This window comes from Trichoplax adhaerens, genomic scaffold (assembly GCF_000150275.1).
Source record: "Trichoplax adhaerens TRIADscaffold_41 genomic scaffold, whole genome shotgun sequence".
Classification (NCBI taxonomy): Eukaryota; Metazoa; Placozoa; class Uniplacotomia; order Trichoplacea; family Trichoplacidae; genus Trichoplax; species Trichoplax adhaerens.
The window spans coordinates 124,298-196,386 of NW_002060981.1; the positions used below are offsets into that span (position 1 = coordinate 124,298).

At 32.7% G+C, this 72,089-nt stretch overlaps 7 protein-coding genes across 7 annotated transcripts; 3 read left to right on the forward strand and 4 right to left on the reverse strand.

Moving 5' to 3' along the window:
* Nucleotides 1-14,755: 14,755 nt before the first annotated feature.
* TRIADDRAFT_33925 (uncharacterized protein) lies at nt 14,756-19,070 on the reverse strand (the record flags this gene model as incomplete). Its single annotated transcript, XM_002118263.1, has 12 exons — nt 14,756-14,900; nt 14,996-15,085; nt 15,252-15,406; nt 15,483-15,601; nt 15,682-15,791; nt 15,991-16,073; nt 16,815-16,937; nt 17,037-17,130; nt 17,221-17,295; nt 17,453-17,612; nt 18,246-18,364; nt 18,949-19,070. 12 exons carry the CDS (start codon nt 19,068-19,070, stop codon nt 14,756-14,758), a joined length of 1,395 nt encoding a protein of 464 aa, XP_002118299.1.
* A 1,818-nt stretch (nt 19,071-20,888) lies between these two features.
* TRIADDRAFT_38534 (uncharacterized protein) lies at nt 20,889-24,982 on the forward strand (the record flags this gene model as incomplete). The annotated part of the gene is made up of 13 exons (XM_002118248.1): nt 20,889-20,936; nt 21,337-21,561; nt 21,670-21,806; nt 21,902-22,052; nt 22,121-22,333; nt 22,432-22,561; nt 22,669-22,783; nt 22,941-23,046; nt 23,146-23,286; nt 23,419-23,510; nt 23,625-23,939; nt 24,127-24,319; nt 24,476-24,982. 13 exons carry the CDS (start codon nt 20,889-20,891, stop codon nt 24,551-24,553), a joined length of 1,944 nt encoding a protein of 647 aa, XP_002118284.1. The 3' UTR covers nt 24,554-24,982.
* Nucleotides 24,983-26,199: 1,217 nt separating this feature from the next.
* Nucleotides 26,200-30,313, reverse strand: TRIADDRAFT_33936 (uncharacterized protein; the record flags this gene model as incomplete). Its single annotated transcript, XM_002118264.1, has 11 exons — nt 26,200-26,314; nt 26,398-26,463; nt 26,584-26,696; nt 26,807-26,888; nt 26,975-27,034; nt 27,115-27,266; nt 27,357-27,512; nt 27,614-27,732; nt 27,878-27,922; nt 28,432-28,526; nt 30,114-30,313. The coding sequence occupies 11 exons, from the start codon at nt 30,311-30,313 to the stop codon at nt 26,200-26,202; spliced, it is 1,203 nt and encodes a 400-aa protein (XP_002118300.1).
* Nucleotides 30,314-32,791: 2,478 nt separating this feature from the next.
* TRIADDRAFT_33922 (ribosomal protein L11) lies at nt 32,792-33,627 on the forward strand (the record flags this gene model as incomplete). Its single annotated transcript, XM_002118249.1, has 3 exons — nt 32,792-32,915; nt 33,162-33,511; nt 33,592-33,627. The coding sequence occupies 3 exons, from the start codon at nt 32,792-32,794 to the stop codon at nt 33,625-33,627; spliced, it is 510 nt and encodes a 169-aa protein (XP_002118285.1).
* Nucleotides 33,628-38,093: 4,466 nt separating this feature from the next.
* On the forward strand, nt 38,094-38,519 carry TRIADDRAFT_17540 (uncharacterized protein; the record flags this gene model as incomplete). The annotated part of the gene is made up of 1 exon (XM_002118250.1): nt 38,094-38,519. A coding segment is annotated over one exon (426 nt), but the record flags the coding sequence as incomplete, so codon positions are not given.
* A 3,932-nt stretch (nt 38,520-42,451) lies between these two features.
* Nucleotides 42,452-44,927, reverse strand: TRIADDRAFT_64417 (expressed hypothetical protein; the record flags this gene model as incomplete). The annotated part of the gene is made up of 5 exons (XM_002118265.1): nt 42,452-42,644; nt 42,713-42,823; nt 42,930-43,173; nt 43,275-43,381; nt 44,923-44,927. 5 exons carry the CDS (start codon nt 44,925-44,927, stop codon nt 42,521-42,523), a joined length of 591 nt encoding a protein of 196 aa, XP_002118301.1. The 3' UTR covers nt 42,452-42,520.
* A 3,044-nt stretch (nt 44,928-47,971) lies between these two features.
* TRIADDRAFT_1135 (uncharacterized protein) lies at nt 47,972-59,628 on the reverse strand (the record flags this gene model as incomplete). The annotated part of the gene is made up of 2 exons (XM_002118266.1): nt 47,972-48,914; nt 59,537-59,628. Coding segments are annotated over 2 exons (1,035 nt in total), but the record flags the coding sequence as incomplete, so codon positions are not given.
* Between the last annotated feature and the right edge of the window lie 12,461 nt (nt 59,629-72,089).

Consider the following 72,089-nt stretch of genomic DNA (forward strand, 5'->3'; position numbering starts at 1 on the left):
AGCAATCGGTTGCTATAATACTAGGATGCTGATCACATATTTTGCACTCCCGGCATCTTATGAAATATGAAGTTCTCATCTAAGGTAATCTTAATCTTAATCCATGGGAAAAATTATCCAATCCGTAATTCCTACTGTATATTTTGAGTCCAATTTTGACCTTCATAGGTTTGTTAATTACCGCTTACTGTTATGTTTATTTTGTTGCTTTTGACAGTATTTTATTTTATGTTAGATACAAAATCGTAAAAATAAGTCACTTGTAATATTTTTTTCCTTTTCGGTCTTACATTCATAGTACCGGGTATAGGAAAAGGATATTAAACTTTCTAAATTGGATAAGCCGCACACATGCAATCAGCTAGAATTGTTCTGTTCTATTTGAATTATTGAAAGCTATTCATTAATTATAAAGACCTAGTATACCATTACTAAATGGTAGATCATCTTATTAAGTCAAGAATGATGCTATACCTCATTTTGTAATACTAGTGTTAAATAACTGTTTATTTTGTATCTTTAGTTTATAATATCCGCAGTATAGGAATTTCATGATAAAACTTTCGCTAATTAATTAGTGTTATATGAGAATCAGTAAATATCAATGAGAAGAGACACACAGAATTTACTTATTCAATTGTCCATTTATTTAATTCGAAATACAATTACACGTACGCACTTCAATGGTTACACCACTGACCACTGAGTCAGTCATCGAAATGGCAGGAGTTACAGTTGTCACATCAATTCTGCATAGAGTTCTATCATTAAAATTAATTAAAGTGTGTATGAAATACAATAAGAGCCTACAAGGCTGTACGTTATGGAGATTTCAGTCGCACAATACCAATATGAGTGCTGCTTGAATAATTAAGTAATTTTCAATACACCTATATTCCTCATAGTTTCGCTGAAAGTGGTTATCATAGTAGCGATACCTGCATTATTTATTCGCTATACACGTATATAAACATATATAATTATATAAGAAGTGTTTTTTCCTGTAATACTTTCAATTTATACAGTATATCACTACAAGTAGAATGCATTTGACCTGCATATAATTTAGGTCAAAATTGCTGCTAACATTGTGCAAGATAAAGGCTACAGATATAATTTTCCACGTATTATTCTACTTTTAGCTACTATATTTCCGGTATTGTCAGCATAACTTCTTTTTTACAAGTTGTGACTATTACTGTACGATATAAGTGAAAGTAATTTAAGATTATAGTATCAATTTGAGTATTTTTAGCATATTACGGGCATGAACAGTTATCTGGAACGAGTATGGATAATGTTACTTTTTTGTCCGTTGACGGCCAGGTACTCTCTGGTGCATTATATTCAAATTCTATTCGCTTTTTTTTATTCGAGCTTTCACACGCTTTAATTTCTTTTGGCGAACAGGCTTTGTAACTACACTTTGCATATAAATGTCCAAGTGGGCGGCCGTACCCGTAACTGGCTGATATCCATGGAGCCGGGAAGAATTTTCGTTCTTGCTCGACATGGCAAGGTGGATCGAATTCATTAATTTTTGGTGATCTTTTAACAAAGGCTGATCTATCGTTGGACTCTTTCGTGTTATTACCTTCATTCAAATCGGACGAATTAAATTTATTCTCCTTGGCTACTGCTTTTGAATAGTCAGCCGGCCACGCACTACCGTATGGTAGAACGACTAAAATAATCACAATAAATGCAATTGCCGACAATTTTGAAATGATCGAGTGTACCTAAGTTTTAAAGATAGAATAAATCCGTCAGTATAAAACTTATTGATTTAATTTATTTTTAAGCTAGCAATCAGTTCTACTCGACGTAGACCAATAACTAAAAATTGTAAATGTTCTAAGCACTTGAATATAACGTTAATAACTAACTTCTCATAAATGACTATTATACCGACAATTACAATTATCATTGTAATTGATTAAGATTTAGTACCGCCGTATCCACTAGAACAAGTTAAATAATTAAACTATTAGAAAAAATGATTAATTTATTAGTGAGTCTTACCATTTTACTGCTTGATGGAAATGATGAATTGATTAAAACCGGCTTGAGATATTGCAAATTTAATTTATCCAAATGGAGGACAACCTTATTAGTTTTGCTGTTTTGCTCAGGAGCTAGTGCTGGATAGCTTAAAATTAGAAAAAAAATTCTGGCTTATATAGCCTGCTGAATAACTATTTGATGCATACATGCAGCGACGGTTATCGTAATTAGGGAGAAATTTTGGTAGAGAATGTTGGGTTATTTATTGATCTAAAAAAAATAAACATTGCTAAAATAGAACTCATCGGTAGCAATGATTTCATTGAGGATAGCTTAAACTTGAATTTATTGACTGTCTAAGTATGACTCATTATTAATTTATCAAAGAATAAACCGTAATACAATACTGAGATATTGCAGTACTCAGTTAATCATTATTAAATACGTAGCTTAGATCCCATTGAGTACCAATACAGTATGTTTTAGGTAGAAATAGAGGATTTATCATATTTGTACTTCCCACTGATAGTAGCGTTGCCCCCCGTCTTCCTGAAAGACGCCATTGGTAGTGTATGTGATACGTCTACCTATATTGCTATACAGTTGTACTTGTATGATTAGGAGGGAAAATGCAAATTCCAACAGAACTTTACAGTACATGAATGTAGTTATTTACAGAATTTTCTTAAATCATTATATGCCCTAAATCAAAGATTGTATGGTATTTATTCCTGTTTTACTATTCTCTTGGAGTCAAAATTCTAAATCGCTCAAACACCATTGCTACTGATCTTGTTCATACTTGCCAAGATACGTCAATATCCTAAATATAACTAGATTTACCCATCTAATTATGCTTTACTACTACACAAAATTGATGACTATTGTACGTATAAGTTACACTTTTACAGTAATAATCCTGTGATAAATACACAAATACTCAACGAGTACTATCTTCATTTCATCGACACTTTGATAGTTCATGCGTATTATTATTATTATAGCAGGTCTATAAATACCTCAAAGTTCAAAAACCTGTAGTACCCGATTTAATCGGTGTAGTCATTTATAGTGACAGTCTGACGTAATGAGATTGGTATTGACTTATTGTTAATTGATCAGTTTATATAGAATCTTCAATGCCGTTTAAGCTCTTTTATTAATTTCTACGTATTCGCATTCAAATTATATCATTACATAAATTTCATCATGTTGTATCGAAAGTTTCAATTAGGCGGACGTCATTGTTTAGTAATTCTAAGAGAAAGGTGTTGCTTAATATTATAACACAGCAAAACCTTTTTGCATATATACTACAGTGATACGATAACTATTAATAATCTATCTATATATAGATATCGTGAATACACTTAACAACTACCTATCCAGCTGATTACGTACAGATGCAATTTTACTTCCTAAATTTTAAGAGCTAATCGTAAATGCAACCCTTTAAAACGTTAGAGTATTATAATATTTTGTGTCGTGGCATCCAAATCGGTTTAATTAATTACACCAAGACTTAGTAAAAATTTATCAATTGTGTTTGGATGGTAAATATATATATATATCTGTCTTAATTTGAGATTATATTTCAGTATTAGCATAGATTTTTGTTAAAGTATATATACAGTACAATTAATTTCAGGGATGCATTCTTAGTTTTCATTTACATTGACCTTTTAAAGTACATTCATTAGTAGCGTGGCTAAAATCACGCTCGTCGTAAGCAAGATACTCCGTGATGATCTAGTTGCCCCGTTAATCTCGGTAGACTCCAATGGAGCAGCGGTTGCTCTTACAATTTTTTTTGTGACACTTGATGATGCTGATGTAGTTTCTACATGTGGGGCTTTAGAAGTAGTGGCTTCGGCTGATGCTAATGATAATTGATATTTCAAATAAATTGTAAGGTTAAGAACTTAACATAAATTCTATTCGTAGTTAGAAATAAATAGATAATTACTACAGAACAGTCCATGCTGTACACGGCGTGAAATATCAGCTTTGAACAGATAGCATTGAATGCATTATGTAATAGTTGTTAACTTACTTGAACATGAATGCGTATTGCATTGATATTGGCGAATTGATGGGCCTTGACATCCAGCTCCATCACCTTGTGGTGCGGGATTAGTACACGTTCTTGTCGAAATAGTGACACCACCGCCACATGGAGCACTACAAGAAGTGTTCTGCCACTTGGTCCATTGACCATCCGCGCCACCTAATTGCACGATTGAATTAAAGATTTTGTTCGAAAATTGAGAATGAGGTATAATAAAGTGATACGAGCATACAAGTGCTATACAGTCAATGATAGAGCAAATAATAAAGCACATTTTATTTTTACTTTTAAATACTAATTCTAACCTTTATGGCAGAGGTAATTCATCTTGCTGTCACACGTTTCACTCACTAATTTCCAATGTGAAAGAAATAGTGAGACGCATTTTCCTGCTCCTTTTCCAATCGTTGCAACGGAGACCCACGACGGGCTACTCAATGTAAAATTTTGTCCATTTAACCATTTGTAGTCATTATAACTTCCAGCCCCATTGCCCTGTGCTGCCTGCATGCCGATCCAAGCTAAAGCTGACATTTTGTGATAAATTTTTCTGACCATGGCTGCTATATCTGGACTTACTATCTGTAGTAGGGTTCCGTTCGAGACTGCACAAGAGACTTTCGCATCGTTCCATTCAATGTGGCTGTTGTTAAACAGGCGAAAGCATTCAGTTCTTTGTCCATTCTGGTGTAAAGTCCAACCGCTTGGACACGTATATCCATAGCTGATGCCTATAATTATTTGTTTATAAATTGAATATTTGTCAGTTGTCATTAGAGGAAAATTGGAGACGAGACACAAAAATCAGTCCATTCTATCATCCGCTTTTGACATTATAGTAATTTGAATTACTTTCAAAAAGAAGTACTTGCTCGAGTACGTTGTATATCGCATGAAAATAGCTAAGATTCCTTTATACAGTAGTTAGTCAAAGTCAACATCACTAAGAGCTTTTCGATCAAGTTCAATAGACGGACCGATGTTTTTCATACTATTGGACTTGATCCGAGTTTTTTTTGGATACTATTTCAATTTTAATAGTAATTTCTGTCGTTGACTATACCAGATTTGGATTGACAGTAGTAGTTAGCACAGCATACACTAGCCGTAAAGTATTACTCTAGTTTACGGCAATGTCTTACTGCATCTGGTAGATGGCAGATTAATAGATGGAAAAAAGGCGCGGCTTTATCAAAGTTATCAAAGTTATTCCAATTCACAATAGTACAGTACTGTACTACTAGGATGGCTAATTCAGTGAAACACGTCAATACGAAATAGGGCAATCCGATCCTTATTTCAAGTGTCAATATTCACAACGACTACAGTAATGGTAGAAGCACTCTCTTCTTTTAATAGCAATCCAGTAAGACTCACCTATTTGATTGATGAAGAGTACGGAAAAAAATGCCTGAATAAAAAAGGAAATAATGCAAGAGAATAGGATTAGTTTTAAAATCACGTGCAAACTTCTTCATTTTAAACTTGCGTAAAAAAGTACAATATACTATTCAACTATATTGTCCACTTTTACGCTAAACCGGTAGAATGCTATAGTTAGTATGATAATACAATTAGAATGGATGCATTGTAGTACGATGATATTTTTAGGAACTAAGTCATTTATTATTGCAATTGATTGGAATAGCATCGATCTGTATCCCGCTGCCAAGATGAATTTGTGGTACAGGATGTTGTAAAGTAAATAGAAGGGTCTGCAGTTATTTATAGAATTGTTGTATAATGGATTTACTGGATGCTATTCAATGCTCAAATAAATATAGTTATCCAAAATTGCTCATCATTGTTACCATGGCCATTTTATTTCACTCCAGTTTGAAAAATATAATGAAAAGTGAACTAATTTATCACGGTTTTCTATCCAAAGGGCACTATGCCAACATGTACTGAAAGTGAGAAAAAGCAATCGCTACCATCTTTGAGTGAAGTGAAACTATTTTTATTGCCCACTTGGCTACCGCTCGATCCAAGTCATTTAATATTACCGTACAGTATCAAGATGATTGCATGACGTCAGATATCAGGAAGTTTTTAATGTTTAAATATGCGCCACATTTTACTACTCCAACTTCCGACTTGTAACATTCCAACAAATCTTTGTCACCGATAATACTATTGAAGTTAGCGAAGAAAAGATAATTTTAAAATTTTATTTCATTTTGGATAGGGTTGTTGGGTAGTGTTGATGAAAGTGGAATGTACTCTTGGTAGGCGCTATTTTGATGCAATGAATTTCTGTCAGTAACATTATGGATGATACAGCACCATGATTTGTTGCATCTTGATAAACTACCATCAATCTCTTTTACACCATCATCGCCTAAGAAATGTATTTTACAACAAGTAAAATAAAATTGACACAGTAGAAATAGGAGGTGGTCAACGGCTCCATCTATTGCGATTTTACCGCTTGAGTTGATGCTCACTTGTAGACAATCGTTTGATATTGAGTGATTCAACAATCATTCTACAGTATAGAAAGGAGTTCAATTCATTCAGTACTGCCTATCCAGCTGTGATTCGCCTGTGAAGTTTAATAGAATGAATCCATTTTCCAATGGCGTCTTCTCAAACGAGAACGCTCTTGAAAGAGGCGGCCAACCCTGTCCCCTTGGGGCATTTTTGGGTACGTACCGTACCGGTACGAGAGACAATTGGTCCAAGGGCAGCAATTCCCCATCATACTCAATACAGGTACGCCATCACTGCTTCCATCCAATACAAGATCCACTCACAAAGAGAAGAAATGTTACTGGGCGTTGGTATGTCCAATTTGCCCATGCGGTAAACAAACTTTGTATACAAACGCAAGCGGTAGTAGAATTCTTCTTGCATGTGTCAGTGTTTTGTTTACTTGGGAGCAACGGTTGCTGCACTCATTCACCTCAACCATCTCTATACTATAGTATAGAGTAGCGAGGAGGACGTCATCAGAGTACACTCACTACTCAGTGACTAGTCTTCCAAGTTCAATGGCGTCCATTTATTCATTTTCAACCATTGAATGATTCCTTCCATTTGGACTAATTTAACCCAATTTACCCTTTTAACTGTATAGAAAAATGGCTAAATAACTTGAAACAGCCTCCCATATCTTGCTACTTTATCATCTTCCATACTAGCCTAAAACTACCATGGCAGCATTGGATGCGATGTACTTTGTATGCCAATATTGCAAGGTAGAAAACAACAACTGTAAATAGAGCCAAGGGTACAAGTAGACAGTCCTGACGACACTTTTTAAGCCATCAGTAACAAACTCGCCAACGAATAGGACTTTCGGCTCCCTTTCTGTCCTTTGGTTCAAGTACTCATTTTCAAATTTATCAGCCATTATTACATTAAGTCCAAACTCGATCCAAGCAGTGATGAGAGGATGATCTTACTTGGCCATCTTCCATTGGCAATCAATCACTAACAGAAATTCAATAGGGACTTGCGGTTTACTCTTGGGATAGAAATGACTCGTATGGGTGTAAATTAATGAAATTGAAAAATGATTTCTTGGTATATCCAACAATTTGCCTCCTTTTCAATCCATTTAGTTTCACTCGATGACATATCCAGAATGCCAAACATTCAAAATAAAATTGAAAAATTCCCGCTACCTTCTTGGACATCGACTATAAATTTCAAAACATAAACATTGCAAAAATAAAAACATCGCTTACCAGTAGTAATCGTAGTGCCATGATGTGCCTCCTTGCTTCTTGCGTTTGTTTAGATTCTGATGTAAATGCCAACTGGCGCGGCTTAAAATAGCCGGCGAGCGTTGTCGCGGGAATACGCCTTCGATCTACGTAACAGAAAGAATCTTTATTTATGCGTGACTGCATTTTATCGATTGTTTTTATCAAACGAAAGGCGGATAATAATATCAATTGGTTAAGAATAGGACTTGGCTCTTGATTGACATACTATTATGCAGGCTTGCAAAATGCCCGTCTCTGTTCAAATTGCATACCACCGTGTCCATCAGCTTTCTCCTACATCAAAAGCAATAAATGCCTTCCATTCATTGCTTTCAATAGATCAAGATCCCCTTGATTCTTTTCATTCATCAGGGCAGACAATGTCAAATGACCACTACTCCCCCCCCCGCAAAAATGGCAGTATTGATAGTATAGTACAGTTTACCAGGAAGGCCATCACTCGTCACCATTTCAAGAGAGTAATTGTTGCTTTTCCATCAATCGCTTTCTATTCTGGGGAATATTGTTGAATATTAGCTAGACAGTCTTGATTACCGCCTTTCCCCTTCTATTCAAAGTTTTATGTACCGAAGCAGTAAATTGGGGGTACTACCGAAAATGGTGTACAACTATAGATGTCACGCATTTTCCTTTTCGGATTTTTTCCCTTGGAACTATAGAATACTGTATATATGTACATATCTATTTTACAACTAGAATTTGAAATGTCTTAACCAGATGGGCGTAGCTTCAATAGTAATCACACCAGGATAGTTTTGGATGTTGCATTAGCAACACCGCTGAGACAACGTTGCCTCTTTTTCGATCGATGCTATGCCATGGAGATGCATGACAACAAAATAAGCAAATAAGCTGTAGAAAGGAAGTCTAAAAAAGTAAATTGTGCTGAATTACGATCCAAACGTGAGGAGTTGAAAGAGATACGCGTATGTTTTCTTTTTATTTATTTATTTTCTATTCCTATTGATTTTCACCAACAATTTCGGATACTATTTAAAGCATGCCAACTTTCATATGTTTTACACCGCAGTCGAAGATCGCTAATACAGTACGGTAAATTAATTAGGATAATGAAATAATTTAGTATCACACAATCTCTTTGATGCTACAATACGTGGAGAAAGATTCATAGTCAGCAAAAGGATGTACTGTACTATTCTATGCTTGTCAGTGAACCGATTGAATGATTTGAATCAAAAAGAAAACGAAATGTTACAACTTACAAACGCACCTTGAAAGTAGAGTATTTATATTAGACATTGACTAGAAGACATGGACAATATCCTCGTGTCTTTCCTTCAAGTGTACTTTGCCCTTTAACTTAATAGAACGTGATGGAGAATAAAGATGAAAAAAAACATGATGCAATGCTATTGTTCAGTGCAATCTCATTCTCGTGATACCATTATTTCCGCTTCGGAATTTAGGCTATGCCAAAATATAAACAAAATTCAAAATAGCGATTCCAATTGCTCTACCATAGCAATTGGAATTATATTTAATATGAGTATCGTTGTAAATCGATAATATCCATATTGATAGTTAGTCAAAGCATTTCCTATGTGCATCTCAATTAATTAAGTCAAAGAAATGCACAACATTACAAAGTGTGAAGGTACCCGCTGCACTAAGTCTTCCATAGCACACTCCAACTACTTTCTGTTTTTGTTTATAATCAAAAATGGTAATTATTACCTACGGAGCTGGTCAAAATTAATATTATGAATAGTAAGTAAAGAGAGCGTATGAACGTTCGCTGGACTATATCATTTATACCATATTATTATTAAATGTAATAACATTAATATCTTAATCGAATACCGTACTACAACATTAAAATTTTAATATTTTCTCAACGAATTCACATTCAATGGTGCGTGCTTGATCTAAATTCGTCAATTTCGACAATTTAAAACGATTGGACTGTACTAGGAAAATTATAAAAATCAACATCTGTAGCAGCATTAATTAATTAATGCTCGACTGTGCCGAGATCCATTAATTATACACGCTAGATAGAAAATGAGTGCATTAAAATTATCAGCCAACAGCACACATTATAATTTGACTATACCACTATGAATAGCGGTTACCAACGATTGCTCAATCTATTCTTAGACGACCCGGCGATACCAAGCATCCTACAGCAGAGCAGTGTTGGAAAAAACACGGGTTATTCGTGATTTCTAGTTGTTGACTCGGGTTAGAACGCTATTTTACAGCCTGCTATTTGACTTAGGCTGTACTTTTGTACTAAATTCTTGGGTTATTTGAACGGGGGTTATAATCTACTGCCAGCCAACACTGCCTCGTTCGTACGATAGTATGCGGTAAGCATACTATTAATTATCCACGACACCTCGACTAATCACAGACTGAAAGTCTTAAATATTATTATTTAGCAGAGTCATTACGTATATCAGTAAGCAGACAGATACGTGTTTTGTTGCACAGTTGGCCGGAAAACTGTAGCTATAGAAGCTTTCATTTTCCATTTACAAATGTTATTTATGACTGGGTAATTAGTCCGTAATATTTACATTTAGTAATCACTCAGATACAGTCTTCCTACAAGTCGCGAGCAAGCTTGAAATTAAACATTAATATCAATACTAAATATAATAGTTGACTACCGTCGTTGTATTATGACTGTATGCAGATTAATAATGGCGTCTGGTATGATCATTAACTTTTGATATGTATAAACTTGGAGTAGACAGTATGTATAGGAAGACGATGAAGTTGCCGCCGGTACATCTGTGCGCTTATATTTATATTTGCAATTAAGAAAATTAATGATATGCTTATAATTATCAATATTTTTGCTCATGATTTCTACCAATCCACTCCGTAATGGAACTAAGTTTATTTTATCAATTCTAGAGTATATTAATGATCATCCGTTCATTTATTTAAGCTAGATTGTCAATAAATTTGTTCAATATCATAAAAATGAAGTTATGAAACATTTCGCAATTTTATGATTGAATGAAAGTTAAGCAAAGAGTACATTTTAAGATCCGATTTAATTTGTAATTAATTGATCCTGTAACAGCATCGCAGTCAATGAGACAGGAATTGAGAAAAACTGTTTGAATACTATTAACGCTATGTTGCAACACTGTAGAAGACGTAAAATCAATTCATTACTACGCTGTTATGATAAGAGTATGAAATTAGTCATTCAGTATAACACCGGTATTGATTACCCAAACTACAACTAAGATGCTCGTAGAAGCTACAGAGATCCGCTTTATCGGGTAGGAGCAATGGCGTAGTAAACAAGTATTTATTTACAATAATTAAGAGGTCGCACGTGCAGAAGCGATTTTGTTTACATGCATTCATGCCTGCTAGATTGACTAGGAAATGGCTTAAATTAAAGAGTACTCAATAGATCCCTTACATAAACTCTGCTTCAATTTGTACTAGTGCATTGATTGGTACAATATTCAAAATAGATGCTATGAAATACTGCCCAAGATAAGTATTAGAATATCGACGATTCGTAAAGTTATTTTCCTTCGAGATAATTGGAGAAAGAGAGATTCGGTCAAGACTGATCAACTACAGTGTAATACTATCCACCATTACTACATTTAGGTTGATCAGATAAAGTACGCACGGCATATTGTAATTATTGATAGTTTATGACCGAATCAGTGTCAGATAGCAACATACAACATTAAATTCTATTTATCCATAAGAGAATTAACAATTGTTCCATTAGGATTATCGATAAATTCAGCATTTTACGCAATTCCGTTCGGTCAAGCTGTTGTTACGTAATAGTGTTGTGCCACTGTACAGTCTCCTATTCATTCTGCTATTACAAAGGCGGATTTATTTTGGGATAGGTACGAAATTATCAACGGATATACGTATGTGTAGGTTGATTATATAATCATGATAAAAAATTATGCCTTTCTTAATCACAATACATAAAACCCGGTCTCGATATAGGCAATTTGGTCAATAACATATTTAAGGCATTGGTAAGCAGGTGTGCAAGTACAAAAGATAATTGACAGTTTATTCTTGGAAAGTTCTTTACTTTTAATCATCTATCGTCGATACGATACGGTACTACGCTTAGTTAATTGCGATTTATAGAATACCTATGGAGTTTATTTGGATTATATACTATATGGAACGGAGACTAGAATAAGGCGGATAATATAACAGTCTAAACCAATATTGAACATACAACATGGTAGGATATGAAGAAATGATCGCAATGAATAACGGTCTGGAAAAAGTATACAGTAATATCAAAGCGCTAATGCATTAAATGGATATCAAGCGTTAAATTCTATTGATGGCAGATATTAACATACAATCGATAATGAAAGAAGCGCTCTTTAAATAGAGGAAATTGTGCTCGTATATCAGTATGACGTACATTATAAAGCAGAGCATGTTTTCTTTGTATAGAGGTAATAATGATAGTATTTCCTTTCTACGGTATAATTTACAACCAATGGTTTATTATTTGACATTATTGAAAAACGTACTGGGTATATTTTGTTTCGTATGCATGCCAAATAAATCAACGCAGCGTAATAGAGCTGCTTAATTAGGGAAAGCGAAAAATGACAATATTATAGTGATTTGTTGATGAGATTCAATGGTGTATAGCGATATCTCCATAATTGCTCTTAAAATAAGCGTTGTTTGTAATTTTATACTCATTTAGTAGATCTCTAGATGTATTATAAAGTCTTAACTGTAGTTAATAAAACAGTACAAGGCCTAAATATTTGTTGATATTGTATTTTAACAACATTATGACAATAAGAATTTTGTAAGTAAATAGAAAGCAATACTTCGTGCTCGCACAAATTGTAAATTTTAACAATATGTTGCTAAAGGAAATCAGTTTCTTTGAAATACAAATAATTTTGTGTTGTTGTGTTCATGTTCATGCCTATTTAAGATTTTTATTATTAATTAATGTATTAAATTGTGTGCAATTGTTGTTCTTATAGTTGCCGTGTGAAAAAATTAAAAATGACCGCTAGCAAGCGTATACAGTAGGCTGTATAGCAAATTTTTGAAATTTTACAGATTGTAACACAGCTCACTCATTAATTAATATTTGATTCCTTATTTATAGAGCAAGAGTATTTGCTGTATGTTTATGTTTTTATTGTTATGATGTATTTATGTATTGAAAAATGTTTTAACATAAATCTCGTATTTACTTTTTTGTAAAGAATCCAAAGATGGATTGGTACATACGGTTATATTTATAATTGATGTTTCGAGTGAATATTGATTTACCCTGAATAAATTAGTATCTAAAGCAATGCATAATTTTTCTTTCCTTATTCTCCATTTGTAAACAGAGACTGAAAAATTTTAACCTTTACTTAAAGGAAGTAAAGCTTGGCTCATGTATCGTAATATCTACGTTACTTGATATGATAATTTTTGAATAGGCTAACTTTGAATAAGATAGAATTGGATTACCAAGAACTGGATTAGCTTTGACTGAAAGTAAATTTTTCTAAGTAAAACCATGAATGAATTAGCCATACTGTTTTCAGTTGATCATATATTAATACTTTATCGTTTATCCGTGTTTGCTATAGCCAGTCGAATAAAATAAAAACGTAAATATTTTATTCGACAAATGGTGCATTTTTAAATTATTTACAACTAGTTTCTTCATTACATCAAATCCAGTCAAATTCTTAACAACGTAAAGCCAATATGATTTTGTATCTAGTTTTAAGGCTATAAGAAATATTTTAAAATGTCAATGCTTTTGTGACATTTCGAAAGTAATGTAACGCTATTGTCTAGTGGATAGCCCATTAAGGAAATATTAAACTATCCTGAATTCTAATATTTAGTCTCGTTGATATAATTTAATGAATGTGACGATGTTTCTCATAAACTGAGGAGTTATCATTGATTAGATAAAATATATATATCTGTATAGATTTCACTATTGAATTGTAGTCTGCATTTCTGAAGAATCATTCATTCATGTGAAATAAACATATGTAATATGCTACTTGTGGTCTGCACAGTTGGAGTTTTACGTACAATGGCTATCCTTATTTGTCATGTTGAATATGCCATCAATTTCCTACTATGCAGTAACTTATAGAAGTACTCGAATGCTCTTTAATGCTAGAAGCAATCCATGCATAAGCTTTTGAGAAGACTAGTTTTAGTAGTCATTGTGCAATTAATTGTAACATGTATTGCATAATAGAGACAGTTGACAGAAGTATAGAATTACCTAGTAGCTCAATATAGAATAGTACTCTTATATGTACTTTGCGTAGAAGATGTACACTATCGCTACTATGGAGTTAATCTGGTGTGCATGAGGCCGTTCCATATTAGAAATGATTCGCACATGCGATTAATTGGCTTAAAATACGCTTCACAAATGACCAAATTACTTACGCCAGTAACATAAAACAATCTGGAAGGGAAAAATTTCTTCATATTGAATGCCTTACAGTCTTATCAAAAGTCGAATATAATATTTGTGATTAATGACGAAAATTATAGTCAGGCTAAATATGATTAGATAGCTCATGTCATAAGTTCTAATATATCATAGTCAAATTGATAACTTTCGTAGTAGAAGCAGCTATTTATCGGATTTAAAAACTAAAATAATAGATGTTGCTAATTGCATGATTGTGCTTATATTCAATGACTAGTGATATTTACTGTGCTGTATAATCAATGTATTGCGGAAAGAGCTCAACTAGCCACTAGTATCTTATACAATTTGCGCTTATATTACGATTAGAAATTTTTGAAACACATAAAAATTAAACTTTATCATACTAAGGAACTGGTTCAGATGGTTCGCAGACTATTGCACCGGCAGCTTTAAGAGAATAAAAATGTTTAAAATGCTTGAATAAAATGGATTGAATTTCAATGATTTTACATCATAATTTGCAAACGCAAGGAGATTTCAGAGTTTTAAATTGTTTAAAGCTTGCTTAAACGTCGCTATAAAAGTATCAACGTTCGCTTTAGTGAAGCAGAGGGGAGGCTTCAATTTTATGATATTTCGATCTGGACCATCTTTAGCAATTAGAACGTGCTTTTCTTTCATACTAATTGAAGGATTATTCGGGTAAATCGACATAATATTGCATACGATAAATCCATATAATACTATAGGAAATTATTCTAGTTATTACTAGCTTACAAGTCTACTACTGATGCCGCTTCTTCAACAGCTGGCTCCCTAGACTTACGATCTTTAACTAACTCTATTCCTAGGAATAGACCAAGTCCACTAAAACATTTTAGAAATGGTATATAAATAAATTAGCAATGTGCTAAGCGCATAATTCAGCTATCAATACGATTTCTTATGAAGTTGACTGTGAATTAGTTTGTAAAGCTTTAGTCAAAAATATTGCCGAACCCAAAGTTCACGATTGCCATAATGGCTTGCTTACCGCACATCTCCTATGATTTTGAACTCGTCCAACAATTCTTTTGCCCTCTGAAGTAAGTAGTATCCAACGGTTTCCGCATTTTTTTGAAGATTTTCGTTCTCAATAACATCTAAAACGGCATGACCAATAGCGCAGGAAACCGGATTTGCTGCAAACTAAGGCAAAATAAATGTAAAGATTGAAAAATAATGACGATAAAAAATGCCAGGGATTGCTTTTGCTAATACTAACTGTGTTGAAATATGTAAATTTTTCAAACTTTGCAGCAATTGCCGGAGTGGTAACTACGACCGACAATGGGTGACCATTTCCTATCGGTTTACCTAGTGTTACAATATCTGGAATAACCCCTAAAAAGAATTTAAGTACTCAATAGCTTATAACAATTTCGGGACATGAGTCTTTACCATTTAGGGGAAAGTTAATTAACGAAGCGATAGATTACCCTGATGTTCGAAGCTCCAAAAGTATTTACCCATACGTCCAAATCCAGTTTGAACTTCATCAGCGATGCAGATACCTCCAGCTTCCCGTACGTATCTAATATAATTACAATAATAGATCAAAGCAAGTGAACACATGTTGTACATGATGTTTGTAATATCAGTACAGTATGATATGATTTTAAGTAAGATTTTTACTATTACGTCATTACGTATGTTAAAAACTTAAAATGTCAATACTTTTTTTCCTTCTAAAATTCTTTAAGCATTGGAAAGCATTGACTTTTTTTACTCACTTATATACATTACGCAAATATCCCGGAGGTGGAATAAACTGGCCTGCACAGCTTGGCATTGTTTCTGCCAGAAATGCAGCTATCTAAATTTAATGGACGTGTAGAAAAATAAGTGAATGGATTTATTATCGAAACTGTTGCAGTGCAATAAGTACCATCTACCGTATTATCAGAAAATTGTCGGCAATGTACATTAAAATAGTTTATAAATAAATTGTAATAGCTGTGGCCTTGCATAATAATAACAAAACCTTATCGGCCACATTATCGAAATAGTTAATTTCAATAAATTAAGAATAACTTATCCTGTTGGTTTATATATCAATTAAATCGTATTTAAATTGCTATAATAATCGTTGTTGAGAGCTTTTGATTACAATTTTTACTCTTTACATCAACTTGTTATTATTGAGGTGTTACTTCAATTTGCTGAATCAATTATTAATACAATCTGATAACTGATAATTAATTAGCTTGATGTTTTAAGTATGAAAGAAAATTAACGCTTACAATAATTGTTGTTGACGATATGATGAAAAATGAAGTCGCAAGAATTAATCAGTTATCCTAAGACGACGGAATAGACTTAAATGTCGGTAATTTGTAATCAGGCTAATTAATTAATTATATATTGAAAACTTTATTAGTAATTACGGTAATCTTGAGAGAAAGACTTGTTGAATCATCTACATCAAGCTACAGTTACTTTAAATATTCTTCTATTTAGAAATAATATTGTGCAGTCTATTGCGATGCTATGGCAATTCATAGGGAAATCTGATCACTAAAAGAAAATAACTGTACCAAGAGAGTAATCATATCACCTTTTGTCCTTTTTTATGTGCCATCTGGATTTCTTCTTGGACAAGTTCAGCATAGCGTATACCTAATTCATTGCTGTTGGGATTACCACGATAGATTCCTCTATAGCATTCTGGCTTTTTGGCCTGAAGAGAAATTTAATTGATACACTTTAATATTGTAAATAAAACAAAGCAGTATCTGCCATTAGTTTTCAAAGTGATTAATTTCCAAGATTGAAGTACCACGTGAACATGCTCAGGTTTACCACCATAACCCGGCTTGTTAAACGAATAGGAGCTCAGTTCTACTGTAGAACTGCCGTTTCCATGGTATGCACTGTGATGAAGTATTCAGTAACCAGTATGCACCCTCAGCTAAAAACTAGTTTTAATGTGTATTGCAAATTTGTATCAAATCGATACTTACTCCTCTAATACTATAACGTCATTATGATTTGTATAACAACGTGCAAGTCTGACTGCTAAATCGTTAGCCTCAGTCCTAAAATAGGAATATTTATACAATATTCAGTAATCTATGAGAAATTGTAACAGGCAAGCAAATTTAGCTTATATGAATTGCTATATAACTTCAAAATAAATTTTCCTTAGCATAAAGATGAAGCGAAGATAAAATATTGCCGAAATAATATTATTACCCTGTGCATGTAAAGAAGCAGATAGATAAGTCTCCAGGCATTGTTTTAGCTAATCTTTCAGCGTATGTTACCAGGTTATCATGGAGAAATCTTGCGTTAGTGTTTAATTGAGACATTTGTTTATGACTCGCTTCGATAACATGAGGGTGGCAATGCCCAACTGTAGAATCAGACAATGGTGAAATTGGATTATACAGTCAAAAGATTCGCAATTGTCAAGTTGCATAAGCGTAACAGTATTACCGAATTATTTGCATTTCCCTTTACTAACGCACATTAAGGATGAGCTTTTGTTGCAGATATTACTTAGTTCTATGATAACTGACGATATTGTGTAACCTTTAATGCAATAATTGCCGAGTAGATTTTATCAAAGAGAATCATCATTTATGTTTAGAGTTTAGAATTTACTTTTAAAATGTAAGGTTTTAGAATAGTGTAAGGATCGACCTGTCAGGTCATGTAGCAACCGCAAAAAAACTTTCAAATTAACTATCACCTTATGCGAACTTAGAAAAATGTCTTGACTGTCTTTTACATCTGATAATATTAATTGTGATTAGCAAAAAATTTTCATTTTTAAATCTTAGGGTGTATCGCAACTTTCATTAGGCAACAGTAGCACTGCGATGATTTTAAGGTGAAATCATAATATTTATGACATGTCTGCTTTTACCTGGTATCATTAGCCAGCTAGATTACAGAATGAAGGAAATTCAATACTAATCGCAATGTAAATTTTGATCACTCCTTATCATTATCACAGTGCATATAAGTATGGTAAAAAAATTACCGTGAGAGACATTGTTGATACAATCTAAGTAACGGTTGTCATCTTTATCGTATAGGTATTGTGCACGACCACGAACAATCTTCAAAGGATCATCTTCATAAAAGTAATACATCGATTTTCTGTATACACAAGAATGTATTGCAATAAGATTTAATGGTAACAGTACAATTACAGCAAGTTGTAATTAAGAGTAATTTCGCGGAGGATAACATACTCGATATAAATTAGATTACTTGGAGGTTTGATACTGATAACTATTCTACGAATTGATTCGATGGAAAATACAGTCTATGTAAAGGATGCAATGATTGCTTTAATAATTTTTATCTCTATCCTACGTATCACTAATTCGGTACTGCATTAAGCTCGATTGAATGAAGGGAAGACCTAACAGTACTGCTGTTGAACTCAAGCATAAGAATGATTACAGTAATTTGGGATTTGGAATAACTTGATACTGTAGTAAGGCAACAATGGCGTTGTTTAATTTAAACATCAATAGTTAATTAATTGATATTACTGTATACAGTAGAACGATGAGTTGTACTGTCGTCAAGACCTTGGATAATAAAAAATGAATCAATCGAAATTTAAAGTCATTTCTTCACGTTGACGGTCATCTTAGTCAACTTGATGAGCTTTTCAGTAACTCAATGCATCGTATCACTCACTACTAGTAACAGTTTGAACGTTATCCTTTTACCCGACAAATTTTTTTCGCAAGGCTAGTGTTTCCTCTACGGAATATCTCCTTCCTAAGCTCGTTTCAGTTAGGTATTTTGCAGCATCTGCATATTTACCATTCGCTACCTCAGTTTCAGGCATGGCGGTTGTAATCTTCTTCTCGATGAGATGAACGGAATAGAGTGCTGGTAAAAGAGATCAAAATAGTATGATTACTGAGTACAGATAGGCGAAAAGATTCATTTACATTCCATGATGGGCGTACTAATACGGTCATTTGCATTTTGTACAGTACAGTAGTTCAGAACTTCAGAATTGCTCAGTCAACAGCTACCGTAATGAATGTTTATATAACAGGCAAATGGTTTGACCGATTAGCGTATCATGTACTGTACAGTACTGAACGTTTTGATTGCATTTGTACAGTAGGAATGTCATGATAGAGAATATTCCTGCTCGATCTAACAACAGCTTTGCTGATCGACTAAAAATACGCCGACAACACTCAATATCACATTACGGCTAGATGTAAGATCAATCAATTTTCTTCCTCATTCAATACCACAAAGTTGTATCCTATCGTGACCCGCAAATACCGCTTACATTTGGCAAATTTGAAATGGCAAGAAGTGATCATGCCCTACGCTAACTATGCGATTATCATCCTTGTATGTACGTTAAAATTACTTTGGGCATGCTATCAAGAAATTAGCATAGTTAACATACGTATCTTGGCAGTTATCGACGTAACCGGAGGCAAGTAGCAGAAAAAGTAAATTTCTAATTGGAATGGTTTAAAATTCAAATTCAAATACAACAAATTTTGGGGGATTGAAAATCCTGTACAGTACAGTATACTGTATCAAAACTTTGACTCACTTACAGTACAGTTGTGGTGAAGATACTGTACTGTACACTGTACATTGTACAAGGGTGTCTCATAAGTCTTTCCCGCTGTTGAAAATTATATGAAATTTTTATTGCATATAATTATTAGACAAATTTGGTATCATTTGATTGGAAAGAAGATGAAATGGTACGATACCACAATGTACTGTAGCCAATTTGTACAGTACTGTACAGTACTGTACACTGTACTTTACAGTACTGTACTGTACAGTATTACTATTTTACAGTATACAGTACACTGTACTGCACTTCATTAGATTAGGGGACTTGCCGTGCGATAAGAAGAAAGCTGACTACAGTATGATCCACACCACGTCCACATGGGAGCAGAATTAGTGGAATAGGTAATCATGATGACAAGGAATCTACGAGTGGCTGGCATACTGGTTCAGTACTGTACTGTACTGTATACAGACGGTGCGGTCTTAGGCAGAAAAATACAAACAATTGTTTTGGGTAGTGACGTCATAAGCAAGAGGCACGTAATCAATTCCCAAGCAAACTGGGCGATAAGCCAGAATTTTACGTCAGCGATATTTAGACGTCCGGGTTAAATTGACCTTAGCGTCTTTTCGGTAAGGGTATGGTCATGACAGCTATTACCATGAAATAGGATCAGCTTTATTCTATACGATTACAACAAAAATGGGTGGAAAATCATTGGAAAATATCTTGATATCACACTTAGAAATCTCAAATGACTTTCCACCCACCCTCAGTACTGTACAGTACTGTACACTGTACTGTAGTACCCTAAACCTAACCCTAACGTTACGGTACTGTACTGTACAGTGTACAGTACATACCACGGTAGGTCCGGCGTCTTGGACTGTGAGAAGTCTGCAAAACAGAATGTTTGGTATCTTAGCAACAGTACATAATTGTTTTGCTTCACTACTGCTTATATTGAAGTTAAATTGCCAACACAAAATCACATCAATTAATGAAAGTTAGTGCTGAAGCTAGACACCTACATCGTCAGCAATTTTTTTCCATATTGCTTTGCAAAATTTTCAACTATTAGAACTGATCGTTTCAACCAACATCAAAATGTCCGGATTACCTCTCTTACCTGGAAACAGTTTTCGTGATCCTACAGTAAGTTACAATATTAATGCTTTTAGTGCTTCGTACTTTGGAGTTATGTCGTACATCATTGATAAATCCAGTTTTAAAATTGTCTTGAAAGATTCTAATAATACATCTAAACGTTATGTCCTGATCTAAATTCACGCACATACAGTACAATATAAACATATTATCAGTACTCTAATAACAACTTCATCCTTACTTGGCAATCAGTGCGCCAGTTTAAAAAACATTCATATATTGCGGTCATAATTTAGACATCGAATTATACGGTTATATATCGTAATGTGTCCAATTAATGTAGAAGCTAAGATATTTATTATAGATACTAGACTATCCATTATTCTACATCATAGAGAATGACCTGTAATGTTTTATATCTAAACTGTTGTCTGATTTTATATTGCAGAAAACCAAGTATCATAAGCCTCAAACTTTAGGCTTCAGGAATGGATATACGGTTACTCCACCACCAAAAGCCGGCATTGGAGGTGAAAAATTAACAACAACTTTATATGATGAACTTCCCAATCTTTCTCAATTGGCTATAAACAAACCAGAGATGATATATGGGCAAGCTAATCAAGCCCCTGAGGAGGATTACATACCCGCACATGTTGCATTCGATAAAAAAGTGAGCCATTTTATAGTTCTAATATTCTGCCATAGCTTTATTACAATAGTACATCTGAAACTATTGAGTTACTCTGTAAAGTAACCTTTTACTGCCAATATTTTGTAGGTACTATGTTTTCAAGCATTTTACAAACAAGCTGTCCATGAATCAGCAGATGAATACTATCGAATACGATTTGTGAAAATTTATTACTATTTGGAAGATGATTCCATCGCAATTGTTGAACCACCGATGAGAAATAGGTACTTAACTTTATGAGATGATATTGTTAATTGAGTAGAATAGCCTACTCCCAAGATTGTTTTTCACTGACTGATAATACTACTGATGTAAATAGCGGAATGCCGCAAGGTAAACTATTAAAGCGACAACGTTTACCAAAAGATGATTTCGGTAGCACATGGCATTGGAAAGACATTAATCTTGGTGTTAATTTATCAACTTACGGAAAAGTCTTTCATATCTATGACTGTGATAAATTCACCCAGGTTTGCATTATCAGATAATTCGAAATGCAATTCTTCAACGCGCATAATTGATTATCGTGTCATCTTAGGATTATTTGGAAAGTGAAGGTATCGTCATGAACCCTCCAGAAATTCCAGCCCCTGATCCTTATATCGAAAAAAGAAATACTCAGCAAAGAACTTTTGCAACCAAGTCAGATGAAGACAAATTGAAAAAATTTCTAACGCTTGATAAGAAAGTATTAAGATTTTTCTGCATTTGGGATGATCGTGACAATATGTTTGGTGAATTGAGGCCATTCGTAAGTTTATTACTCTCACTAATATTTATTAATTAGTGACGTTGATATCTTATATGATCTAGTCACTCGATAAGGAACCATTCCATAAATTTTAATAGGTCCTTCATTATTATTTGGTTGACGACACGATTGAAATTCGTGAAGTTCGACAGCAAAATAGTGGACGCGATCCATTCCCTTCACTCATGTCAAGGCAAAAAATACCATTGAATCGGAATTCAATTCCTTGTAAGCAAATGGCTGTTACTCTTGATATTGTTTATGATTTCAATTTATCCATGCCATGTATCGTATGACTATTTATTTTAAGCTAACGTACTGTTTTGAATGATTAGCGTCATTTCCAACATCGGTGCTAGAGTTATCCAGTCAGGAATTGAAAGACTACATAGTTCCATCAGACCTCAGAATTGGTAGAACCTTGAATATTCTAGGTCGAAGATTCCTATTGTATCCTTTGTTATTTTTACTATCCAATTGAAAGTAATACTAAAAATTCAATGGATAAAATAGTTTAAGCCGCAAAACGCTTAGAACTGTTACATAATACAGGATTAATCACTTATGAAACTTGACGAGAAAGACTCCTTGACTGCTTACTTACTAGATATGATTGCGATCTTTTCACTCAAAATTATTATTATCAACATTATAATATAACTGATTTCACACCTATTGATGTGATGGAAAAGCGTCCACCTCCACCTAGAAAGGTACGATCACCAAGTAGTATAAGTAGTACAGATTTAAATATTAATTTTGCTATTAGCAATTTATGATCACTATAACTGATTTAAATAACTGCTTTATAGGAAATTCCACCATATAATGGTTTTGGCAGTCTTGAAGATTCAGAACAATCTTGTAAGACCTTGATACCACAGCCTCCAAAGAAAGATTTTATGAAAATGCTTGAATTCAACAATGTTATTCTTCGTTATGAAGCTAAATATGTAAGTTCTACTGTCACCTACCATTCTATGTATGCAAATTTTGTAAGCTGTCCGTTACGATAATGTTTACGGTCGCCGTTTCAGATTAGTCACTTTCGTTAATATTGAGGGAATATTAACTCCTTACTTCAGGTGAACCCGAGTCCAGAAGATGCTACTCGTCGATTTGTCTTTACATATCGGTTAGCGGATGACTTGATGCTTATCTATGAGCCACGCCAGAGGTAAGATTTAGAAATAACTTTTCAGCTTCAAATCGAAATACTATTGTTCAAGATACTTCCAATAAAATCTATAGCACTATCTCATGAATTAATAGATGCGTCCTCTTTTCTCAGAAATTCTGGAATAATAGGTGGAAAATTCTTAGAGAGAACTAGAGTGGTAAAACCTGGGTGTGATCCAAATAGACCAGAATATTATGGCCCTAAAGATTTTACTATTGGATCAGTTGTTGTTGTTTATGGTCACAAGTTTGTTATAACCGATGCTGATGATTATGTATTCCGCTACATCGAAGAAAATCCAGATCAATTTCCATCCGATATCATCGAATCGATGCGAAAATATAAAATCGGAAAAGATAAAATTCGAGATGAGAAAAAACAGATTGAATCAAAAAAGACAAAAAATATGGCGGCTCCTGTGAGAAAGTATGTATTTTATCATAGTAATACATTTCTATTAATTAATTTTATTTATCATGGACATCTACTAGTTCACATCGGGCTGATATGACTCTCAAATTATGAAACAGCTCATTCTATAAAAGACTTAATAAGTTAACACTATACCCGTAGTGATATAGATCATTTACTATCTTGAATTAATCTTGAACAGTGAACAAGAATTAGACGAATTGGTACGTACAATCCAAGCGCAACTGAAACGTGAAAATTACATGAACAGCCATTCATTACAGGAAGCCTTTTTGCAATGTGATAAAGATCGATCTGGAAGAATTGACCGGGATGAGCTTGCTACATTATGCGAGAAATTTAATTTACCATGTGATGCCCAGCTTCTGCGAACTGTAAGTAAATTTGATTTACTGTTAAACTTGAAAAAACCTGCCTGTAGCAACACTGCTCAGGAATTTGAGCTATTTTAATATTACTGTATATTGCACTTTAGATAGTATCAAGTCATCAATAATTGTTTTCTAACGTTAGTATTTTTATTTCTTCAGCTTATTAATAGATGCGATATGAATAACGATGGTTTGATCGACTATTGGGAATTCAGTCGATTCTTAAACTGGAATTAATCAGTAATTCTAACTTAAAACTTTATCTTGGTAATATTCCAGCATTTATTATGCAAGGATTTACGTTAATACGTACTGTAATATATGCAAGATCATGATTGAAACACTATTACTGTTTACGATGTGGTCTGGTATGATTGTTAAACTATCTTAATAAGTAATACGTATGACCGTAAAATTTTTGGCCTTTTTGATTGTAAATTTCAACATACGCGTATTTCATAGTTTAGTGTCACGAGTACATAAATGCGATATTGAGCTGGTGTGTTTCTGTTTTCACGCTGTGCAGTGTCAAGTCCTGATAATGTTATTATTAGCGATGATAATTCGATTCTTATTGGGTTCTGAATAGCATAACACATAGCATATGCCTGTTAGTTAATCATTAACATTAATATGTCATGGTCGTAATATAAAGTGCCAAAAATAAAGACAAGCTAGTTTCCCAAATTCAAGCCACTTACGCGTATCAGTTTGCTTCAATAAGTTAGTAATGCTATTTATACGTGATCTACAAAGTTCACTACTGTCAGTAATTGTGATTTATTACAATGAGATGATGGCCATTAACTTCTTTCAGAAGCAAGTACATACAATTTATTTTTCCACCTTAACATGCTAACAATTTCGTATATTATACAGTCAAAAATATGCAAGTTTATGGCTATAAATATGCACTAATAATCGTCAAATAAATTCTAGTATCGAGCTTGATTACGTATTAATACAGTACTAGCGCCGAAAATGTTTGTTATTACAAGGATTATATAGCAAAAGTGATATTTCGCTGGTTACGAACTCCCACAGAGAACAAAGATGGGCAAAGCCGTAAAATGATTATACTGGTAGTCAATGAAAGAATAGATAATAAGTACAATGTCCTATAGGAAATCATGATATCAGAATCCAACTGATGAAAATTTTAATACATTGATCAGTGCTATTAATCAAAAATTGATATTGAGGTTAAGGTAAACAGTCCTACTTAGTGCTGTTTCGTAATATAGTTAGCAATTATTGAATTGTAGGTAATTATTAGAGCATATAATCCGCAATAACATTTTGGCATCATAATGTCATTCTCGGTGGAAAATACTTTGATGCTAGGGCGCTGCGACCATGGGTAACAGCGCTAGTTTTTCTTTAGCGATAAAGCTAGACCGCCACAAGTTGCACACTGTACGTATGAGGTAATTACAATAAACTAATTATTAACACTGACATCAGTCCTCCGCCGTCTAGTATTCGATCGAAGACCGTACGATCCATTTTGGGCTTTTCTATGATTTGAAGTCCGATATTTTGGAGACGTGTCACTACTATCTTCGTCAACATTGTCACGATTTCGCAATGCTTTCCTTGCGAATTCATTAGCTGTACCACTTAGATCTTGAGCCCCAGATCGTCGACGAGTTCCAAGTTTTCTCTGAGCATCAATAAGTAAAAAGAGTTTGTTACTTTATCGAAATTATAACTGTGCAGATTGCAGTTTTATTTCATACTGGCGATCGGCAAACTTACCCCACGAATTTTTGCGATCATAACGAATATATAAGTTATCACCAGACAGTATACAGCCTGTAAATGATACAGTAAAGTTGCTTAGATAGGTCATAAATATGAAATTAGTCACACCGATTACGAATTCAGGTCAAAGCTACCTGAAAGATGACCCACAAGCCAATTTTAATTACGTCAGCTTTTGCAAATAATTCAGGTGCAAATTTCAGACAAATTAGGAATTCGATAAGTGTGATTGCTCTGTAGAGTAAATTTGATCTTATAAGGCATATTTTAAAATTTTTATTGTAGTTGTATTGGTATACTTACATATCTATACTTACAAAAAAATCCAGCATTGTGTACCCAAGCTCCTGGATCTAGCGTCCGTAGTATATACGTAATATTGCCTATAAGTGATTTCGATGTAAAGATAACATGGTAGTATAAGTAATTTACTACTGAACTGTACTTCAAAGAGCTAATGAAGAGTTGATTATGTAATTAATCAGGATTGAATATTATTTTACTTTATAGACGGGGAAACAATTGCACCAATTAGCAGCAAGCGATAAGTATTGAGCATATTATATATAGGAACCATAAGGATGTGCTTTAGTAGAAAGGTATTTAATTCTGATATCTGAAAATAAGATAATATTCCAAGGAAAATTAGCCGTACAAAAATCATGTTTGTTTATTTTAAGTCATGGACAGTTTTGTTCCCTAAAGGAAGCAAGTAATAAGCCGTACCTGCCACACAAAAAGTAACTGCCATACATACATTATTCGCATAACTGTGCTTGTTGGTTCAAACCATCTTACGGGTTGAAAACTGAAAAAACATAGCAAAGTAGAGTCAATTGGAAGGTCGTCATAAGATAGTAGATGGTATGAAATGATATTTACATTAGTCTTTACCTTTCAGGACCAAACTGCATAATTACCCTTCTAATTTTACCGCTAGTTGTATGAATATCCCTACAGAAATCACGAACATAGAAATTTCTAATCATTGACGCGAATATATAAACACAAGAATTCAAACCGAAATTACTAACTTGACACTTTCCCAGTGATACGATGCCATTTCAAGTTTGCGGCAAATGAATAAGCCCACAAATATGCCAAGTCCATTGCACAATAGTACGTCAAGTATAATCATGTCCCACCAGCATTCAGCAAAGTTAGGTAATAAATGTTTGAAGGCTAGCTAAAAGTAGCATCAAAGCCTTTAAGCTAAATAGCCTGCATATGTAGATGTGCAGTGTTACATCCAATATATTTTAAACTGCTATCATACCTCTGTTATTTCCCATAGAACGCTAATTGCCCAAAGTATACCAGCATGGCGTAAGAATAGTGCCTTAAAAACCCAACCAATAAAGTGAGCGAAAGCATAAATATCAAGGCACTCCCAAAGACGATAAAAAGAAAAGGCGCAGTTGGTTGCCCACGACTAGGAACGCGGCGGCGTAAATAGAAACGAAAAATAAACGTTTCATTAATTACATGGAGTATAAAGGAATGTAGGGTATACATTTTGTAAAAAATTTTTACCTTGTTTTCTGGTTTAACGTCTAATAATTCTGGATATAACCAGCCTAGCATGGCTCTTACGTCACTCAGTTTTTGAAAGAGAATGAATGTTAATCCTAAAAGGTATATTAAGCTAATTCCTAATTAGAAAATAAATCAGTAAGTTCCGGTTACAATATTGAAGCAGTATTATTAAATTTTGTTATATACCATTGAATTAAAATAATAGTAGTAACTTATTATTGGTAAGGAATTATACATTCATGATTTAGTAATAAAACTCACCAAATACCACCCTCCAAACTAATGGATGAGGTCGAATGTAAGGGCCTATTTTAGTAATAGCAAATAGTGAGATTTATTGACTAGAAGTTGTATCAAATTTCGTAATGCTGTACTTAGAAATTGCATATTCAATTACTTATAATATATTACAACAATATTAGCTAAAGGACGAGAATTACAGTTTTACGTTATCATATTCCAAATAGAGTACTAGTAGTACATCGATTACTGAATTTTAGTATTGTTTGATCGTCACGACGACATTAAAAAATGGAGCATCTGCATAGAAATTGGTTTACTGTAAGGTACGCAAAAGATAGAATAATACACGTATTAAGAGAACATGCAAGTTAGATAGTCCAGCACTTGAGGCAAATATAACACATAAGCACATGGCCAAAACTGATGATGCGTAGCGGACAAGGTTGGATGATGCCAATGTAAGAGAATTTAGAGTTAGAGCCAAGTGTATTGTTGAGCCGTTATTTATAGCCAAGTATTTTAAATAAGCTTATCATCCTGCAACTTGGTATTCTATCATTAATTATTCTTACCGTTAGGGAAACACATCAAACTCACGATAAGGAATAGAAAAGTGACGCAAAACAGTCCCGAAGCGATGTTGTCCTCACGATTAACATTTGGATTTCTATCGGATATGTTATAATTAGTATAACAAGAAAACTTTAGATCTAGTCTGTACTGATGTGGTATTCATTAGCATATTTCATATAGAAGAAACTATAGTGACGATTAGCTTCTAAGGCAGTGTAGTCGTAAAAAGAGAATACTACCACTACCATGTTACTCAGATTTTCCACTTTTGTTGTAATCTACAGTGGTAAGCTATCTTAATCTTAATGGAAAGTGCTGTAATTTATCGTGGGTATGCATCTGATCTTACTCGCCGATAGATAAGTTTATAAGAAATTTATGGCACCTGTGAGATGACGAATGTCCAATAAATCAACTATGTTTCAGATTCAACGGCTTCATTCCAGATACAGTATGTTGATTGTAAAATTGACAAGTTATAAAATCAGCCATTAAGCTAAATCATTCTATTTCATTTAATGAATGAAACAGTGTTTACAAATCGATTATCCAAGCCAAGGACTACTATCCCAGTTTGCACACTGTAAGCTATCAGAATCTTGGTTTTGACATTCTCAGGTACCATGGTCCAGCAAATGTGCAAACTGCAGACTACTGTAGCATTGTATTGTAATGTTAATAATATTTTTAGTCCTTCAAGTGCAGGACAATTAATTTACTATACGTGTACTGCACATATAATTTTTTATTGGATAGGAAAAATTGGACGATTCAAGTAAGTTAAGCCGTTGCGGCTAACCCAATAAGCTCGAAGAGGTAGTTATTGCTCATTTAGAGACGTACTGTACAATACATCGATGAATCAAAATGGATGGCGCAACCATAAGAGTGTATCAATGGGTAGCTGATTTATTGACATCGGTCACTGCTGTAAGCTGCTTTATAAGATATCCTGAGGTACAGTGGTCTGGAAAACTTGCAATTGATATCATCATGTTATCACTGAATGCGCTTTGCACTTATTCAAAATGGACCACATTTCTGTGCAAACATTGGATATCATGGCATGCGATGACTTCACGTACGCATCATAACGTTGGTAAAACTATTTTTATAAAGCAACATGGTGAGTTATCGTTCAATTGAAATGGACGAAGAGCTAATGTTGAATATGTCATTACTGTATTGCACTTGTGGATGCTGTAGGCATTTGTAACGTAGGAGTAATGTTATAGCAGAGCAAAGTACACTGCAGTATTGGTGGTATGTCTATTGGTCGTCGATGGGAGATGGGCATGGATGGTCATCAATTTGTAAGTAGCAAGGCAAGGCAAGTTGCATTTTAATGATAGTTTATGGTATTGGTACAACTAGAATGGAGGCTTAAGATTCAATTTGAGAGTATTATGTCCATTGGGTGAATAGCGATTAGTTTTATTAGACATGACGTTGGAATAGTGCAGTCTGGTACTGCACATGTCGACATTAGCGATGTCATGCATCCTGTACGTTGTTCTCAGATGATTCGAAGTTCGCTTATCCCGATATGAATGAACATGGTGTTGCTATAACTTTTAGGATAGTGTTGTTATTGATATTATGATTGGATAGCATTGGAGTAGAATAAATAAGTGAGATTGGGGAGAAATGGATATTATGAATATACAGTAGTCAGACTTACCTGTTAAATGCCATCATAACGACAATACCAACAGCAAAAATTAACAAGGAGATCGTTTTGGGCCTATAGAAAAAGTCCATTGTGATGTTGGATACAGTTTGCGAATGAACATTTAAGACTTCATCATCAGAGGCTGAAGTTTCTCCGGATAATGACGTTCGGTGAGTGCGAACCTTTAATCGCCGTACTGTATCTGCCATAATGTTTGGAAGAATGAGAATTTTAGCCTTGTGTGGTGGTTAATATGCCAATGCAATGAATGAAGAAGAATGGATGATAAGCAAGCTTTTAGAATTTCCCTCTCTCGTTGATGGATATCGTTGCAAGTAAGTGAAGCAATGGCAGGCTACAAGGTTTAGTACATCCCAAGTGAACAATGCTATTTTTCTTCTCTTTTTAGTCGTCACTGGCTAAAGTCGTGACTATTATGTCGCACAAGCAATCCAATGCTGCAACTAGATTTCAATCACGCAATGGGCAGCCAGCTAGAGCCTAGTGGCAGGTAATCATTTGCTGGTGCTAGGCTGTTATCAAATCAGAAGGCCAACCTAATACTGCAGTATGCTTTGAGTCTGCTCTACAATAGTCAGCACAGTACAGTACAGTACAAATAATGATATGGAGTGGTGCCATGTCAGCGATGTCCAATCATCATGCTGCAAAGGCATCATATGATAATCATGAAATGAATAACAGTTTACAGTAATACAGTGTACAGTGAGTATTCAGTACAGTACTGAGTGCTGGATGTGCACGTTGCAAAATACTGTACAGTAAAGGTCACGTTCTTACGGTGACCCAGAAGGGACACGTAATACTGTACGCGTTCCACAGAGTACTGTACAGTGTACAGTACTCTCTTGCGGTGTGCAGTACAGTAATGCAGTACACAGTTTGACCAACTGTACAGCACAGTACTGTACAGTGTACAGTACAGTACACACATACTGTACAGTATGTACAGATATTTGTACAGTACAGTATACTGTACAGTATGGTACATACTGTATTAGTGACACTATTTTTGCAAGCGACTAATTACAGTAGATATCTACTACTGCAGTACAGTACAGTATAGTTTATAGTGTACTGTATATAGCTCAACGAGCTTTACTTTTCCACTTTTACTGGTAACATAATAGAATAACTTACTAGCAAAAATGATGTCATCGGTAAAGTCTACAGTACCAAGTCGACATTACGACTGTTGCACATGGTACAATGTACTTGCGGTAGGACGGCATCGCACCTGCGTAGTTAATAGGTCGAACGAGCCAGCCTCATTCTTTTCTCTGCTATCAAAATGGCTGACGGAACTGCGAGTGTAAGTCAAACACTATCGGTACTAATCCTCCCCATTTTTTATACATTTGTTAACTATTTTTGTTCAGACATTTTAATGATATCAAAGTTAATCATTATCGCTAGTTATTTTTGAGTTTATTCATTAATACCAAGTGAAATGATCATTTTCCACACACGCTGCTATATTTCGCATTGGTCGACGGACATACTGTACTGTATATGCTAAGATAGCAGTCATCGTGCTGAGCCAGGTCAGGGATTTCTCTTCGAAATCCTTGCTTAGGTTTGCCATTGCAAAATTTTTACCGTAAGGAATTCAGAAATGGAGATTTTAGTTGTTCTAACCGTCTCATATACTACTTATCAGTGCCTGTAATAGACTGCAAAGTTTTCGAAATTAGCCGATGTGGTAAATGGTAGTTTAGATTGCCTTAAACCGAAGTCTCTGTCGCCGTGGTTCACGGTAAAGCGATTTTACTCGATCAGTCTGAACGGCATAATTATAATCTTTCTTTGTCAATCCGTCGAGGTGAATAGTTTGTATTGCAGTCATCTGCATGAAACAAAACTATCCTGGCCAAGCAATAAGAAGAGGACAGTACTACATTGTTTTATCCTATCTTATTCCTTGACTACTTCCATATTTATGGAATATGGATGATTCTGCTATGTTCAACGCAGTTGCTTTACTAGAGTATATTTAATCCATCGGCTTTGCTTAGTCAAATGCATTTCAGTGCTACAAATTATATACAGTATAATATGAATCGCCTGGTAGATCATATCGTATGTAATAAAAGTTTGGTTATATACCGTGTATGCTTTACGATACATATAGCGACATGGATGAGTATATTCCTTTGATGTTAGTATGCAGTGTTTAATATGTTGGGCAGTTGAGATAAATTTCACTAATTTATGTTGCATAGTCTCAATGAAAAACTACGTCACCTGTGAGTCTGATCAATGGCGATGAAACTGGAGTTATTGATGCACGATAGGAATTCACCATGTATAAAAGGTTACTTTAAAAGACAAATTACGTGGTGTTGTTTCACTACATTTTGTGTGTAATAGCATTCAGAGCATCTTCGGGGCTATCTCTACGCTAGAAGACATTAAAACGTCACCCTTGTTCTAGCTATTTTCACATTTATTGTGTGACCATGTTGCATTTTTAATACAAGCATTTATACTGTACTGTCGTCAATCCAAAAATGCAAGATATTGCAGTATACTGTATTATATAAAGCCTTTCCTTTGCTGACAGCATTACACTATGTCGTGATTTGACGCAATACTGTATAATGATCAATCATTGATAAAAATCTTATTTATACTACTTAAATTTACAGAAGAAGACGAATAATCCTATGCGACAACTTCGCATAGTTAAACTTTGCCTCAATATCTGTGTTGGTGAAAGTGGTGATCGTTTGACGAGGGCTGCGAAAGTTTTGGAACAACTGACTGGACAGACCCCGGTATTCTCGAAAGGTATGTTTCTATTTTCAATTGGAATTGTGGTACCAGTATACGCATTATACAAATATCGCTTTCATTAGTTACTTTAGAATGGCGAAGTAATCCACTGTAATTCTAATACAAATTAGGTGTAGTTTTATGTCATTCTATTGATTAATGACGATTGTTATTAAAGCACCATCTTGTTCATTGCTGTTGATCAATCAAGAAAAAGAAGTGATGAAAGTCTATTTCTTTCTAACGTTACTTTGTATTTAGCTCGATATACCGTCCGTTCTTTTGGTATCCGTCGTAATGAAAAGATTGCAGTTCATTGTACAGTTCGTGGTGCTAAAGCTGAAGAAATCCTTGAGCGTGGTTTAAAAGTACGCGAATATGAGCTACGAAGAGATTGCTTTTCTGCAACTGGCAATTTTGGGTTTGGTATCCAAGAACACATCGATCTTGGAATCAAGTATGATCCGAACATTGGAATCTACGGTATGGACTTTTTCGTAGTTTTGGGCCGTCCAGGGTTTAACATTAGCCAACGCAAACGAAGGGCTTCGCGTATTGGAACTTCTCATCTTGTGACTAAAGATGAAAGTATAAGATGGTTCCAACAGAAGGTACAATATCTTGTGATTACAGCCTTCTTTACGTTATCTTGTTAATGTCTAATATAACTTACTTTACATTTCTATTCTAGTATGATGGTGTTATTCTGCCTGGGAAGAAGCGTTAATAGCGGTGGAAAGATTGTCAGTTTTAGCTCATAGAATCTTTACTGTAATAAAAAGTTTAATAAAACGATGAGTCTTTAAAGGAGTTGTAATTGCTTTGATGTTGAGCATTAGTTAGTGTCGCTGCAGATATCATTGATGTGCGCGTACGTAGTTTATTGATAAATTTGACGTACTAACTTACTGTATTCATTGGAAATGTAGCCTGCTACAACTCTGTATCGAAAATTTTCCCTACTGCAAAGAGTGTCGACGGTGCTCCTTCCTAGATGCAGATTGATAGTGCGCAGACATGCTTTCAAAGTAATTCGATAACGACGCTTTGTCGATAAATTTAATTTTAATTCCCATTAATTAAATATATCGTCACGAGAAATGGAGAATAGTTACAGTATCTTTTGAAGGCTACGTTTATTTTAGAGGAGCTAACTGATTACGTCGCTATATACTTTACTGTGATCGAATAAATTTGCTTCGGCAACGAGGGAGAATTTGAGTAATAGATGTAATACAAGGCATTATCAACATCATTGAGCATTAATATGCCGTAAGAATAGGCATAGCGCTTGAAAGTAATGTTTACATGAACTGACGTAATGCAGTGTGGTAGAAATTATTTGCAAGGCTATCATCTCATGTTTTGAATTGCTTAGTACAGCATTGAAACAAGTGTGAAGCACTTTTTTCAACAGTGTTGGAGACAATCCCTATTCGCCAAGTTGAACTCTCTAATTCTTGATTCCCTAGCTCATAGCTGTGACTTACAATTATCTAATTCAGTCGATAATTTCATTCAGCTAAATTGTAGTGACAAAGTTGGCCCATATCAACAAGTTTCAACAATCGTGGCTGTTGCCAAGTGCCGATAAAGGGCTTAACTTTAATAACTATATAATTAATTAATGTTTCACATACAGTACCGTTCTGTACAGTGTACGCTACGCAAAAGTTGTCAGTCTAATAAACGTATAAGAATTTTCTCTTATATTTAGACGTCTTTGACTGTTGTAGTCTTCAGTATGAATCATATTACTTATATACTGTTTAATTAATGGATGTAAATCTGGTAATATGTCCTTTAGTCTCAATTAATAAAGTCATTACATAGAGTGTAGCAAGCGATACACTTTTATTGAGATATAAGAGAGAAGAGAAGAAAAGGAAGAATGATCTCGCGTTCGAAGTACTATAGTATCAAATATGCGTATACTAAGAAGTCCCAATTTCTGATTGGCCAGTTGATGATACAAGTCAATAGTACGCATATATTATAGGTATGTGGCAAATCCCATAGAGATATTTATTTTTTTTGTATTTTTATGCTAAATCAAGGAAACAAATTCTCGACCTCGGTTTGCATATTAATTGTACAATATCAAATTGAGCTTGCAGTCGATCATTTCTAACGAAGAGTCGTATATAGGAGTTTATCCGCTATAAGCTCTAAAAAAATAAATTTTATATAGATGATGGACTCCAATAAATACAAGTACACGGATAGCAATGATCATACTATCCAATTTAGTGCAATATTCAATTTACTGGCTTTACTAGTACTTTTTCTATCATAATAATTATAATAAGCTATAATTTACCTAAATTGAATAATGTATGGTTGAACTCAGTACGGATGTAAATAATTAAGGTATAACCTTCTATAACAATATTTGGGTATACTAGTAATACAGTAGTCTATGATGTGAAAATATGTACTGCATTTAATTAATAAATTAAATCGTCAGTTTTTTTTTATCGTTTCTATAGCCTCGATTAATTAGCTTCGATTGCTTTATTCCATACAGTGTGTGTGAAATAAACTATCATCCTTTCCGTAAAAGCATTGAGAATGGCAGTTTATTTTGTAGGCAGTCCGGTAATTAGCCGTGGCAGACTGACAGTAGTAGGATCTTGAACAATATACAGTATAATAACGACGATGTAAAGTATTTAGAATATGCAGTAGATTGCACAGTCCAGTAGTTTAGCGTGTAATAATATGTCTTTCTACTTATAGACTGAGACGAGAGAGAACTATTTCAGAGAGGAGAATTATATTACTCTAAATCCGTCAGGTACAAGGTAAAGAAAGAGAGATATAATGCTACACAGAGAAAAGATTCTGAACCCAATACCCTAACAGCACATACATACATCATATATATGATGTACTGTATGTATATATAATAGATTGTGTGCTAGTGCGGTTCTAGCTGTATTATGTTATTGTTACCGTTCTGTACGCGTTATCATCATGATTTATGTTAGTGAACCTGATTAGTAGATAAGTAGGCAATAACATTACATAGCGGATATTGAAAATGAGCAATAACATTAATCACTATATTACTAGTAATATTCGTGAAATAACTACGTTTATATGAAGTTGCGCTCGTAATATCCTTCTTAAAATGGATACAGCCAAATGAAATATCGGATCAGTGGACTTCGGCACTTGATACAGATGAAAACTTAATCTGAATTTTACTCTATCCACCCTAATTAAGTAAATTTATGCTATGCTGAGATTTGATATAGGCAATCCTAATTGCACACTATGAACGCGTATCAAGAAATCCGAAACCCGAAATCTGAATTGTACTCTGTAATTTGATAAATCTCATAACGATGCTGGAATTTGATCTAAGCAATCCCAGTAGCATATTATAAACGCATATCAAGAAATCACGACTAAATTATTGATATTATGTATTAATTAAGAAGTATAGGTGAGATATTAAAAAGTGTGCGAGTTTTAAAAATCAATCTGCAAGGCTGAAATCTCGAATCTTATTAATTTATTTCATTTAATTATTTAATTTTACAATACGCATACGTATATACAGTATGTAAAGTTTCAGTTTCCTACTCATACAGCGGCATTAGGTGCACTTATTTTAAATTAACAAAGGTTTTCTAAAACTATAGATCAGACTTGCTTGCATTTTCTTACAAGGTGACGACCGTGATTCCAATAAGAGATTCATGGCAGTGTTGCTTAAATTAATTTTTTCGTGTTGTTGTTATTTAGCCTGAATAATATTATTTTTGTGTGGTCCTTCTATAAATGTATGTCAATGGCAATATCTGTAGCATTGCATAATATTAGCACAGCTTGTGAATCTATTAAATACTAAGAAATTGTAATGATTGCATGAATAATCGTACATTAGCCATTATAGGGAAAGGAACCCTGTTGTGTCTCTAAGCCAGTGGTCTTCTTTTACGTACGGCTTAACATTGTACTATAATGGTAATTGAGTAGTTAAGTAGCGGATCTAAAATAAATACTGTACGTTAGTGCTGGTTATACGCTTCCTTTATAATATTTCAACATTAGATGAAGAGGCAGCACATAATTAAATCATCGTGTGATATTTTATTGTTTCGCGAACGTGATTAGTTCTTAGGATTCAAGCTGTGGTCCATTAGTGCACTAACCACACAGTACGATGACTAATAATTGTTTTACGCTATACATACGTTTGGTCTTTTGGGATTGCTCTATTCACTAGCTTTTCGCAAAAATAATTTAAGAAGGCGTATTAGCCTACCGTTCGAATTAGATATTTATCTTCTAGTCACGAAAACTTTACAGTGAAAGATGTTGTCTTTTGACAGCTAATGTTTAATAATGTCGCACAATCTTGTAAGCTAAACTAAACCAACTGCATTTATACATGTCTTTTTCAAAGTTGATGGCCAAAATTTTGTTTACTAGGATTGGCGATCATCAATGTTGAGAAAGTTTTATGGATGATAAATTAGCGGGGTGCAGTTTGACTTAATTTACAAACTCGGTACAGTCTCTGACGCTGGTTATAAGTAAATCAGCTCAGTTAATTTTTCAACACAACGCGCTGTAAGTTGATATTAAATTACAGTATGCAGCATAATAACTCATTCATGATATAATAGTAAGCGAAATAAATAACCGTATGAATTAACTTAACAGTGGTAAGTCTTATCCATTGGAGAAACTGATAATCTTATTACTTTCTACTAAAATATACGGATTAAGCATCAATTGTGTTTTTCGTCACTAACCAAACAATTATCTAATGGGAGCTATGGAAAACTCAAGGGAGAATAGCGACTACGTCCCAAAGGGATTAGCGGACGACTACAATTATGTTTATTCCAGAAGTAAAACAACGTTGTTTGGTCCCTGAAGGACTTATAGAACCTTGCAAAAGGCCATTAGCACATCATATTAGATAGGAAGTGTAAGTGTTCGAAATCAGGTCAATTTTTTGATTGAAGGTTCAATTTTTGGTAGGAATTAAAAAAGATGGTTAAGTTCAGCCTGTGTTTTCAACTACTTTTTATCTTTGGTATCTTTAGCGCAAGTAAGCTTGTACCTGCTTGATTTTATTCATGAGTGCAGATTGAACTCTACTTGAGTATTAACGTATTTATTTCAGAATAAATATGATATTTTTTTATCTATTTTAAAGGCCACTGCTTGTCCAAATTTGAACATCAATGTCTGGCAGCACACAACGCTTTAAGGCATAAACATGGCGCAGCACCGTTGGTATGGAACGATAATGCTAGAAATAAGGCCCAGGTTACCGCTGATGCAATACTCCAAGATGGACGATTTGAATATCCCGTTCGTGAAAGCCTTCAACAGAATATTTTAATGGCTAGCTCTAGTTATGCTAAGGGGATTACCGCACAAGCAGTAACGAAAGAGTGGTATAGTGAAATTCGCTTTTATAATTTTACAAAGGGTGGATATCAACATAAAGCTAGACATTTCACTCGTGTAATTTGGAATGGTTCCAAAGAACTTGGCTGCGCAAGAGCCTCATCTAGCAATACTGTAGTGATAGTAGCTGATTACTTTCCCAAAGGTAATGTTAAGGGCGAATTTAAAGCCAACGTTTTCCCAGTTAAAAATTCCTTCCGTTACATTGATGAAGCCGAAATGGCTCATGAGGAGGATGATATAGCCAAAACAGCGCCAGAACAAATTCCAGATAGCAGTTCTTGCAGAGGAGCAGTGGACAAAAATGGCATGTGTCGCGAAGGACTTCTAGAACGTGAGGATGATTTTACTTCTCCAACGAATATTGTCGTTTCTAAAGCCAATAACCAGGAACAAAAACATTCTAAAAAGGTTACTGACTCTAGAAAGGAGTCTAAAAAGGAGTCTAAAGAAAGTAAAACAGAATCAGACGCTTTGCCTTTGGATGCAGAAAGGATACTCGATGAAATCGAAAGCCGATTCGAAGCCGAAGAATTTCGTCCTGTGAAAGCGTAATAACTAGAAAACTAAGTGCATAAAGTTTCCCTCGGGCCTGAAAATGTGATCAGCTTACTAATGATTTTATTTTTGTAAGAAATTAATCGGCTTATATATAGTCTGTTGTAATATCGTTAGCAACGCCGTATTTCAAATAACGTAATGAAACTGTTTTACACTTACGTCTAATCATTTCATACTAAAAAAATTAACTTGAATATTGGTTCAATATATTCATTAAATTTTTGCAATGTAATTGAAATGTCGGTGTAACTACTAATTTCTTTATTAATTTAAATTAATGAAGTACCTTAATCACTGGGTTTGATACTTAAAACTAGTTTAGGACAGTTTTCTAGTAAGTAGTTAAATTAGATGTATTCGTTTTTATAGATTTTATCGCTAGATATCTCCGGATTTTGTCGCAATAAATTTGTTGCCATAAATGTTAAAAATCTTAAATACTTTTGAATCAAGGGTAAACACAATAACGAAAATGTGGCAGATCACTGAGATCAGTAACATTGCAGGCATTAGGAAGGCTAAACAGATGAAAGTTTGACGATTGCAGATAAACTTATTCATTTAGGTTATTTGGATTATACAATCTCTCCTGCAATGTAAAATATTATTGCTGTTCAGTCGTACCTGCTGATGTAAAAGGAGTTTACTATATTAAAATTAAAATTCATCATGGTTTTCTTGCGTTAAAGCTTAGACACCGAGAATGAATAATTTCGGGTTTAGAACGCTCTATAGTAACGGTTTCCTTTGCGTAATAATCCCACTATATGCTCTTACCAACACACGAAAAAGTTTCAAGAATTTAATTCTTTACTTTTCTTTATCACTGGTTATTTCTAAACCTGCCTCCGTCAATTGCGCCTTATCCTATAGTATATTTCTCAAATTCATTGCTTGCCTAAAGTTATTATGTGATTAGTGATATTCAACCAATCATTAACAAGTACAACGTCTCTTTAATATTTATGTAATCACAGCCAGGTCTAAACCACACTAATAAAACGTTCTAGTACTAATACTACTAAGTTGGATGGCAAAATTTCGAGCTATTTAAATCATTTACGAAGTGATTATGGTGATAAAATGTAATCGCAGTATCAGCCATTTCTCAGCAAGGAAAGATTTAGTACCCAGTGCAAAATTGTTAAACCTTTCGGCAACCTGGGTACTTTTTGCGTTATATCCATGAAATATTACTATATATATAGCAAGAGGACATAAAGAGCAGAAGACTTTTTCCGGGCTTCAGAAAACTAGTCTATTTTGTTACAAAAACGTAGATAGGTAAACCTATGATCATAATGCAGCATTCTTAAAGATTTTGATCGACAGAAAAATTTCCTTTCGCTATGACTGTATTTATTGTAAGTAAAGTGGTTATCTTTTGCATGCCTATATTTTTAATTGTAGATTCGGATGAAAGAACAAAAATACCTCTTGCTATACTTTTCAATTTTGTATAAGAGTACTTCGTATTTTGAAAACTCTTCATTCGGTCTTTCTTACTTGATTGATACCGTTTAAATTTAGCTCTTAGATATTCTGCCTTGTTTCGTACTACTGCCCTGCCGAATAGTTATAAACGACTATATACGTCACTGCCTAGCGAAATGCAGACTTTTCTCTGAAAATTGCGGTTAGCAGTTATTAGGAGGATAAAAGTACTGTAGTTGCAGATCTACTAGTTAGTAAATAATTTTAAGCTTCACTACTATTCTTCTCCTCTATGGTAGATTAATTAATTATTGCCAGTTCTGAAATGCTCAATCTTAGTTCGTAATAATCAATTTATCTGCAAATTCGCTCTACTTTGACCCTTCCATCGCTAGTACTACGGTTAAATTCCTCATTTTTGTATAATATAATTAATTATACGTAATCAGATGATTTCTTTCTCAGTAAAACAAAAGCCATGGGTTTAAAGTTCTGCTATTCGAGATATAATAACTGCTGCTTAAATTATGGATGTTTTGTATACTCGTTCGCGTACAGTATATGCAAAAGACATACATATACCGCACATCTACTCGTATTACATTTTACAAACAATGTTATATAAGGTTTTTATTGGAAGCAAAACATCATACTACCCTCATTGGCTATGACTATCTTGACGACACTGGCGTACGAATCTATAATTTGATATAATTTTAATATACGAGTACTGTACATTTCATTGATTATTTAGATCGATGGTTATATAAATTATTTTGTTTATCAAAACACTTCTACGATCCAAACGAAAGCAGACAGGGTATGAATCTCCTCAATCTACAGTAGATAGAGGCTATTAATAAACTTGCAAATGGCACCAAAATGTAAGCGCAAAGCTTGTAGCCTTTCCGAGCAATTTTTTTTCAGAAATAATCTGCGAATCAAATGTGTTATTGAACTAGTTGTTAGCAACTACGTCTAAGTAGCCAGCCGAAATTGGGCTTATATTACATCAAGTTATGTCATAGGAAGGGAAAACTTGCAGATGTAACTATTGAATTCTAAATATTCTTTTTTTCCATCCTCTAATCATCCCATCCTCACAGAAATTTTTATATTTTTACTGAAGACTATGCGTCATTTGAGCTGTCATAAATTTATTTCTAAAGCTTAGTATTAGACGAAGTACTGATAAAACTGAAAATTTGTTACAGATTATGGTCAAGGGTGCGAGCATAGCTTGTCTTACATTCACGAATAGTATTGGATTCGATAAACTATTCGCTCTTAATAAATACGCTGTAAGGAGGGGAGAAACGGCAAGAATTCATTATACGCTGGGGATTTGCTTCATTACAATTTACTGTACTTACGTCATATATGATCTCTGGGGGGGGGGGGGATTCGTCTTCATCTACAGTAACTTTAACATTTGCGATGCAGTTTAACGCTGATCGTACTGCAGCTGTTTCTTTTTAGATACTGGACGCTTTATTCATCAGTCATGAACGGTCCTATCCATGTCTTATTCATTATTAACGGGTGTTCTACTTCTCAATTAACCATCAACGTAACTTGCTGATGGATTAGTCGTTGTATTATCACAGTCACTACTATACGTATATCAACTGTACATTAACTATGATGTAATTGGTTCGACCTAAAGTGTATAATTATACATGTAATACAAATTTTGACAGTGTAATCAAAGTTCCTTTAGTATAAATAGTGAACACTGTGGAGTCGAAAGTGTTTTGTTATTAATTTTATCGAAAACTATTGATCACCGATTTGCGACAGGAATACACTATTTAATCGCAGTTCTTACAGTGCAACTCTTGCTGGTTTTATTTTACAGCTTGTCAAGTTTATGCTACATTATCTAGCATTTATAGTCTACAACAAGAAGCTGTAGGACTCAAATTCCCTAACAACGATTTGAACTATTTCCATGGTAGTTACCTGGCTGCACAATGAGAACTAAAAGTAAAAATTAGAATGCTCAACTACTTCAGCTTAATTACCTCAGTCTATGCATTCATACCACTGCTGTAGCTTTCACAAATGTGAGATATTCGTATTACACATTAAAAGTAACATAGTCAAGATTGATTTTACATCAACGAACTCACAATTTTATTTTTCTACGTATATAATTCTGTTTTTACAAAAAGTCGTACAGTTGTAGATCACTTTTCAGCTTCATCTTGCTTGGCGAATGCAGCAAGGCGCTCATTTCTCTTCTCAGTGATACGATCTTCACGTCTTTGGCGAGCTGCCTTTTTCTTAGCACGACGAGCCTCGGCTTGATCCCTACAGTAGCATATTCAATTAATAAATAGTTGTAGAATGTGGCATATATCAACTATTACAATACTTACGCAAACATCTTGGCACGAGCTTTCTCAGCTTTCTTCTTAAAGATATACTCCATAAGTACTCGCTTATTTTTGAATACGTTACCCTTGGCTTTAGCGTAATATTCATGATACCTTCCAACAGGATAAATGAAGGCGGTTATTTTGAATCTATACTCGATACTGTAGAGCACCGTCATGTCTAATAACGGAGGAAGCAGTAATTATGCTTATCACTCACATATGATTATCGATCTTCTTTGCTTCACGATATTTACGCAGTAATCTTCTCAACACACGCATCCTACGCATCCAAATAATTTTTTCTGGCATACGGGCATTTGCCGTACCTTTCCTCTTACCGTATCCTCGATGTCTACCTTTTCTGCGTGCTTCCATCGCAGTTCTTACTCTGGATCTAGAATGGATAATTTGAGGTTTTCTGATAATTAAACCATCCTTTACGAGCTTGCGGATATTTTGCCCTAGGAAAATGGATTATTTGGCTTCAGAATAGAAGGGGATTTATTCAAATCTACATGCAGTACTGTGTTACAAAGAATTATAATATATAGAAGAATATTACTTGAATTGGCATTAGAGATTTCGTTCGTTTCATTAGGATCTAACCAGATCTTTCTTTTTCCGCACTTTAGTACGCTAGCAGCTAAACGCTTCTGCAAACGTAGGGTACTGAAATAGCAAGCATTTATTCCGTTAGGATTACTGGCAGTCTGATAACGAAGTTCACTAAAAGACTAACAATGTATGACATCAAACTGTCGATTACTCGCCTTGCAAGGCAGAGTTTTAATTTTAAAGTACTATGGACGTCCTGAAGATACCGGTAACCCAATATTACTACTGCGATGCTAAATATTGCCTGCCGTACTGAGTGTATCGATAGTAGTAGATGTCAGAAAGTCAGCTCCATGACGTACTGTATAATGACTTCTAAGCCCTACATTTGTTAAAGCCAAAATTGCGGAGCAACTAACACAACGATAGTTGTGAAATTTTACAAATACTAAACAGGGCCGAAATACTTGAACTTTTTGAAATATGATCAGCTATAATTTACGATTCGCAGACGCAATCTGTGCTACGAGCATAACAATTTCCATCCACTACATTATCCTGTAGGTGTGATTGTAAATCATAGCAAGAGTTTTATAATCTGCCTCTGTGTAGACTAGGCGTATTATATTTATTAACTTACTAACGCAAATACGTTTGATGTTGCTACAATCACTCTATACTTCGCTATTAAATTTGTTACATCATGGATAGCAGTTGCTACGGTGAAAGAATATATCCAAAACTGCACTCTAAAACATGAAATAGGGTATTCTCCGAATAGACGGTTTTAGTTACTGTACTGTATGGGTGGAATATACTCTTAAGTCCTAACAATGACATCGCACTATGAGATGACTGTAGACTAGAAATGCCGGTTGACTCCATCAAATATACGCTGAAGGAAAAATTATGTTCTTAAAGTAAGAGAAGTACGCTACAGCAATATCCGACATCACACTAAAGCGCTACCAAACATCAGAGTCAACTACATCGATTCCTTTAACCTTGTATAAGTGCTCCATAAGACGAATCTGCCATTGTGCAGTATAAACTAAACTGAGTTGAGCACATCTATCGTCTTCTAATTAGCACTCGCCTTAGTAGTCGTTTTCAACTAAGTTCAGTCTACACTACTTTCCACTAGGAATTTAGGCCTTCCAATGAACGAGGCAAAGTACAACTGACAGATGACAGAGAGCTCAGTAAAGTAACCGATAAACTAATGAAATTAACTATCGGAGATAGCGTTCCAATTTCAGGAAAATGATTGTAACAAGCAACAATTCTATTAGGATCGAAAGATTGATGCAGCTAATTTACGCACATGTAAAATATAATCCAGTTTCTATAAAATATAATTCTGTACTACGATAAGCGTCGAGGATAGGACACGAGTTGTCATTATGCTAAATCAGCGAAAAATCGGTATCACGTCTACTACTGCCTACAGTAAATCGCAATATACAGTGATGCGTTTCGGTAGTCGATTTCAGAGTTAAAATGGTTGATCAATCGGTAAAATAAGTAATAAAACTAACAAATTTCGTTATAATCATTGATAACGCATCATTTCTTACAATTCTATGTAAGTCAATGTCAGCTATATCAACGATTTGTAGTCGTTTACGATTAAGAAAAGATTGCCATTTTCTTACCTCATGGCGGTGCTTGATTTTAGTATGATGGAAAGAAAGACAGTAATCACATGGATCGATTTTTATGTGCGCTGGCCCTATAGGGGGGTGATTGCAATTCGCCATCGAATTATCACATCTTCGACATAGTGAATGATACACAGGATTTGATGAATCATACTGTCGTATTTCATTGCCAGTACTGGACTGTACACTATATAGTCCATTTTTTTTACCTCTACAGTACCGTATTGTACAGTACAGTACTGTATGGTACAGTCTACAGTACAGTATACAGTACTGTACTGTAGTACTGTACTGTAGAGGTAAAAGTCTTACTGTGCAGTACAGTACAGTACTGTAATGTACTGTACTGTATACTGTACTGTACTGTACAGTGAGTGCACACTGTACTGTACATTGTACAATTCCGTTGGAGATTTTCTGGACCATGAGGTTGCTGCTACCGCCAGTGCTCGAGTAAAAGCAAACAATCGATGCACAATTGCGCATGACTTTTCTAAACGGTGAGTCGACTCAGTATGTCTGCTGTGTTGGAGAGAGAGAGAAGGACGCGGAATGGCACTGCGTAGGTGTAGCAAAACCAATGTGCCAGCTCATTGGTTACTACATTCAACCCAGTATAGTGCACACTAGAGACCCTCTATCAAACTATCCGCTATCAGGTCTTTCATGAGCTAGCCACAGCCAGGTGGGGAAGTGTGACAGTGTTATATACTGTATTAGCGTAGAAATATCTACGTTAGGATAATTTTGTTAGCCTATCCTTATTTAGTTAACTTCTAATTTGGATATAATGTGTTTTAATATAGCACTGGCTTTTTATGACAGTGACACATGTAGACATACTGAAATCAATAGTTATATTGGGGAATGCGAATGATCTACTTACAGTTCGAATCATGTGATTGTAACTTACTTATGGTAGATTTTAAATTATCGTGGAAATGTCTCGTGATAGGACATATCGCAAGCTGACTATTCTGTATTAGTCATCAGATGTCCATGTTCGTAAATACAGTTATCTTAATTAGGGAGCAATAGCTAAAATTAATGTCTAATTCAGTGAATGATTCCAAAGTTAATCGTACTAACTATGACTCATGAACTATTGAGGAAGAGTATACAAATGCAGTATATGGTGCAATAAAGTTAATTCTTAAACTTAGTGTTTAAAGTAAAATACGAGGCGTCTAAATCTTTGTCTAGTCTGTTAGTAGAGCAGAAGTGTTCCTGATAGTGCTGATATCGTTCCTTGATACGTGGTTCAAGCAATTGACTTCTTGATCGTACGTTATCTTGTTACAAAGCTATTTTGTGACACCGACATAAACGGACATTGTCACATCCATTTCTACATATCAGAGAAACAATGAAATAGAGAATATTTATATTAAATTAACCTATTTATTCTCTTCGATACGAACACAGAGTGGATGCGTTTTAAATCTAGGCAACCTGCATATCTTGCTCGTTAATAGTATGCATAAGCTGTTCCAAGATCATTTATAATGCCAGGATATAATTAACAATAATAATATACTCGTACATTGTGCATATGCTATTCGAATGTTGTGATTTGTGAATATGTTTCGTTGCATATTATACATAAATAATACATCATTATTGAATATTTATTTATATTTTAACGAGCTGTACCATAATTGTCATGAACTTGTCAACATACGAATAAATGACATATAGTTGTTAACACAGTATAAGTCATGCATCAATAACGTAAAATGGATAACCATGCAACGTAATTGTTAAATAGAGAATTACGATTTAGTTAATGATAACATACAGTAATCGTTTCAAAGTTGTCAATATAGTGAATCATCCAGCAATAGTTATAAATACAGCATACGCTATGCTTAATGCATCAATAACCTTGGGATAAAATTTTAGTTACCTTTATTGATTGGGCTTATCATCTACCGAGGCGGAAATGACATTAGCCTGACGCATTCTGCTATTCTACGTTATAATGCTGCTTTATGTAACAATTATACTTTCAAAACACACCACTGCTATTGACTGAAATCTCTGCAGATCCTTTGTCGCACACCAACTCTGCGACAAGGGAACATAAAGTAAAAGTCTATTAGCAATTTTCTGACTTAAACGCTCTTTTACTAAACGTAAAACATATAGTAAAGTTCTGTAAAATTGAAGAATTTTATTAGCCTAGCCACATTCATTACACAATTATACTTGAATTGTTCCCGTTTATATAGGAACCATCTAACTTGTGAACTGTAATCTAATCATTTTACCTTACTAGAAAAGGCGTACCAAACTGAAATATTCGTAACATAGCTTTTTATCAATATACAATTTTTTTGTTTACTACCAAATTTATTGATCTATTTAATATATATGTGTGTTTATTACTTTAAATATATTCCAGTACATACAACACGATTTACTGTATACAGTGTACAGTCTAGATATAAGTATTATATTTGCATACAATCTCGTTTGTTAAACATACATGTGTAAATACACTTAATTAAGAATTAGAGGAGTTATTAATGCCAGCATATATTCTGTAGATAGCATTTAGATTATTATTGTACTTTATATGGTGTAAGCCATGGAGATGGTCTTGATATTATGCATCATGTACAGTACCTATCAGCGAGCATCACTCTTAATTAATAGATCTACAATAAAGCAAAGCGTTGATAATAGATATATTAGAACTCTCAACTCTGTAACAGTTGCTTGTTGATAATAAAGTAAACTTTTCGAAGACCATCTATTAAATGACGGGGCTATGATTTAGTGAATTATAATGCCATTATCTCAAATTTATCAACACATCGAAAAATCGAGTAATAATTGTAAAGATAGTATACGCTACGCATAATGCATCAATAACCTTAAGATATAATTTTTAGTCATTAATATTACTGATCTTTTCATCTACAGTAACTGAAAGTACATTAGTTTTCCGTAACTTAGCGGTAAATGCACTAGGCACAGTTCCAGTGATATTAGCGTTGATACGAGCTGATCGTATTTTTCTTAAAAAGGTTGGACTAGTTAGTGTATAGAGACAAGGGTTCACGGCTGAATTGATAGGCAACGCGAATATAATGATAAATTGCAGTGTAATTATATTTACATCTTCTGAATATGTTAATTGTAATAAAGTCATTATATAAAATGGTAACCAACTGATTAAATCTGTCACCAAGATTAAAAGTAGTCGAATTGCCATAGCTTTATCATTAGCAGTATTTGATTTGGCAACATTTTTATGACTCTGTTGTACTGTCAAAAATATTTGTATATATAATAGTGCTGTAATAATCCAGCAACATATGGTTACAGCAATAAAGGCTACAAGCCAGTTGGCAAACGTGGAATTTGTAAGATTACTCGCCATACAGATACTACTGTATCCATATAATCGGTTCTCTGCCGAAGCGTTGATACTGCTCATAGCTGGTACACCAACGAAGATAGAACAGAATATCCACAATGTGCACACAGTTGCTATTGCAGCTTTGGCATTAAACCTATGTCTTGAAAATGGATGGACAATACAAAACCATCTATCGAGACTGATTAATAGCATCATAAAGACAGACATTAGGCTAGATACACAACACAGAAAGCATGCAAATGCGCAATAACCACTTGAAAGCCATGACTCCGACAATTGTGCAAATCTTCCTGTGTAGTATCCATCGGCAATAGCAATAATAAGTAAATAAATAGACATAACGAAATCTGCTATTGCTAGATTAGATATTAAAATGCGAGGGACATTATTGCCGTGACTTTTACTTTCAAACTTATGTAAAGCAAGAACTAGGATATTGCCGATGAAAGCGAAACAGCCCACAATCCATATGAATAGCTGTAGAGATACGTGTGATAAAAGGTTATGGCACGTGGAGAAAGATCCTTTCTGTTCATACGGTTGACAGGTAGTAACTTTAGCAGGCACCATGCAGCATAAATAACTTCGAGTAGATAATCTAGAAAATAATAAATATGCAATGCATTCTTTAGATAAAAGTGTAAGGATCAGATGTTAGAATTATAATCATGGGAAGATAACGTATTGAACCCGGCACTGAATGATTTCTCATAGTATCTAGATTTCGCCAGGTAGCATAAGATAGACTGTACACTAGTTGTTTTGCTACTTGATTTATACACGTTAGTTAAAGGTAAGGTCGGTCCTAAAGGACCATATTATCTAAATAGTGATAAAAATTGATATTCAGGTAATGGAACAACAGATTAATTTATAATGCAATTGGGTTGCATAATTTAATTTTAGTGAAGATGCTAATTAACTTTGGCTTCCTACGCTCATCAGTAGTTCGAGTCGTACATTAGATATGTTACAGGAAGAGTGTGGGCGGCTGTTGACTAGATATTTGTTTATTATCAAAATAATGTCGCAACCCTCTGGTAGCAAAAATACTGCGCATCATTGTGGGTAAACTAGTCACTTAATTTATATCTGTACTTACACTGTTTGTAATGCAATAGCACCTGCAAATGAATCAGAAGTTATGAAGGTCAAGGAATTGTCTTTCAACGACCTGAAATAATATATTACAATTAGTGTTAGCACATGATTAATATTACGACATTATTTCGTATTTCAATATTTTACAGTTTTAAAGAATTATACAATCGTCTATAGTCAATGAATTGATAAGTTAACAAAGAGAATTAAAAAAATTACTTATACTATGCAGGTTTGTGTAAATGAGCATCTTTGATAGATAAAAGCAATAAACTTACAGTACTGCTAAAGTTCGCAGATTTGAAAAGCAATCTGTTATTAGATTCCTAATGCCATTGCGATCTAGATATCTGATTATTTTTTATGAATGTTTTATAGAAAAACATAAGATGAATTTTCTTTAAATCAATTAAGAATGGTTTAAATATAAAAATAAGTAATAGCTGATCTGCTATCATTAACTTACAGGTTAGTTACACCAGGAAAAAGATACTGGAATTCGGTTTTGCAAATATCAACTAATGAATTGTTCGACATATTGCTATAAAATTAAAAAATAAAAAGTATCTTTTATATGTAGATTAATAGATTGCATTACAGATTTTTCAACATACAGTATACATGACATATCAAGATAATAAAATTAAATTAAAGGATATATTGGTCATTTTCATACACTGTTTTAAGGCCGCTGAAGGCCAGAGTGTATTTGTTGCTAAATGTCTTTAATCCATTATTGGCCATGTTTCTAACAAATTTATACAAGTTATTATGATAAGTATTTGAGTGCAGTAAAATTATACGATTTAGTATGGATATCTGATGTGATATCTAGAAGTTCGTGATTATTGTAACCTTAATTTTGGTTAAATGATTTTTACTTAAATAAGTTAATAATTATTTTATCGATAAAAAAGATACGATAGCAATTGCTAGTGTGAATTTATATCAGGCGTTCCGACTGATAGATAGTATGCCAGACAGTTTCTTAACTTACAAATTATTCAGTCTATAGTCATGGCTACGAAATATATCCGATGAATCCATCGTTGTAATATTATTGTTGTTAAAGGTCCTAAAAAAATTTAGTGATATTTTCACAAAGTTTACCAGCGTGGTTGTTACCGATCCTATAATTAATAACGTTTGCTTTACTTTATCTTTATTAATTAAGAGTACTACTCGCCTTGTAACATTATGAGTAAGCAACATTTGATAAACAAGGCCGGGCTAAGATATACAAAGCCCGGCGTACTAATTATGATTTCAGTAGTCCGCTATTTAGTCTTCTGATCTTAGAGTTGCAATATATTGTGTTGCAATATACTGTTCGCGTATATTGTGCAGTCAGTCTAGAATATAAGATCATTTTTTGCTATATAAAGTAATGTAATCTACGCCTGCTATGGGTAGCTTTGTCTGCTTAATGCTGAAGACTAGTATCTACGGTACAATTGTAAACTAGTATGTTTAATCTAGATCTTTAGGCTGATAGCTTAATATAAGTAATTTTTGACGATATTATATTGCTGTAAAGCACTTACAATGATTGGATGGTATTTCGTAAATTTCTGAAGGCCTCTGGAAATTCTTGAAGGTTATTACCAGCGAAGTTACTGTGTAATTGTCGAATAGGATTTAAGTTATTTCCATTTATTTGCATTATAACGTCAGCACTATAATCTTAGACTAATATAAATATCGCATTACACCCTTTCATTATTTACAATTTATAATAGTTGAAGACACACACGGATTCTTGGTGTATCTGTTCATTTGAAACTCCATCAAGTAGGCAATTAAACAGATTTCTAGAACGTAACGATTGTATTTTTTGACGGATCACCATTTTAGTCAGGTTATTATAACTAAAATCACTGAAAAAGCAATAAAAAAGATCCATTATGCTAAAGGATTTTTAATATTCATGTTAGAATGAATCCTATCTGAAAGAGATGTTGACATATCTAAGGTAGGAATGAATTTGTATTAGAGCCATTACAACTTGTGACTTCAATTTTTAGAGAACAAACTGGCATGTCTACTGAATGAAGAAATTCTCTTTCCGATTTCAAAGAAAAATTGAAGCAATACTCCATATTAATAGTATAGAATTCGGAGATTGATCCTGTTGCTCTGTGTTACACTACAGTATTTTCTATGTCGAATTACTAAGGTAATGAAATAATTGTTCTAAACGTGTCGTGTTTGGAGTAGCTATATTAAAAATGATTAGTTCTTATTGACAGTGAATATGCATGTAAATCTAAACTAAAAAATAATAATATGTCTCTCATGATCTAACTACATACTACATGTATTCATTCTTCGATAAAACCAAATATTGATAATCTAGTCAACAGACTAATGGAGGTGTAAGGTGATATTGTAAGCGCTAAAGTATGGATTTCTACTTAGATAATCCACAAATTAGCTAGTGTAATAACAGATAAGAATTAAAGCATGGAATACGATATCATCAAAGTATTAACAATCCCAATACTAGTAGAAATTAATAATTGTAACGCATATAATACAAAAATATCTTTCGATCTTGAAGAGTTATGGACTTACATTGATCTTAGTCTAAAACGTAGTAAATTTACTACTAGTTGAGAAATATCTTCTATGCCGTTGCCAGCTAAGTACCTAGAATAATCAGAATATCAATAAAATCTTGCCAAATTCAATATTTGAGCCTCCTGTTTAAATGGTGTTCATATTATTAAGAGAATAGTTTTGCTAGAGTAAAATTTCCTTAATTTTTTGGGCTGCTTACACTTCCTCAACTTTCATTGTATTGGTTAAAATATCTTCTGCAATAACACTTTGGTAATGAGATAGTCCATTATAGCTAAAGTCACTATAAGTATGAAAAATTGTAAAGACACCATTAATGGACTGCTTTATAAGATTAAACATTTAAAATTTGTATGATTGATAAACGGATGCAAACTAGGTGCATTACAAAGATTTTAGTCTTCCAAAAGTTGGCCAGCAGTTAGACATGATTTTTGAAAAATTATTTCGAGCTACATGCCTAGATAATAAATATAAGCCATTGTACAAATTAGGCATTAAACAGGGCATACCATAATACCATTCGTTGATATCTGGCTATAATGTATGAGTTGTAGCATGAATATATAGCTACTGTTCTTAACTGAAATCATTACACTGGCACAAAGTCTAGTAAGTTGCATTACGCTGGTACGATATATAAATACGGAAATTAAACAATTCTTGAGCAGCCAGTCTCAAAATTTACCAAGTTGTAAGAAAAATATTAGATTTTAAGGGCAGACAGTCAAGTTTCTGAAGCCGGTTAGAATTCAATGAACTGCAATAAATGATTAATACTGAGCATGCAGCATCGGTAATCAACTTATTTTGACATAAGTATGGGTAAGAATCATTGAATACTTACAGCTTCGTCAAATATCGGAGGGATCTAAAGCCATCATCACTTATAGAGGCTATTGAATTTCGTTCTAAATATCTATGAATCATAATAAAATTGTAGCATTACATATCTAAACCATTAGTACTTAAGCTAGATATATTAAATGAATATTATTAATATCTTTGTAAGAAGCACTATTTTTATCCCTACTATAGAACGATAGCTTAGTAAATGGTGCCCAATATTAGCAGATAAAATAGTTTATTATTTGAAACTATTTTTGGACATTGCAGTTATAAAATTAGACACATAAGCTGCCCAGCTGTCGACTGTAAAAATTATTCACTAACAGCTGTCCTATTGCTTAATTATAATTTCTGACATCACTAGTCGTCTCTGGTCTAGCGCCGCCATCCTACTTATGATTATCGGGAATTCACTATAGAACCTATTTTCCGATAATCTTTTAATGTAAGTTCAAAACAAATCTATCTAGGCTAGTTATAAGCTAAGAAGCAATCACGCTATGCAGCAGCAAGTGATCTAATTCATAATATATAACATTATTAGTGAATAGAAATATTTTATACGGCTTCAATCTCATGATAGCATAAAACGACTGAGTCCTCTATAATGAAATTATGAAAACTGCCCAATTATTATCAATTTTATGTGCGTTTGAAAGCTAGTTACAACTTTAAACGTTACTTACAGTTCCTTAAGTTGTTTTAAGGTTGCAAAGATACTGTCAATATAAGAAAGCTTATTTCCGTTAAGATTCCTATATTACAAGAACAATAAAAGTTTAGTAATGAATGAAGGTAGCTAATAGGCTTTCGAATATTAAAATGGAAATAGAAAAACATCGTTGTAGCTTGCCACGATACGATCTATGCATATTTTAATCCTACAGTTTACAATCATTTATATTTTTAGAAACAAGTAGCATCTATTTACATCTGCGTAGTCTCTTGATACAGATTAGATTTAAGGCTATTATTTTGATCTGTTCAGAAGTACATATGCTTAGTGCCAGAAAACACTTACAGGACAGCTAGTTTAGACAAGTGATTTTGAAAAATATCTTTGGTAATTATTATTTCACAATCTTCTAAAATTCTTTTAGAAAATAAATAATGGGATTAATTAAATACTAATAGTGAAAAATTCCCGTATAGTTACAAATATTAGTGTAATATTGAGAACTTCTTATATTCATTTGAATGAATTTGCTTTATAGGGATATGGCTTACAATGTCGTAAGTGAACTCAGTCCTTTAAATGAATTATTATGCAAATTCAAATTTACATTTTCAGATAAGTCCCTACAAATTCGTAATTGTCAGCATGATCAGTTACAGATACTAAGTGCAAAGGCATACATAGAGCATTATTAAGCGATGAAAAAGTGCCATAAAGTAAATAATGATAAAAATTTACGAATAAATTAGATCGACATAGGTATAGTATACGTACAAGGTCAACAGCCTAGTAGCGTTCAGAAATACATTATTCGATATCGATTTAATACGGTTTTGTCCGAGATCACTATATTGGTATTAATTGTTAGCGATTGAATTGCAATACATTAACAGAAATTTTATACTAAATTTAAAATAAGAATCGGCTGTGAAGATTACAGATTTTCAATGGCAGACATAGCCTGAAATTCTGCAACAGGAATCACTTTGATGTTGTTTTTCCGTAAATTTCTACATATATGAGACATAGTTAGTAAAGAACAGAAAAATCCAAATTATTATCGATTCCAACTTAATTTAATTACTACATTCTTAAGAATTAATAACTCTATAACCAATTTTTTATGGTGCGTTGATGATAAATGTACATAAAAATTTACGAAATTGTATTATTTAGCAAATCCATCAGATTACTAATCATCATGAATTTGACGATTAATTATAATGATACATTTACATAGATTTCCACTGAATTTTGCTTTCCTTACTTTAGGAACTAAGAGCTCTTAGATCTATTAGAATCTAGGATATCTTAACTTGCTCTTAATTATCGTACTTTTTTGTAGCTACTTACGTATGGATAATACATTCTACTGAAATATTTAGTGTTCAAAGATTTCAATTTCATTTTAATTTTATGTATTAACGATAGTTATAAGGCTATAATATGCCAATCTTAAATGTATATTTTATATCGTAGCCGTCATATATTGATATAAATGGATTTTAAATTCAATGTTTGAAACAATAAATGATCTTACAGGGCTTTTACGGTAGATAATCCAAATATAAAATTTATGTTTTCTAGAGAATTTTCTTGCAATATTCTGTAAAAATGTCAAAACGAAATCATTTACAGCTGCTTTGGGTATTTATTTTTATTAGAAATTATGTAATACGAAAGTAAGCGTAAGGAGAAAGCACGTTATTTTAAGATTCTGGAGTAATTAAATAATATAAATTATAAATTGAATAATGCAAGATGTTACTGATTGTCATTGTAGTGTTAATATTTGATAAATAAGATGCAATAATCTACTGGTTACGTTGAAATAATGCGATTAAATGCTTATGATGAACTGTCTAAAGCTTACAAGGTCGTTAACGAATAATTGGCCAAGGTGAAGACATTATCGTTAATTGATCTCATCCTATTTGATGACAAGTTTCTGTAAGGATAAATTATTGAAACTTATCATGTAAGTAATCTGTAGTATTTTCCAGAATAATTTTTATTATGTAGTACTTTAATGCTGAAAGATTAACGACAGCAGTAACTTACAGCACTTTTAGATTAGGTAAAGATTGAAATTGTTTTGCAAATTGGCTTGTCATGCTATTAATTCGATTTTTGCTTAAATCTCTAAACGTATTATGTTGAATAGAATTATATAATACAATTGGTAATTCCATATAACATCAACCTTAAAGGTAGTTGACTTTGCCTCACTCACAGTTCACTTAACGATGTTATATTTGCTAAAGGTATCCGGGAAAATTTGCTTATAACATTATCTGAAAGATTTCTAAAATTTTTTTCGATTATTGAAAAGCTGTAACATTAATTACAATCTATAACAGATTCTAAATGAATACGCATACTTACAAAGATTTTATATTTCTCACTTCAAATGAGTTAATGTTTTCTATAGAGTTGCTTGATAAATCACTATTAAAAAAGAATTATTAAAAAAATAAGTTAAGAAGAATTATTAAGATAATTATTTTGCAGCACACAACATAAGATACTGTAAGATGATGTGATTGATTAACTGAAGAGTACAAGCATGTGAGGTAAATAGGAACATTTTGCACTTTACATTACATTTTAGTGAAATTAGATTGTGAAATGGAAACGTTCCAGTTGACATTCACGGTACCGGTCTTAGATAAACCCCTAAATAGATGTTAAGGGAAAGATCGTCAAGGAAATGAATTACAGAATGTTGAGAACCAACATTATCGTAGATTAGGTAGAAAACTAAAGAATAGATAGTTTTATTAACAAGCCGCTAATTGTTCAGTAAGAAATTTGTACGGCATATTTTATATTTAAGAGAAGTGCTATCATTTAAAAGCACTTGTTAAGGCATTTACACTATCATGTATGGTATGTTTTCATTTATTAATGCAGATTTTATCCATATTGCAATAAATCATGCTGTGATACTTGATCAAGAAATAATGATATTGAAAATTTAGACAATTCAAATGACTAAGCTAACTAAAAAGAAGAAAGTTATTACTAGCCAGTTATCATGATATTAATAAACGGGCCAAAGACTTTAGAAGATCAGATTATCGTCTAGTATTGAGATAGAAACAGAGATTTACTTATTTTATATTAATTGTAAACCGCACTGTCACGGTACGCCGTTACTAATTAAGTAACTGTAAATTAATGAATGCTTATGAATAGATAAGATAAGGTTATGTGCTATGTTTTAATGCGCTTGTAGCTGATAATAGGATGGTAGAAATGAGATAAAAATAGAAGTTGTTAGCAGTTAATTTACTGTAGGTTTATAAGGTGTGTTAATCTCTAAAAATTGAGCTGTATATGGACGAAGGTTAAGCGTCTTAACACCTGATAGCTTGTAGCTATCTAAGTCTGAGAATATCGACATGTATATTTAGTAATGGTATTATACTAATTAATGTAACTTGTAAAGCATGAATTCTCACTCGTTAATATTGGAATTCACTGTAGAAACCTATTTAAGCGCGTGTGTTTGTAGAATAAAGAAAGTAATTGCTCAAGAAACGGCAAGACTCATATCGTGAAGAATAGTGTAATAATTAGTCAGTTGTCTGTGGAGATCAGCCGAGAAATCGAGTTCTCAAATACTTCTCTCATAGAAACTGAAAGTACTGGGAGAAATAGCCCAAGTTTTAAGTAACTACACTAGAGTTCTTTACTTTCCTTTGCCACAAGTGAGGGTTGTGACACGCACATGATGGAAATATAGTTTATTTCGGTTACTTGAACAATGATCACAATATTTCTATACAGTATCATAGTTACTATTTCAAATTAAAATTATCCTGGCTATAAATATTAGTATTTTAAGATACTTGCAAGTCTAAGTCTTTGGAATCACCCGACAAGAGGGACTTTAATTTTGGCAAGCTCTTCAATGGATTTCCATCAAATTTCCTAGTTAAAGTAATTAAATGAAGTTATCAACCTAGTCGCATTAATATTGGTACGTCAAATAAGTCTATTAATGTGATAAAAGTAATTATAAAATATTAATGCAAGGTCAAATTTTGTATTACTTACGCTGACATTAGAGAAGATACATTGGATAATAAACCATCAGATAGCTTTGAAATTTGATTCGATCGGACATTACTAGACGATGAGTTGCGAAAGAACGATTTTGGAGCGTTAAAATATTGGTAACCATAAATTATGAGGAATAAAATATTTGATTTTCTTAAAAAATGATTATTTTAATGATGGAAAGCTACAGTACTAACAGATGTTTCAATTTAGAGAGTCCCTGGAAATGTTTTCGCGTCAGGTTAGTTAGGAGATTCTCATCTAAATTACTATAGTCAATGGCTCAATTTAGAATTAAATGGTGAATTGGAGATACAATGAATCTGTTTTATAATTTATTGTCAACCACATAAACTCAACACCAGTATGCTTAATTTCGGCAAAAACAGATTATAGACCAATTAAATTGATATTATTGAAATAATATGTTTGTAAAGTGTCTTGTCCGGAATCTCAGCTCTGTAATAAGGTTCAATTCTAATTTGATAACTTATGTTTCTCTAAACTGAATAAACAAATAAACTATAGAATGATGAGGAAATTAACTTGGAAAAACATCGCATATTATATTATTAATGGTTTATCAAATGGATTTTGGTGTTACTTATTTCAGATTCTTGTAAATTACTAATAATCCACACTATGTTAGAATTCATAAAACAGATAATATACTTAATACAAGTATATACGTAAAATGTACTTGTATTGTGTAATATGTAAGATATGATTAACTCCATCCTGTAATCTACGTTATTTTGGAACTGGATGATTCCATAACTTACAGATTAGTTACGGCTTTTACTGATAAAAAGGCTTCTTCCGAAATATGTGAAATTTTACAACCATATAAGCTCCTAAATACGAAGAAATAGGTAATAAAACGACTTATATTAAAGAATTATTTTATTTCGATCACTAAATTACGAGACTACCAAATATTAAAAGGGAGAAGAAAAATAAAGATCTGCTTGAGACTTTGAACTAAAGATGGATAGAATTTGGCTTTCAAGTAAGATATATTTTCTTTGAGTATCTTTTTCAGACTCCATTATTACAGATATCTTCTATTGCTAACTATGAATTAGAATTGCATTAAAATACTAAGACCTATTTTCATTAAAATTTCCTAAGAATTTGTAATTGCCTTATGGCAATAAATTAATCAATACAGCTAAAATAGATTAATTTCTAGCTAGAAGATATTGATTGAAGATAGCTTAATGCTTTTAATTTACTTTGAACAATGCTATATTATGAATTACTTCAATTAAGCATTGCTTCGACATACAAAGATGCCTTAGTTATTTCTATTATTTCCAAACCTCTGGTTTTAAAACTTACAGTATGTGTACTTGATTCAATCCCAAAAATGTTTCTTCGCTTAGATTGCGAAGCAAGTTTGTTGAGAGATCTCTAAATAAAATTAAACAATTAGAGGGATCGTAGGCTCACCGGTTTATGATATGATAATTTTAATTCATGTTGGCAAACCAATCAATAGACTAACATTTCATACAGATTATTCAAGTCCTCAAAACTTCTATCTTCGATTGTCATCATACCGTTACTGAATAAATGTCTATATCATGGGTATTAATAGTTATGATTGAGGTTAATTTACCGTAAAGGAGGTACGCTTATCTAAGTAATCTGTTTCAAAGATATTGATAGAACTGAAAAGGTTACTACATTTACAAATAAACTGAAATTTAGAATTTAAACAACTTACAGTTGCAGTAGTTTATTTAATCCCTTAAATTGGCTTTGCTTGATATTTTTAAGGTTATTATTTTGTAGTTTTCTATAATTTTAAATCACAGGGAAACTTTTATTTGTTATAAAAGTTCTATTACTTCCAATACAATTACTTATAGTAGAATTAAAAATATTCTGCTAATTTTGTCGGCTATAAACCGGTCCGCGAATTAAAATTTTATAATGTAGCATACAATATTCCAAGCTCCGTCAAGTTTTGAAATGAGCCAGGCTCGATGTCGGTCAGTTCGTTTCTATTTATATATCTGAATACCCCAAAATTTAAGTTTTCAGAAAGATTATTTAAATAAAAGCCAGATAGGTTTCATTAACTTAAATTTAGTTCCTAATATCCGTTATTACTTACAAGGATTTTAAAGATTGCAAACCACTAAGGCTATGTAATCCGATACTGATAATCTTATTACCGGTTAGCTTTCTATATATAAGATCAATTTACTTATCAATTATGACAATTTACCAACGCTGTTACTTATATGAATAAGCTAATGATACCTATTAGTACTTACAGTGTCTCTAATCTTGTTAGTTTAACGAATGCTTTCTTAGGTAAGGCATTTATTAGATTTGATGTTAAATCACTATTGATATTAAATTTCATTCGTTGCGAAATAGGCGCAATCAAAATAAATTGATTATTCAATTCACGATTACTGAAAAGTTTTAGATATATAACGATTATCCACTAACAGGGATTCTAAGTTTGTTAATTCATCAAATGCATCTTCATGTATAAACCATAAATGATTTGCAGACATTTCCCTAAATTTATTCATTTGTGACAAATAACAGCAGATAGTAAGTTTTACATGACTTATAATAATTTAATGAACACCTGAAAATTTATCGATAATTTGTTACATACAAAGTTTTTAGGTTATCCAAACCCAGAAACAAGCTTGCGTTTAATACTTCTAGATTATTGTAATTCAAATTCCTATTCGTGCAGCAAAAGTAAAATTTTCATCGCATTAAGTGAATTTTAAAGTGAATTACAAATAATTTACATCAAATTGGTTAAACTTAAGGGATTCATCATGCTACAGGTATTGCAGTAGGTCTTAGTTACTAATTGGCAATCGTATTTAATAATTGCTTCTAGTTAATGGCTTCTAATTTTTCGATGATTATTTTAAAAATACTAGGAGTTTTAATAACTTTAATGATAATGATGAACATTAAGTACTTATTTCTATTGTTTCATTTTACCAGACAAACTGTTACCACTATGCCTCATGATCAATAGTAGGTTTATCAATTACAGAAATCTCGACATGAATATGTAGACAATTTTTTTATTGCATACAAAAACTTATTTAATCATAACAAAATTGAAATAGCTTTTAAATTTCTAAACAACAAGTCAATATCACGAATAATTAGGAATATACTGTACACTGGTACGAATAGGATGAAAAAGTTATGTAAATGATATTTACTATTAAAGTAACTCCATTAACTAAATACTTACAGTGATTTAGCTTTGTAATTTGATTGAAACAAGTTCCTTTCAATAGTATCTATCTCGTTTGATGGCAATTGGCTGATAGGTATGAAGAATGGTTAGTATTAATTTGAATATTATGAGTCGACAGACAGTGCTACAAATATGCTAGTGAAAAATTAAAATCTTTAGATTAGAAATTATGATAAAGCAGATGACACTACTGCTGGAGAAAGTGCAATAAAGTGATGAAGCTACAAGATATCCTAAATTAAGCGATAAACTTACATAGTAGTCAATTGTTTTAAGTTGGCAAAGGTTCCACTATAAAGTTTTACTATATTGTTATTTTCTAACATTCTATAACGAAATGATGATAATAGGCATATAATTACAATACTGCAGAACATGAATAAAACTGCCAGAATTAGTTACATTTTGCCGATTGATTGTAGTTTTTGAAAGGCTTGAGGATGGATATCAGTTATCTTATTATTATTTAGATCTCTAATAGCAAAAATGAGATAAAAATATGACCAACGAATTATTATTGCCTTATAAGATACTTATCTATGTAAGTGTAGAAATTTCAATGTTACAGAAACGTGAAACCTACAATTTGTTTATTTTAGCAATATATCCTAGCGAGTATTGTGAAATTTGCGTCATAGAGTTGGTATCCATAGAGCTATATTTTAAAGTAAGCAACAATCTTGTTAATTTTGATAGAATAGCAGTAATGTTGTATAAATATAAGCTTTAATTTTCATGTTTTAGATGCTATTATTATTAAGTAAGTGGCTTTATTAAGCTAGCTTATTGTTGGTCACAGTGTAATGAGTTTACACTGTTAGGCTTCTACTGCTATTGATCCGATCGAAAGTTTCCGGTTGGATCGTTTCGATGTGATTTGTATCTAGCCTTCTATTGAATTAAGAAATATGCATGTCAACGTTAATAAGGCATTGGACGTATTATTGCATTAAATACGAAAGATTTGCACATTTGGCTAGAATCATAATTTTGTTTCATTTACTAAACAATGGCAATGACGTCAGGTATAATGCTTTATTCTTACATCGTTATGAGGTTGCTCAAATTTTGAAATGTTCCAGATTTTAATTCTATTATGGAATTGAACCCTAAATTGCTAATTGAAAAAATTATCGTCGTATTATATAAACGGAAAAAAGAAAACAAAAAGGCAGAGCTTCCATATTTCGGCTAACATCGTTTGTATATATTGCAGATCGGTGAAGGCTTGAAAATGAATTCCACTTATTGAATTCCTGTATAAATTCCTAATGTATTGATATATTGAACGGTTCTTTCATTAAGTATTAAATAGTAAAATACGTATTTAAACAAGTTATAGTAACACTGTTTTTGTATTCTGACGTTTGAGGTAAAGTTAATGCTATAGTATTTCAAACTGTGGATGTATAGTTATAGTATATTATCTCATAGCAAAATGCTCGATAGAATTATACACTTATCATAGAAATGCAATTATAGTTAAATGTACATAAATTTGAATATTAATTGCTTACAAGACTTTCAAATTCGGTGTATTTCTAAATGCTCCAGCCGGAATAATTTCAATGTTGTTATTGGATAAGTCTCTATAATAAGTAAGAATGTTTAATATTAGGTTAGTACTAAGGTTAAGTCACTGCTATTATCTGTCAAAATTTTGTATTTATAAACTGATTTGTAGACAGACAGTTTGGGCATAAATCTTCAGAACATAATAAATCATAATTTTAAATTCCGATACATGCGTAAGTAAAACTGAATGTAGTATATTTTATATGATGCACAATAGTATCGATAATTTTAAAACCTATAATAAATATGATAGTGTCAAAGTGTGTACTTCCAAACTTGGCATTTTTTAATCACTAGATATTTCGTGCAAAATCTTTATCTTATCTTTAATTGAATTATTTATGAAATCTGTTACTTTGGTGTAATGTAACTAGTATTGTGATTGTAGACTGCTAGCCATGTTTAGTATAATGTACGGTAGATATTATCCTAAGATATATTTGGTAGCTATAACTATAGACTATAGTGGTATAGACTCTATGCTAGAGTACAGATGACTATATACAGCAAGGTGTTGAGTTACTAATAAGGCTATAGGTAAAAATAGAACTGTAAATCATATATTAGGATATGGTTAATTCATTGTACTTTGGCTGATGTGAATAATGTCTACATAAGTACTGTAGTCGTATCCATATTGGATTAATGATGGTCCGCAGTAGAATAGTCTGACTAAGAATAATTTAACTATGTGTGATATAAGGTAAAAGGTTGCCATGCGGATTGTAGCTGCGAATGCTACGAAAAGTATAAAAGCATGCAACTTTAGATTATTCAGTTAGTTCGTTCTAGAAGTCTTTAGTAGTAGTATTCGGCTAGAGTAGAGCTGTGTAGTTAATCTTTGTATAAGATTCAATAAAGCCCTTGTTTTTCAAAAATTTGGAATCTAGTGATTGGTATATATCACATTTGGGCATAAAGTTTCAGAATGTAGCGAATTATAAGTATGAATTCCGATATATGGGTGAGTAAAACCACATGCAGTATATTGTATATGATATAATAACATCCAAAATTTTCTTAAGCCTATAGTCAGCATGATAGAATAAATTCAGATAGTTGAATAGAAATAAACCAAAAACCAACTTAAAATTTTAGCCCTTTAAAAATTGAACTTTGCTTGATTTGCACATCTTATGAAGTAGCTTTAAATAGCAGCAGTAAGATGAGGTTGTTGTCATGAACTAGCTCAGAGTACCTGCAACTATCAGTAAGTGTTTCTCAAAAGTTGTGTTTTTATCTGGAGACTAGATGAAGTACTGCATAATAAAGTAGTTTTAATTCTAATACCTACAGGATAGTGTTCCTTTCAAGGACGAGAGTCTACAATCGATAAAGCTAAATAGTAGACTAATTGAGAATTTACTGTAACTAGTCTTACTTTATAGATGAAATTATAGCTAGGTATTATTTGAAAATGTGATTATCAGATTAATGTATTACTCAATGAAAAATGAATAATTCTGAACTCACAGAGTGGTAAGATTTCTTAGTTCTGCTGGCAATACTTTAGCTATGCTGTAGACGTAGTTGTTACCTAAATCCCTAGAAGTTAGAAACGATCATTAATGTACAACATCCAATTATTTATGCGAAAATGCTTAAGAAAAAATCGAAATTTAACTCAAATATTGGCAAAAGGAGCAGATAGTTTTTTATATCAGACTGCTATAAAATGGATTCTGGTATATATTGAACAGGTAGTATCATTGAGATAGTTTAATACACTAAATATAATGCAAAATCAGTTCATGTCATCGGCGGCTTACAGTTCTGTCAACCAGTCCTCGCTCGAATTGGTTACGTGTATGGTAAATGTCGGGATATTATTACTACCTATTTCTCTGTATGCCAATGAAACCGAAAAGTTATAGTAAATAAGGCACAAGCTGTATCTCTGGAGATATAACTTGGTACATGGGATAATAGATAGCTAACTACTTATATAGGATAAACTTACAATTTTCCAACGTAATTTTTATATTCCAGTAGCTTTGTATAGTCAAAATCATACAGATCGTTGTTATTTAGCTTGCTAATATAAAAAATGAGAGGAAAACAATTAGTACCAAATTTACTATTAAAACTGTTTTGGTGTAACTATTTTAATCGCTACTAATGTAGGACTATACATGAATTAGACTTTATCTCTTTATTGCAGTTACATTGTAGTCGGTGTTGCTGAAGTACCAACATGGTAAAGCCATCCATCACTAAGAGACATCAATTCATTATTATCCAATGCTCTAATCGAAAATAAAAATAAATTACTACATTCAATAGACTCTTACTTCTAAAGGGTGAGATCAAAACTGGAAATGCGGATAGGTACGATTAGATACTGGTATTGAAGCGATTGGATTTCAATATCAATAAAAGAGAAGTAACGAGTGTAGTTTTTCTTAATAAATAAGATAACTTCTATGGAGATAAAGTATATTTGCATAATCATGCCGTTAACACGAATAAATTTAAGTTCAACTTTTCTAAATAGTTTTACTAGTAAAACTTGGTATCGAAAGGAACAAAGAAATGCATACTATAGTTATCCAGTATTTAGCAATAATTGGCATAAGGCGTACCAAAACGTTATAATTGATAAATCTTATAATAAAAGATAGAGAGATGAATCAGAAATGAACTCTCGAATGCAATACATTAGAGTATTTAAATTAAGGATCTCATTGAAAATTCTTGAAGCGCTTTCATAGAACTAGTGTACAACTGCTTGAAATTTTATTATGGCCAATTTACGATTTAATATCTGAGTACCGATAATGTTTGGCTACAATAATTTTCGCCTAAAAGCTAACTCTTAAAAAGATAATTTATTGATTAGCTATAATATAAATTTTTCGTAGATAACTTACTGTGATAGAGGATAGTGTTTTACTAACTTTAGCAAAAAAGACCGAATTTAATCCAGGTGAAGTAAGCTAGATCTCACAACAATATACGTTAAAGTAAGACTCCTAATTTAATATTAAAGTAATGGTCTACCTGAAAAGTACTAGCTTATTCAACTGTGAAAGTTTTGAAACTACTTTCTATTAGTTGTAGTTTGAGATATTATTTAGATAATTTTATTGATAAAGAAATTTACGATTACAGTAGTATGATATGTAAAATTTTATTAACTTACAAATTGTTTAGTGATGGAAGAAATGAGCAAGAAAAGGAAGTTAAAGCGTTATAGCTTAGGATCCTGAAAGAAATTTAATTTAATATGAATCCGTTTTTGTTATCGATTTATTGTAACAGTACGATCATAGATAATCTTGGCTTTACATTGATATTAAAATTTAGATAGCTATATAATTATCTTTAGTATGATCTAGAAAATTGTGCTATTTTATTAATTATTACTTGACTACAAAATAACTTATAGCAGTAACTAAATTTTTAACGAATAGATTACTAATCAATATTTAATTTGTTATAGCTCATCGAAAATTATAAGAAAAATGCTAACTATGCATGCCATAGTGTCACGAAAGTAATCTTCGTGACGTATACTTTATTTCTATGTTACGTTCTATATCTGCTTATTTCTCAGGAATGTTTAATGGTCTCCTTAATTTTAATTTTAGTGGTTAACAAAATTGATATCCTTAATTTAGGATTACATAAGCTAAAATGGTAATTGCCAACCAGCTAAACTGGGTTTTATCTATCACCTCCAAGGTTGTTAAAGTTCAAAGTGCAATTCCTAAGCTTAGAGGAAATGTCTTAGTAAGATAACTTTATATGTATCTGTTAAACTATTAACAAGCATTGATTATTTTAATACTGTTAAAGTAAATTTAATAGGATTAGACGGTATCTAATCTGTACAGATAGAATCTCTTTAGGGTATCAATTTGACTAATTTCTAATCGACAGGTGACTTGTGTAGCTAAACCGGGTTTAGGTCCGAAACCTATATAAACGGCGAGTTCGCCGACAATAAGTTAGATTGTGATTTTCTAGTAAGTCTTGAAGGTCTCGCTGTGTTAAACCCTGTCTGCCTTGGAATACCAATTGTCTGGTATTCCAAATAATGGTAGTAAAGGATAGAAATCGCCCTCTCAATCCTTGTTGCAAGTTAGGGCTATTCCTAGCTAGTAACACATATTCTCTTCAAAGTCATTATATTACAGCTCCAAAATTATTGAAACCGAATACCGTATCTGTAGAGACTATAGTAATAACTCGTCCTCTTTAGTCTAAGCAATAAAATCTACATTTTTTAGCTGCAAATCATCTAACACTGAATTAGACGATATCATTTATTGAATTGGCATAGATAAAATCACAGAAATATGTAATATCTATAGCAATGGCCAATGGAAAGTATATATATTACACGCAAGACCTTTAAATACATTATTAGCTTCGTTATATTTGTCATTCAATATAAAGGATATATTGGCTAGAATTCAGTTATTTTAGGTACAGTACTTACAATTCCTTCAGATTGTACAAATTAGAGAAGGTGTTTTCATTGATTTTGGAGATTAAATTATATGATAAATTGCTGAAAAATCATTTACAGTGAAAAAAAATTTTTAGTATTGTAGATTAATTTCGGTCAGTTGCCGTCAATAAAACATCTAACGCCAAAGAAATTATTAAGTATTACATATTACTAAGCTAGAACGTTTTACTAATGTATTCGTTAATAACAGATACTTTCCATTACATGGTTCTTAATTCTTGAGATAGTTGAAATGCAGTCGACGAAATGGTCTTTATTAAATTGTAGCTTAGATCACTAACATAAAAGATTGATCAGTTGCAATTACGATTAATCGCCTATAAAAATTCTATAAAATACAGTATGTTATATAATTTCATTTTAATTTATGTTATCAATCAGAACAAAAATATTTTCAAAAAGCTTCTTTGCCTTACATATTTTGCACGTTCTCATAGTATGATATTTGTGATTGGCTTATATTGCTGATGTCATTATATTGCATATATCTAATTTGATTGCATGTAAAGAAAATTAGAGAAAAACTAGATGCTAGTCTAAATAGATTTAAAGCAATTAACTTTAGATGATTTGAGGGTCGATTTTAAGGATATACGAGATAGCATGACTTTTACTACATTTATTACAGATGATTTAAATTATTCTCGTAGTCATACATTTAATAAGGTGGGCACTGGACTAGAAAGATGAAAAAATTTATTCCGTAACAATCGGCTAAGATATTATATAGACGTTCTGCTTTAAGTGTGAGTTATGACATATTTTTACAGCCATTGGAAGCTCAATAACGTACCAGAGTAAGTACTAGGGTGCGTAAATAGCTGAAATTATTTGTTATTAAATTACTAATTAATTCTTTAGCGTGATCTCAAAGCCTAAACATATAGGTAATAAATGATTAATTTAAAATTAGATCAAATAGCTAAGAACACCGTAATATTTAAAACATTAGATCATGACCAATACGGTATTGAGTTATTGATGCTACTGCTGGATGGGCTATCTGTAATAAGCTAGGCAAATTTTCGTTTGTATTGAGCTACCTATCTTGATACTGCTACATTAAGATTTACAACAAGGTGAAAATAAATTTAATTTTTCATTATAGCGACATTAGTGAGTGACACTACTTATGAAACTGTGGTAAAAACCGTAATATTGTAAAAGGTTGAAGATTACAAAATTTCGCAAATTAATTTTTATGAATCAGCTATGTATCATTACTTTGAATACGCCCATTTTTGAGCGATTTTTGAAACTGTTTAAAATTGATATTAACAAAGCGGGTAATGATTCTGAGTTATTAATTTATGTCAAGACCTACATTTGAATGACATCAAAGGCACTGAAATTGCCTCCTATGGGAATACTTTTAAGTTCTACGCTCTTGCATCGAATGGTTATTTTCGTACCATAACATGTACAATTGGTAAAAAACGTTGAAAAATCTGGAAATGGCCAAAAAGAGGAATAACACGTCATGTTAATCATGACTATTACTTATGATGAGCTTGAAGCGATTAGAATAATATTTTTGCCTTGTGATCTTAATATACTACAATATAAATATTTTAATATCAGATCATAACCAGGAACTCCTAAAAAAAATTCAGCTTATTTCTTTGGAGTCCCTGTTATAACACTATGTGCATTCAAAATAGTAACAATAACGAATTTATTCCTATTGGAAAGACAAGGCCTTATTAATTTGTTTTACATGGATAAAATTTAGAAAAACAATAGGAATCTCCAGTTACGATAAAATCTGTAGTTAAATTGGCAAGATATACCTACAGGCTTAATTTTAACAGTTCTTTAACGAATATCTTGAGTGACTAATTAGATCAGAAAAGTATTTATAGTCTATTTTCAACGCTATTTAATATTGAACGTTATTTAGTAAGCGGCGTAGAAAAGTTTAATTGCAATCTTAATAAATGAAGTTACCGGCAGCTTGTTTGTTGACTATCAGATTATTTATATTTTGCGATAGTGCGCTATAGTTGATTCATATTTTCTTGGTTATAGCTAAAGTATCAAATTATTTTATTCTAAAAATTTTAGCCTTAGTATTCTGGCTTATAAGTATGTAAGATACGGAATCGTTGCTAAACTATAAGAAGTAGAATCCTACTATTGTGTGTTAACTTAAAAAATAGATCTATTTGACTACCTTGGCTGCTTATAAAAAATGATATTTTCACCAATTACACGCAAACACTGAGATAATGCTACAGGGATAGTACATCAGTTTATTTATGTTAATGTCTTCTTTCCATCAATCAAGTGCTTAGCAAATCCTTTTTTACCAGATACATTAAGTTGCTTATTTGTTAATAAATCAGAAAGAAAAGATAGCAGCTTCATCGTTTTCTGATTAATAGATACTGAATCCGTTTTAAACATTTAAAATAGTATAAATGTGCGAGCTGAGTAAAATGAATTACTTAGCATTTACATTATATAAATTCGTTTTGTTAGTACACTAAAAAAAATGCAAATTGAAGGTTGTATCCTAATTATTTACGCGTTAATTTAATCGCTCATAAATCATTTAACTTATGTGATGATGATAAATTGCAAGGTAAAACGATAAGCAAGTAAATAAGCCCTACTTACTTAGAAACGGCAGAGAGTGGGATGTTATACACATTGTAAAGATTATTACTAGCCAATTAAAGCAGAATAAACTTGATTTACTCATGATGGCTTTTTCAGTTAGGACAGCGTTGTGACACCCAAATCTAAAATATTAAAAGTTGTTTATCGATTGACAAGCTCAATGTAACGATTTTAAATTATTATATGGCTTTGATAAGGTAGTTTTGAATTACTTAGATGAGAATTAAAACAAAACTAAAATTAATAATAACAACCTTCTGGCGCGACTGAAACAAGAACATAAACTACAATATTCTTTGTAAGGATGCGAATTTTAATTGAATAGTAAAATGATATGGTGATTTTTATTTTTGTTAGGAAAGATAGTACAGGAATTTAAATGAAAATTGTTTATTGGTCGTTAGGCTAATGAACTGGTAAGCAAGTACGTTATTGGTAATTTAACCATTATAACAATAACAATAAAGAATTACTTGATGCCCTCAATGATAGCTTGCAAATTTTAGTAAATTGAATCAATGCCTTTCTTTAACCTATTGATTACCAGAAACACTGAAATTACTTTATTATAGGTAGCAAACAAAACTATTATAAAAAATGTTCACTATCAGAAATGAAAAACGTATCGAGAACAAATTTATTTGCCATTGAAGCAGTCCCACGACTGTCAGATGATCTGCTGGTACAATGCAGTAGATAATTATCAGTAATGAAACGGTTAGGAAAGTCCTATTATTTTTAAATTGTAATGATATAAGGAAGTTCCTTTTAAAAAGATCTGAATTGTAACGTATCACAGAGAATCAAAACATTTAAAGGAAAAAATACTGCGCCTCAAACCGCATCTACTTTGCAAATTTGGTATATTCTAATTAATCTAAAGTGTATTTTGTCAAACTAAATTAAGATATGCATTTCGATATCTTATGTTTAACTATAATAAAAATTATGTATAAGTTTTAATTTGAACGGAATATAGTATCTTTGGAAAAGAAATTTCACTGCTATATGTTTTAGCCAGCTAAATAAGTATTGTCGGTTATAGATCACTTCTATAAAATTATCGTCTCAGATCAAACATAATTCACTTTTCTATTGCATTTTCTACCAAAGCTTGGTCTAAAACGCGAATTAAGTCAACATGATATTTATTAATATACTTCATATAAGTAAGCGAATGTAGTATGATACATATTTTGCCAATTTTGTCGGACATATGACGTCAATAATTGATCTAAAGCATTCCTGCTACCGGTGCTTAATTACAAACAGCTGATATTTACATATCGGATAATTTTAAATATCTTGAATCGGAACTGGAAACAATGCATTATAATTTGCTCTTTGAAAATTTTCGCGTTCATTAAGAACAAATGTCCAATTATTTATTAGTAATTTGTTATTAAAAGTTTTGCCCATCCATTTGTTTCTGGGATATTTATGGTAAGTGATTTATGATCGATCATCGAAGTAAATGATTATTAACTAGAAGGTACATAGAACTGATCAAATAATCGTATTACTATACTGTACAAAATTTAATATCTGATATTTCCCTAGATGGATGATCATCCATCTTTAATTGTTTTCAGCATTATTTTTGAAGAGATACCATTTATGAAATACTATAAAGTTAACGATATTACATTAATCAAGCTGTCTAGCTGATGACAAGATTTTTTCATATTTAAAAGCTAGCACAATTGTTGGCATTATTAAGGAACAAGATTAGATTAGTACATTACATTCTGAGTTTACTTTCTAAATTTGGTGTCATTAATTTATTAGGTTAAAGTACTGTTCTAAATTTATTTTTATAAATCAAATAATTGTAATATTTTAAGCAGCTTTAAGAAAATTCTTTTAAAGTTAGCGGCAATAAAAATCATGTTCACTTCTTACAGAATGGGAACGTAACGGTTCTGCGTTACAATTAAAGTTACTTGATGATATGCTTAATATATCTTTATCTTAATCTGTTATATGACTAGTGGTTAATCAATGAATAATTTAATGTCATTTCAGATTCGTGGGCATTACTTTCATAAACTGATATCTAATGTAGGTAATATACGGCAGTCATTATTGTGTCGGTTTGAGAATCTTAGTAAAACAGTTGGCGAAGATTTGCTTATCACAATCGGACACTCTTAATGATTACTCTTAAATGCGCTAAATATCTATATGGATTGTAATTTATATAAATAGAATTATGCTATGGCAAAGCTTCTGAATATCAATGCCTTGTATGTATTGCACGATTTTATCATGCACAAATATTTTAAAGAAATTCATTGATACATTAGTATTTAAATAGGGGATGTGACAGTGTTATATACTATAGTAGTATTAGAGTAGAAATATCTACGTTAGGATAATTTTGTTAGCCTATCCTTATTTAGTTAACTCCTAGGGAAATGTGAATTATCTACTTACAGTTCGAATCCTTGTGATTGCAACTTACTTATGGTAGATTGTAAAATATCGTGGAAATGTCTCCTGCTAGGATATATCGTAATCTGACTATTCTGTTTAGCTATCAGATATCTATGTTCGTAAATACAGTTGTCTGCAT